The 68,610-nt window shown below is 48.9% G+C and overlaps 5 protein-coding genes and 1 long non-coding RNA gene across 14 annotated transcripts in view; 3 read left to right on the top strand and 3 right to left on the bottom strand.

The window, feature by feature from the left end:
* The window catches only part of LOC121139263 (interferon alpha-inducible protein 27, mitochondrial-like), a 9,262-nt gene extending 6,583 nt beyond the window's left edge, over positions 1 to 2,679 (bottom strand). The window contains exon 1 of one of the 2 annotated variants that reach the window (XM_040742574.1): positions 2,640 to 2,679. In XM_040742574.1, the coding sequence (XP_040598508.1) occupies positions 2,640 to 2,664 (25 nt within the window). In that variant the 5' untranslated portion in view covers positions 2,665 to 2,679. Of the gene's footprint in view, positions 1 to 1,537; positions 1,564 to 2,639 lie in introns of those variants that run through there. The other variant, XM_040742577.1, reaches the window with a different exon arrangement.
* Positions 2,608 to 14,789, top strand: LOC121139264 (interferon alpha-inducible protein 27-like protein 2). 5 transcript variants are annotated; one of them, XM_040742579.1, is made up of 6 exons: positions 2,608 to 2,739; positions 3,258 to 3,408; positions 4,151 to 4,282; positions 12,946 to 12,975; positions 13,837 to 13,998; positions 14,398 to 14,789. In XM_040742579.1, the coding sequence occupies exons 2-6, from the start codon at positions 3,291 to 3,293 to the stop codon at positions 14,631 to 14,633; spliced, it is 678 nt and encodes a 225-aa protein (XP_040598513.1). In that variant the 5' UTR covers positions 2,608 to 2,739; positions 3,258 to 3,290; the 3' UTR covers positions 14,634 to 14,789. The 5 variants fall into 5 exon arrangements, with proteins under 5 accessions (XP_040598513.1, XP_040598515.1, XP_040598512.1 ...); XM_040742578.1 differs by lacking the exon at positions 2,608 to 2,739 and adding an exon at positions 2,793 to 3,111; XM_040742580.1 differs by lacking the exon at positions 2,608 to 2,739 and adding an exon at positions 2,869 to 2,887.
* Positions 6,742 to 11,187, top strand: LOC101823293. The gene is made up of 2 exons (XR_005876168.1): positions 6,742 to 8,906; positions 10,059 to 11,187. It is a non-coding gene; the product is annotated as an uncharacterized LOC101823293 (long non-coding RNA).
* A 3,473-nt stretch (positions 14,790 to 18,262) lies between the features above and the next one.
* LOC106020766 (interferon alpha-inducible protein 27-like protein 2A) lies at positions 18,263 to 19,546 on the bottom strand. The gene is made up of 4 exons (XM_021226178.2): positions 19,422 to 19,546; positions 19,276 to 19,305; positions 18,925 to 19,083; positions 18,263 to 18,471 (listed from the first exon to the last, which is right to left on the bottom strand). Exons 1-4 carry the CDS (start codon positions 19,426 to 19,428, stop codon positions 18,398 to 18,400), a joined length of 270 nt encoding a protein of 89 aa, XP_021081837.1. The 5' UTR covers positions 19,429 to 19,546; the 3' UTR covers positions 18,263 to 18,397.
* Positions 19,547 to 21,908: 2,362 nt separating this feature from the next.
* Positions 21,909 to 39,650, top strand: Ddx24 (DEAD-box helicase 24). Of its 2 annotated transcripts, none has more exons than XM_005068368.4 (9): positions 21,909 to 22,012; positions 23,559 to 24,296; positions 28,816 to 29,331; positions 30,016 to 30,169; positions 30,491 to 31,006; positions 31,993 to 32,068; positions 36,229 to 36,417; positions 37,705 to 37,834; positions 39,129 to 39,650. In XM_005068368.4, exons 2-9 carry the CDS (start codon positions 23,564 to 23,566, stop codon positions 39,395 to 39,397), a joined length of 2,583 nt encoding a protein of 860 aa, XP_005068425.1. In that variant the 5' UTR covers positions 21,909 to 22,012; positions 23,559 to 23,563; the 3' UTR covers positions 39,398 to 39,650. The 2 variants fall into 2 exon arrangements, with proteins under 2 accessions (XP_005068425.1, XP_012967622.1); XM_013112168.3 differs by having other exon boundaries at positions 21,929 to 22,012; positions 23,470 to 24,296.
* A 1,685-nt stretch (positions 39,651 to 41,335) lies between these two features.
* Positions 41,336 to 59,460, bottom strand: Otub2 (OTU deubiquitinase, ubiquitin aldehyde binding 2). 3 transcript variants are annotated; one of them, XM_021226179.2, is made up of 7 exons: positions 59,223 to 59,460; positions 53,926 to 54,228; positions 47,923 to 48,018; positions 46,567 to 46,685; positions 44,973 to 45,057; positions 44,414 to 44,608; positions 41,336 to 43,668 (listed from the first exon to the last, which is right to left on the bottom strand). In XM_021226179.2, exons 1-7 carry the CDS (start codon positions 59,223 to 59,225, stop codon positions 43,462 to 43,464), a joined length of 1,008 nt encoding a protein of 335 aa, XP_021081838.1. In that variant the 5' UTR covers positions 59,226 to 59,460; the 3' UTR covers positions 41,336 to 43,461. The 3 variants fall into 3 exon arrangements, with proteins under 3 accessions (XP_021081838.1, XP_005068426.1, XP_021081839.1); XM_005068369.4 differs by lacking the exon at positions 53,926 to 54,228 and having other exon boundaries at positions 59,223 to 59,433; XM_021226180.1 differs by lacking the exons at positions 53,926 to 54,228; positions 59,223 to 59,460 and adding an exon at positions 59,003 to 59,146.
* Between the last annotated feature and the right edge of the window lie 9,150 nt (positions 59,461 to 68,610).

Consider the following 68,610-nt stretch of genomic DNA (forward strand, 5'->3'; position numbering starts at 1 on the left):
AAACATTCCCAATATACTGCTCATTTTTATCTATGGATTGTCATGGAGGTGGCTTCTCCTTAGCTGTACTGTCCAATTGATATTAATAATGTTAGGCTCTACAGAGCTTTTATGAATAAAATAAATACAAAGAGATACTGCCAAACTCAGGGTTGTAAGTTTCCATTAAGAACTGTCTTGGAGTACAGCTTAAGAAAACAGCTGTATTTTGCCAGATGCCAAGATAGCCACATAGTGTGTACTTATTTAAACTTCAAGGTAGCTTTAGATTAGACCGGGTGCCTTGCTAATGGTTTTTAAAATAAACTATTGCCAGAAAAATACAATCTTATTTACAAGTAGCCAGTGGTCTGATTTGTTGAGTCAGGGTAAATACTTTGAAGCAACTGAATTGCAGTGCCAGGTCTAGATGATAAGGGAGGTCAGTTGAATAACTCTTTGCACAAATTATTAACCTCAATTTTATGGCTGTTCTTCACATTCACCACTGGGAATGAAGATTCTCTAACTGTCCAGGACTACAAAAAATAAACTAATTTCACAGCCCCTACAAAGAGTTACCAGTTACACTTTCTAGGATCAGGGTAACATTCAGGAAGGAAAAACACATTTTAGTTTATTAAAATACTTTTAATGTCACCGTGCCTTGGAGAGTGCCATATGAACTCTTCTGTGCTCCTGCCCCCCAATCCCTGCCCTACAATTCTTGTGCCAGGGGCCTCTCAGCTGAGTTGGTTCAGCTTCTCTCTCTCTCTCTCTCTCTCTCTCTCTCTCTCTCTCTCTCTCTCTCTCTCTCTCTCTCTCTCTCTCTCTCTGTCTCTCTCTCTCTTTCTCCATCCTTCCCTCCCTCTCTCCCCCTGGACAATCACTCTTTGTAAAGAAATAGAAATAGTGTCCAGTCCAAGAATGTCTGGCTTTTAAGTCTATTTCTTCCTAGCTATTATTTATCTGGGTTTATTACAACTCTTTTGCTATCTTTTACTTAAAAATGGTATGTGACCTTCAGGTGTAATGCCTGAAAGATTTTGTTGGTCGTTATAAGCCGTGAAGAGCAAACAGAGACAACAGAATTCAACATGAGGGAATAAAGAGTGAAATCATCAGGAAAGTTGGTGCTTTTTCTTTTTTTCCTAATCTCAATAGAAAAATAAAGTGTTAGTTTTACAACAATGTGTACTCTTCCTCCAAAGCCTGCCCACAGCCCAGAAGCTGGTTCTCCATGGGCTGTGTCTATCTGGTCCACTTGCAGAATTAAACCTTTGCTGATAAGAGGTCAGGGGACTTGTTGGCAGACCAGGACTCAATGACAGTTGGGACCTTGCAATGCTTCCTTGAGCTGCCCTTAAGAGGATGTTCTTTAGTGTGGGAATGGGAGTCAGGGTTGTCTCCTGTTGTTGTGGGAATGTGGCCTAATTGGGGAAGGGGTGTCAATCTTGGTGAACAATATTGGAAACTTTCTCAGGGACTCTAAACATCACTTATGGTATAGCCTTTCTTTTTGTACAGTCTATAACAGACCTGGTTATATATCACATACCTTCTAGTCATATTGAAAGCAGCATTCCTTTAGATAAATTCTACTTAGTGTAACTTAATATTTCCTAAGTAAGATTATTAGTTAATCTTCATAGCATCTGGTGAAACATAAGAAGAAGAATAAAATTTCTCTACTAAGTGAGGGGGGTTACATGATCAGAAACTCAGACCCACGAACAGCAGCAACAGCATCCCATGGGCAGCTACTCCCTTACACACAATCTTAGGGTGTGCTCTGGCCATGGAATCCCAGACCACACATGTGTCAATTAATTCTACCTAACCAAATGCAGTCATTGTCTTCTCAAGGTCCTTTGTCTTGAGATAACTTTATATAAAAACTTAGTGTGCAAAGCAATCTCTGTAGCTGTGGAAACCCTACTGAGACTTATAGCCTCAGGATTCCTCCTCCTATCTTCTCAATGCCTTCAAGTCTCCTGATAACCTCTGGTATACTAAGTAATGTGTATAGCCATGGGAACCCTGCAGGCTGGGACTTGTAACCTTGGGACTCCCCCTCCCCCATCCTGTTTTTCTTTAAAAGTGCCTTGCTTTTGTGGCTCAGGGATCAACTCTCCAGTCGGAGTTGAGCCCTAAATAGCTAGCTGGTTTTCCGGAAATAATTGGATCTTCTTGTACTTGCATTCGGTGTCATTAAGCTCCTTAAAGCCTTGGGGTCTTCTCTGAGTGGGCACAACACATCTATTTTATTACTTCAAGTTTCTACCACATCACTGTAGTGGCTGGGAGGAAAAGAAAAGAAATGAAACTAAAACAAAGAAACAAACAAAAAGCCTGGCAAAGAAGTAATATGTAATAATACAATGCAAACACGGTAACACTCAGAAGTCCTCTGCTACAGAATAGTAGGACATTCATTGCAACTCAAAGATCAGATAGAGCAGGAAAAAGGACACTTATCTGATTGGCTGCCTTCCACTGCTTTGTTCTTCAGCCACAGTCGGTTTCCAGGACACCAGAGAGCAGGGAAAACAAAACCTATCTCATTGGCTACCTTGGATCACATGGTGTGTCTTCCTCCAGAGTGGAATGTTTTAGGACTGGAGAGACCTGGGGAAAACGAAACCTATCTCATTGGCTACCTTGGAACCCAGGGTGTATCTTCATCCAAAATTGATTTTTCAGGCCTGGAGAGAGCTGGGGAAAACGAAACTTATTTCATTGGCTGCCTTGCATCTCCCGGTATGTCATCAAACAGGATTGGATTTTTGCACTTAAAAGGAACTGAATTTCCCAGAAACACATCCGGGATCTGGTAGGGGTGGATGGGAGGGTAGAGCTGTGGTTGGTGGTGGGTGTGATTTCAGTATACTCAGGAAATCTATACTGGGTAAGGCCAAGTGAGAAACAGCTGTTTCCTGAAACCCCTAGTCTTAGGGTTTTGATGAGGAGAATTTTGATGGGGTGATTCAGCAAACGCCCTTGAAGGCTGAGAGGAGACCAGTGTACAGTCCCTCTCTGACCCCCCATTTGTTCTCATGAAGACGCCATCAGCCATGGAACAAATCACTTGTAGTGTCTGAAATGGTTCCTGATTCCCCATGAATTTAACAGGTACAGCATCTTGCACCCCAAGACAGGGGACAGATCCACAATTATGACCAGGTGCTCTATCCTCGCTGGAGCTCAGGGTTTTCATGCTGGTTGGTGGAAATCCAGCTCTGGGTCCCCAATCTCCTAATCTAAACTCCACTTCACAGGTTTGGGTCCTTTTGGAATCTCTACTGGGCTCCATGGCATTGTCGGGAGCAGGCACACTGGTGGTTTCTCTTGTCTCTAAGATCACAGCTTCAGCAGCCATGGCCAAAGCTGGAGGGGCAGTCTCTGGAGCAATACTAGCTGGCTCACAGGGTGAGTGACCAATAAGTAAGAGTCAAGAATGGGGAGTGAGGAGATAGTTATGGAGAGTGCGGCATCCTGACTTTAAAACTGTCACACTTCCATGGTACCCTTGTCTCTGAGAAAGCTTAAGGGAGGTAAGATGCTGGCATGGTCCTGGGCTTTGATTCCCTAAAAACTCAGACCTACATGCTTCCTAAGGTCTTTCTCTGAGACCTGGAGTCTGCGGCTGTATCCTGTATTCTGTTCTCATGTCCTTGAATTTACCACAAGAATTCACCATTTTTCTTTTCTTCCTGTTTGTCCTTCTGGATCTACAAGTCAGGGTGTTGATTTCAACAAAGTTCACTTCTGTCTTTCTTCCTCTCCATTTTAATTCATTGATTCTCCTCACAGATATCTTCTCTTTCAATCCCAAATTCAGCCATTGCTGTCACTGTGTATGTGTCTGTGTGTGTTTCTGCAGACAATTTTTACCATTTGCATGGCTCTTAGTTTTCAAGGGATAGCATTGGTTCATTCCATTGTTTTTCTCACACTAAGAATGAGGCTCTTACTATCCCCAGTGCCCTTAGAAAAACCCAGGAGACTCTGACTGCTAAATCCATACACCACCTTCTGTGCAGCTAGTGTTCTTTTCCTTTCTGTCCCCAGGGCAGACGCTCGGTGGGATGGGTTCTCTAGACTCCACAGCAGGCATTTCTTGGGGGTTGGGCTTCTGACCCCTTCCTGAACTGTGACCTTCTCCCACCAGGGCTCAACCTGTTAGCCCAGACTGCCCTGGGCTCTGGAGCATCTGCACTTGGATCATCCTTGGGAGCACTGAAGGTTGGCACCATCCTATCGGCATGCCCTGCCTCTGTCTTGGCTGTTTGTCCCACTGCAGGTGAGTGGCCCTGCATGTCAGACACTCCTCCTTGGGCCATGATTCTTAGTGGAGAAAGATGACAAGGCACAGCTTGCTTTCCATTTAGATTGTCAGAAATACAGATAGTTAATGAATCCACAGGAGTAGATGATATAAGATCAGTACAATTTTATTGAGTAGAATTTCATTGCATGCATTCATACCTCAATTGGGAACCATTTGCAATGGTAAGTTCCTGAAAGTGTTCTAATGGGCTCAGAAGAAGGTAACATTGTCTCCCTCCCCTTTTGAAGATGGGCACACTCTATACTTCAGTCTAGCTCAGGCGATACTATGTATTGTTGCCCAGGATGATTGTCCATAAGTTTGTGACAATTTTCTTGCCAGATTCCTGAGTGCTGGAATTATTGGCCAAAACTGCCTTGCCTGTCAGTATTATTCCTCATTGACCTGAAAGGATCATTGTTCCAAGGCCCTGGGTGGGAGGAATTGTAGGGCTTTTCCTTCTGCTAGGGACAGGAAATAGAAAGAAGATTCAGAGCTCTGCAAACAATAGGGAAGTAGCTGTGATGATGGGAAGAGGCCCAGGCTGAAGTTTATCACCCGCAAAAGGCTTGCCTAGCCCTGTGTCTGTCAGTGGAGCTGGCATGCCAGCAACCAGGCAGATAGCAGCCGTTTATTGGGGGGAGAGCCTTCCTATCTCATGGCCCAAGCTGCCTGGTAACCACCTCCCATGCTTGCCAGTACAAGAGGAAAATAAATGCCATCCAACCTTGTTCTTGAGGCCCTGGGTGCACATCCCCACCAGGTAGAACCCCCACCTCTGCCACTCAGTTTCTGCCTGTACAAGCCTAGCTTTCATTCTCCTGTCTTTATCCACAAGAAGCTAGAGAGCTGGCTAAGCTTTCCAGGCTACCTGTGACATTCTGGCCTTACCAGTGAGAGATCCCAACTCAACATTTTTAGACCCCTAGTGACTAGCCCATCACAGAGTGACTTGCCCTTCTGCCCTCTCCTGAGAAACCGGAGACCTCAAGATAAACTTAAAAGATAACCCTTCCAGATCCAGGAACTAGCTCACCACATTCCTGCTCAATGTTTAAGTACAATGCCCAAAGAATGGTTGCTTGAGATGACCTTCCTGTTAAGACATAAGCTATCATTTAACTTCTCATCCTTTATGATGTTTGCCTAACTCCCCCATTCGGTTTCTCCCTTTAAAAAACCCCCGACTGCAGTTACTGGGGGTCCAACTCATCTGCCCCTGAGAGGGTCATGAGCTCGGCCCCAGTGCACTGGTTCCCTGAATCAACCTCGTGTGCTTGCAGCAAGAACGGCCTCTCTTGAATTTTGGGGGCATCGGCTTATCCTGAGATTTGAGTGAGGGTCTCCCAGCTCTGGGGGTCTTTCAGTTGGGGGTTTGCGACCATCCAAATTCTTGGGGACCCTTCTTGGAGGTAAGATTCTGTCTTTGTCTGTGTCTTTGTCTGCCGGCTGTCTGAATCTGGTACTTTTTGTCCGCGCTCATGAGAGCAACAAACTCCCTTATCCGGGATGGAGGGGAGAATTATCGACAGATGTGTCAGGAGTGTCAGGAGATAACCGACTGTTGCCCTGGGAGACATCCCAGGAGGTCTGAGGGAAGTCCGAGGATGCCCGGAGATTTCCCATCTGGGTGCCAAGGAGAGATTTTGCATCCCCGTCTGATTCTGTTTCCTGGTGTTGAAAGTCCAGCAAGAGGCGGGCTCTGGTTTCGGCTTTCTCTGTCTTTTGAGTGTTCTGTTTGTCTTCTTTTGTGTGACTTGGACAATGGGACAGACTGTCAGTACTCCTCTTGGTCAAACTCTCAACCACTGGACAGAAATTAGAACGAGGGCATGCAACCTGTCTGTAGAAGTTAAGAAGGGACCTTGGAGAACTTTTTGTTCTTCAGAATGGCCAACATACAATGTTGGCTGGCCTCCAGAGGGTACACTTGACCTTACTGTGATTTCTGCCATTAAAAATATGGTTTTTCAGAAGGAACCAGGGCCTTACCCTGACCAAGGACCTTATATTTGTGTCTGGGAAGATCTGGCGCAAGATCCTCTGTCCTGGTTAAAAACTTGAACCCAGATAAGTAAGCCAGGCTCCTGAGTCCTGGCACTCCACAACATGGAAAAAAAAAAAAAACGAAAGCAGAAAATAGCGGAGTCTAAACCGCCAAATAAGACTCAATCTCATCTCCTCCTAAGATATATCCCAAAATTGAGGAGCCTCCAGAATGGCCTAGTATCCCACCCCCTTATCCCCTCCTAATACCCCCTCAGAATCCTCAACAGGATGCCATTGGAGGACCAGCAGAGGGACGGGCCGCTGGGACCAGGAGCAGATGCGCCCAGAGTCCTGAGGGTCCAGATTCAACTACAGCGTTGCCTCTGAGTGTATATGGCCCCCCACCAGAGAACCCTAACCAGCTGCAATTACTCCAGTATTGGCCCTTCTCTTCGGCCGACCTCTACAATTGGAAATCTAACCATGCCCCTTTTTCAGAAAATCCCTCAAGCCTTACAGGTCTGATGGAGTCCCTCATGTTCTCTCACCAGCCTACTTGGGATGATTGTCAACAGCTTTTGCAGGTTCTTTTCACCACTGAGGAAAGAGAGAGAATACTTTTGGAGGCGTGGAAGAATGTGCCTGGAATCAATGGTCAACCAACTCAACTTCAGAATGCTTCCAAGAGTCAGCAAGCGGCAGTTGCTATGGCTTTTACTGGACAGTCTGCCTCTGATATTAGGAGAAGGTTACAGTGCCTGGAAGGTCTGCAAACATTATCTTTGCAAGACCTAGTTAAGGAAGCAGAGAAAGTGTGACATAAGAGAGAGACTGAGGAAGAAAGAAAAGAAAGAGAAAAGAAGGAAGCTGAGGAGACACAGGATAGACGAGATAGAAGGCAAGAAAGAAACTTAACTAGGATTTTGGCCACAATAGTAGGCAACAGGGAAGCTCATAGGAAGGAAGAAGGAACTAGGCAGACAGGGTACCTGGGTAATGAAGGGCCAAGGAGACCTCGGAACCCTGAAGGAACCCCTCGGCAGCCTTTAGATAAGGATCAATGTGCTTATTGTAAGGAAAAGGGAAATTGGGCAAGGGACTGCCCCAAGAAGAAACACAAGACACCCAAGGTCCTCACCTTAGAGGAAGATGATTAGGGGAGACGGGGCTCGGGCCCCCTCCCCAAGCCTAGGGTAATCCTAACTGTGGAGGGGACCCCTATGGACTTCCTTGTTGATACCAGAGCAGAATTTTCAGTTTTAAAGAAACCATTGGGAAAATTAAAAGATAAAAAACCATAGTAATTGGGGCCACTGGCCAGATACCATATTCTTGGACCACCAACAGGAAGGTTGATCTGGGAAAAGGTCAAGTAACTCACTCCTTTCTCATCATCCCTGAGAGCCCCATGCCACTATTGGGGAGAGATTTGCTGTCTAAGCTAAAAGCCCAAAGAAACTTTTCCTCAGAAGGAACCATAGTCAGTTGGCAGACTCCCACTTCTATGATCTTGGCCTTAAAACTGGAGGAAGAATATAGATTAATGAGCCCCTGGCCCCACCAGACAAGACACTGGGGAGAACATGGCTAGAGAGGTTCCCCAGAGCATGGGCAGAGACGGGGGGCATGGGAGAGGCCAAACGGGTGCCCCCCATCGTCGTAAGCCTAAAGACTGATGCAACCCCCATTGGGGTACGACAATACCCTATGAACAAGGAAGCCCGAGAGGGTATCAGACCTCACATCCAAAGACTCCTGCAACTAGGTATTCTGGTTCCTTAACAGTTTCCCTGGAACACTCCGTTGCTGCCAGTTAGGAAGCCAGGCACCAATGATTACTGGCCAGTCCAAGATCTAAGAGAAGTTAACAAAAGGGTGCAAGAATCCACCCTACTGTCCCTAACCCTTACAACCTGCTCAGTTCTCTCCCTCCTGACAGACAATGGTACACGGTTCTGGACTTGAAAGACATGTTCTTTTGCCTGAGACTACATCCTACAAGCCAGGCGATCTTTGCTTTTGAATGGAGAGACCCAGATCGGGGACAGGCTGGACAGCTGACTTGGACACGTCTGCCTCAGGGATTCAAAAACTCCCCCACTCTCTTCGACGAAGGCCTCCATCGAGATTTGGCTCCGTTCAGGTCAACAGACTGTAGTGGTAGCCCCACACGCCCTGGAAAGCATCATCAGACAACCGCCTGACCGCTGGATGAGCAACACCCACATGGCTCACTATCAGAGCCTCTTGTTAACTGAGAGAGTGCTGCTTGCACCCCCGGCTATCCTAAACCCCGCCTCCTTGCTGCCAGAGACAGACTACTCATTACCGGTACACCAATGTATGGACATCCTGGCAGAAGAAACCGGAACCAGGAAAGACCTCACTGATCAGCCATGGCCAGGGTGCCCTAATTGGTACACGGATGGTAGCAGCTTCATGGTTGAACGTAAGCGGAGAGCTGGGGCTGCGGTAGTAGACAGAAGCGGACCATCTGGGCCAGCAGCTTACCTGAGAGAACGTCAGTCCAAAAAGCTGAGCTGATCGCACTCACACAAGCCTCGCGGCTGGCAGAAGGAAAGGCTATCAACATCTACACGGACAGCAGGTACACTTTCGCCACCGCTCACATACATGGGGCAATTTATAAACAGAGGGGGGTTACTCACATCGGCTGGAAAGGACATTAAAAATAAAATAAAAAAAATCTTAAGCCTGTTAGAGGCCATACATTTGCCAAAGAAACTGGCCATTATACATTGTCCTGGCCACCAAAAGGGCCAAGACGTCATAGCCAAGGGAAATCAAATGGCTGACATGGCTGCCAAGCAGGCGGCTCAAGGAGCTATGATCCTCGCAGCTGAACAAAAAACTAAGGAACCTAAAGACTATTATGACATTAGAGAAACTAGCTTCAGGTATACCCCTGAAGATCATAAGCAGATGGAGAAACTAAAAATTGTGCATGGCTACTCCCCCTATGGAGTAGCTGAGACAGAAGATGGCAAATCCAAACTACCCCAAGAGGGGGGACGACATCATGTCACCAATTTACATCAACTAACTCATCTAGGGACAAAGAAGCTGAAGGACATCATACGTCACTCCGATTATCATGTCATGGGCTTCTCGGACATTGCCCAAAAAGTAGTTCAGAATTGCAAGGTCTGTGCCTTAACCAATGCTGGACATCACCTAGGTGCCCCCGGAAAACGCCTCCGGGGAGACAGGCCAGGAGCATACTGGGAGGTCAATTTCACAGAAGTTAAACCAGCAAAATATGGTAGCAAATATTTATTAGTTTTCATAGATACCTTTTCAGAATGGGTAGAGGCTTTCCCTACAAAGAGGGAAACAGCCAATGTGGTAGCAAAGAAGATACTGGAGGAGATTTTCCCACGATTCGGCATCCCTAAGGTAATTGGATCAGACAATGGTCCTGCCTTTGTTGCCCAGAATAGTCAGGCCCTGGCCACCCAACTGGGGATTAATTGAAAATTACATTGTGCTTATGGACCCCAGAGATCAGGACAGGTAGAAAGAATAAATAAAACATTAAAAGAGACCTTGACTAAATTAACCTTAGAGACTGGTGGAAAGGACTGGACAGCCCTCCTGCCCTTCACCTTGTTCCGAGTACGGAACACCCCAGGGAAATTTAAACTCACAACATTCAAGCTCCTCCATGGGGGACCGCCCCCCTTGCCAGAAGCAGGAGGGGTACTTGATCCTGATGCCTCTTTCTCCCAACCCCTGTTAGCTCATTTAAAGGCTCTTGAACTGGTCAGAAAGGGTGCCTGGGAACAGCTTAAAGGAGCATACGAACCGGGAACCACAGCTGTACCACATAAGTTCCAAGTGGGAGACTCTGTCCTGGTCCGGCGTCATCGATCCGGCAATCTCGAACCCAGATGGAAGGGACCCTACCTGGTGCTCCTGACAAGTCCTACCGCCATCAAGGTTGATGGCATCCCAGGTTGGATCCATGCATCCCACATCAAAGCGGCCCCTCCTGCAACCCAAGATGTCTCCTGGAAGCTGGAACGGACTGGTGATCCTCTTAAGCTGCATTTATGTCGCCTGCTCACCACAGAAGATTAGGTCTTGCTGCTCGTCCTCCTTATTACAAGGGAACTGCCATCTCTGGTACCATCACCTCCGTGACAGATCCAAATCAATGTTCCTGGGGCTCCCAAAAGTAAGCTCACCCTTACTGAAGCCTCAGGCTCAGGATTATGCCTAGGAACAGTACCTCTCTCCCACCAACACCTCTGCAACAGCTCAACCATTATGGTAACAGAGACCAACCCTTATCTGTTATCAAGTAACAATAGCTGGTGGGTGTGTAGTACTGGGCTTACCCCCTGTGTCTCTACTGTTGTGTTTAACCAGTCAAGAGACTTTTGTGTTATGGTTCAGCTGGTTCCTCCATCTACTACCACCCCGAGGAGACAGTCATAGATGCCTATGATTATAACCAAAAAAGGGACAAGAGGAAACCGGTATCCCTCACCTTAGCAGTAATGTTGGGTTTGAGCATAGCAGCAGGAATTGGTACCGGGACTACAGACCTCCAACATGGCCTGAATACTCTGCAGGCCGCTATGACACAGAACGGTCTCTCTTGAATTATTGGGGCATCGGCTTATCCCGAGACTTGAGTGAGGGTCTCCCCACTCTGGGGGTCTTTCACCAACTACAGAGTTGGTCCTTATAGTTGCAGGAGACCAGGATCTGGTGTGATGTCTGTGGGTCTAGAGTGTTGGGAGCTGAGTTCATATGTACCTAAATATGGTTCAGGATGGATGCTACATGTCTAGAGAAATGAATTCTGTTCAGGGGAATCTGGGAAGGCTTCTTGGAGGAGTAAACAATGAATCAGTGCCTTACTTCATCCAAACATGTCTCTTAAGTAGCTCTCAGTCAGTCATTGGTGGCCCATGACTACAAGACACAGGCAGATCTATGTGTTCGAGGCTACCCAGGTCTGTAGAGTACGTTCCTGGACATCCAAGGCTACACAGAGAAACCCTGTCTGGAAAAACCAAAATGAAAAGAAAGTAACATTCAGAAAACATGTTTGCATCACAGATGCTTGAACTTACTACACGTAGACCCTACAATGAAGTACAGCTCTGTAAATTGGAAATTTCCTGCCCCCCTGAGGGGCCAAGGAGTGAGGTGAATTGTTTATTCACCTAATAACCTAAATATCAGAGTGCAAAGCAGGTCACATTACTTAGCCATAGAGGCCAGGCAGTGGTGGTACACATCTTTAAAAACAGCACTCAAGAGACAAAGGCACACGGATTTCTATTGGTTCAAGGCCACCCTGGGCTACATAAAATTGATCGAGTCTAAAGGAGAAACAGAGCTCACTCAAGGGTGATCTCAGCAACTGGGATCCCAAGCCTTTAATCCCAACACTATAGAGGAATATAAGGCCTGAGCAGGGAGGCGCTCAGTGTGGTCTGAGGTTTGGTGCAATGCTGTGAAGTCTGAGGAGCAATGCAGTCTGGAGAAGTTTGAGGTTCAGTGGGTCACCCACTGGGTCTAAGCATTGGTACAGGTGAGAACTTACTAGTAGCTTGCTGCTTTGCTTATCTGATCTTCATCTTTAACCCAATATATGTCTTTGGCTTTTTATTAAGACTAACTAGAATTTGAGCTTCAAAATTCTGATAACACACACTGGCAAAGACTGACCCTGCTTCTAATCAATTAGTAGCCTGTTGTGAAGGGAAGAAACCACCAGGACAGCTGTTGTGGTTTGACTGAGAATGGAACTCAAAGACTGTTTGGTCACTAGTTGGTGGAAGTATTTGGGAAGATTTAGGAGGTGTGGCCTTGTTGGAGGAAGTGTGTCACTGGTTTAGGCTTTAAGGATTCAAAAGCATCATATTGTCTTGCTCCCTATCAGTGGAGGGTTAGCCCTGCATCAGTCAGGCAGGACTCCTAATTACAGCTCCAGTACTCTGTGCTCACTGAGAGGGGCTACCACATGGTGTCTAGCAAGACCCACAAGAATAGTACTGCACAGGGTAGGGATGTCATATGACATTTTATTAGGGAGAAGCCTCTTACATGAGAAGCCGGGAACTTAAGGTCAGCACTGTGCTTGTCTCTGAGACCCAGCCGGAACCCCAAGAGAGAACGCATCTCTTTCCCCCCAGCTCTTATCCCTCACACGTTATACTTAGCTGTGACCACACCCAAACAGGTGCTGTCAGTGCTACGGGTACCTAAGATCTCTCTCTACAGAATAGGGTTCTTTTTTTCACTTTTTTTTTTCAGGGAGGTCACGGCAGTCACTCAAACCAAAATGAAGTAGAAAGTGGCTGGGGATATAAGCTGGTTAGTTTTCACTGAACCTACCCTGCTTTGTGGGGTAGAGAAAAGAAATGATAACACCGGATACCTTTCCCCAGAGCAGGCACACAGCAAGCATGCAAATGCCCAAGAAAAGAGCAACATGCATGTGAGCTCTCAGAGGTCTCCAGAATCCAGCTCCAGTCCCTGCTCAGGGCAGACAGATGCACCTGTGTCCTCTCTCTCAGGGAAGGACAGACAGGGCTCATTCCTTCCTGTCAGCTGGATGGGCAAGGGACAGTGGCAATCCTCTCACAGGATTTTCTTTTTGTTTCTAGCCAAGGCTACTGTTGCTGTGCTTGGGGGAGGTAAGTATCTTCAGGGAAGGGTGCCAGTCTACGCCAAGACCTGCCTGTATGCAGGGAGCCAGGAGGATGCCCATCTTGTCCCAGCAGGCCTCCCTGGAGGTGGTGGGGCAAAGGTGAAGATGGGATGGAGGAAGTGTCTAGAAAGAAGGACCTGAAGCAAGGAGGGAGGGTAAGCAGTTACAGGGCACATCTTTTGCAGGTCCACACCGCCTTGTGTGAGATTAGTCACCTTAGGCCTGGTGAATGCATGCAAACTCCTCTGAGCTCCTAATTGCTTCCTTGAAAGAAAATGAGCTTTTCAGCTCTTTTACAGATGCCCTAGAGGGCTACAGAGCTGAGGTAAGCAGAGAGTAGGGATGGACTGGACAATGTATGCAGGGACCATTTCTGTGCTGCTCAGTGGAGACACAGAAGGGCTCTGGGATGCCTCCTCCAGCCCCAGCATCTGCTGTCTCCTGGAGAGATGTGATCCTCTGTAAACAGTAACTTTGGGCCACTCTCTGATCCCAGCATTAGACCAAGGCAGACACTGAGGTCCCAAACTCACCTAACCTGAAGTTCTTGCTGCCAATCAGAGCCAGCCCAGGACTCCATCTTCAGGGACAAACATCTATCTCTTCGTATGTTCCCTGGCTCCTGACTCCTGCCTGGTCGTCTGCTTCAAGCCTGCCTCTTGCCTCATATTCCACATTTGCTCTCTGGGCTTCACTGCCGAGACATTAGAGGGAAGAGGGAAAGCCCTGACCCAGGCTTCTCTGCTCATTCCCTCCTCCTCCAGACCCCAGCAGGTCCCCCATGTTTGACCCAGTATGTTGGGGTTCCCTTTCCACAAATCACCTGACACAGCTGCTCTTCCCACAGCCATGACTGTAGCTGCTGTGCCCCCCGCGTTGAGTGCTGTGGGCTTCACAGGGACAGGAATTGCTGCCTCCTCTCTAGCTGCTAAGATGATGTCCTTGTCAGCCATTGCGAATGGGGGTGGAGTTGCGGCTGGTGGCTTGGTGGCCACTCTGCAGTCAGTGGGTAAGTGTCATGGCAGGAGGACTAGAGGGAGGGCAGCACAGGACCCAGATTCTCAGTTCCAGCTTTACCTTCCTTCTGGGCTTTGTCAGGGGAGGTGGAGGAGGGAGGGGAGGATCCCTGACCAGTTTACCTGGGGTTCAAACCTCCACCTGGGGTCCAGCCTTCTTCCCTATAGAGGAGGTGTTATCCCACTGGATTGATTTCCCCTAGAATTCCTGCAGGGAACAGTTCCTTGTGAAAGTAACTGTGCTAGACACACATCCTGTAGCGTTTTGAAATAAGTCTGATATTGTGAGACCTGTACCTCAGGCCATCCTGAGTGACCCTGCCAACTATGACCCTCTCTGAACCCATAGTTTCATCCCATTTCATGTATTTCATCCTTTGTTTCTTCCACAGGAGCCGCTGGACTGTCCACGTCATCTCAAGTCCTCTTGGGTTCTGCAGGAACTGCCCTTGTGGCCAGTGTCATGGGCATGTGTGGGAGTTCCAACCCTTCTCTACCCGGAGAAGAGGCTGGGAAAGCAGAGGTGACACCTCCCAGCTTGTCCAACTCAGAGAGTGGCAAGTTAACCCCAGGGGACGATCTGTCCTCCTGTGCTCAGCATTGTAGCCAGTGTGATGGGCATCTGTGAGAATTCCAGCCCTGCTCCTCTCTGAGACTTGGAATCAGAAGAGACACCTCCCAGCTATTCCAACCCAGACAAGGATCAGTTATCTCCAGGAGACAAACAGCCAATGGTAAATGCCTCTTTGGAAATAAGAAATAAAACTAATTGTTGTGCCAGGCATTGGTGGCATATACCTTTACTCCCAGCACTCAGGAGGCAGAGGCAGGAGGATCTCTGTGAGTTCAAGGCCAGCCTGGTCTACAGAGCAAGTTCCGGGACAGCCTCCAAAACAATACAGAGAAACCCTGCCTCGAAAAATAAAAACAAAACAAAACAAAACAAAAAAACAAAAAGAAAAAAAAACTAATTGTTGCCAGCCTTATCCCCTAGAAATCGTGTGTGTGTGTGTGTGTGTGTGTGTGTGTGTGTGTGTGTGTGTGTGTGTGTGTGTGTGTGTGTTGCATGGCAAAGGTTGAACAGGGACTTGACGTCTATGGTACCTGTGATTTGGTGGGTTACGCTCACCTCTTTCTTCTGGCATCTTGTCTCAGAGACACCTGGTGTAGGTGAGTGCTCTTGTGAAATGAATCTATATGTGGAAACAGAAGCTGCATGCCCAGCTTTGGTGGTGCTCATCTTTACTCCCAGCACTCAGGAGGCAGAGGCAGATGTACCTCTGTGAGTTCCAGGCCACCCTGGTCTACAGAGTGAATTCCATAATGGGCTCCAAAGCTACTCAGGTGGGGTTGGCTCAGTCCCTGTGAGGAATTTTAGCATCGCGTCTGCTGTGTCCCGCTCATCTCAAAGCCACGGCTTGGTTTGCATTCCCACCACCCTCCCCGCTGTGTATCCAGGGATTATTTCTGGTGGCCTGAATTCGAACATTTTGTCTCAGCTAGGTCACCAGAGAAAACCCACACCTTGCGTATTCTCTCAGTCCTGCGGCCTCACTAGAGGAAACTGACTTTCCCCCTTTATGTGCCCAGCACAGCTCTCGGCCACACTTGGGGAGAGGGGAGAGTTCATTGCTCACACTTGGTCTCAGGAAGCGGCCATCTCTTCTAGCTTGGGTCCCCACCCCCTTACACACACACATGGAGTGGTTCTAGCTATTGGAGTTCCAGGAGGGATTTTCCTGGGGCAGAGGCAGTCCTCATCCTCTCTCTAAAGGAGTCAGCTCCCCTCCCCTGTGTTCAAGACCAAAGGTTGTCCCTGTCTCCATTTCAAGATTCATGTCAGTGATGGGTATAATTGGAAGATTCAAAACCACCATTCTCTGGAAAACTTCAGGCCCTGATTAGGCGCCTAGAGACAGTTTTTTTTTTTTTTATACCCACCAGTGACCTGGGATGACTGTCAACAGCTCCTGGACACCCTCTTCATGGCCAAAGGAAGGGGCAGACTGGAGCATGCAGTAGATAAACCACCCTTGGGCCTGACAGAGGATCACTGCCAGTCAGGGTAGTCCAGTTAGAGGGGGTTTTCTCTCAGTCTGACCTGACTGGGAGTCCAACACTGCCCAAGATAAGGAGCCTCTGAAGAGTTTTTGTCAGGCCATTGTTTCATGTATTGAAGGAAGCTGCTAGAAACATTTCCAAGCTGTCTAAGGTGATAGAGGTAATAAAAGAGTCCCAGGCATCACCTATTGGGTTCACAAAGGGATTGTGTGACCCTCATCTGATGTTCACTCCAATAACCCTAAAGGGACCAGAAAAGCAGCAAGCAACCAGTATTGGTTTTGTCATGCAGTCAAGCCCACATATTAGAAAGAAACCCCTGAAGTTAGAATGGTTTGAGGATAGGAATGGGTCCCAATTACTGGAGATTGATCAAAAAGTTAACAATAACCATGACAGTGCTGGGAAAAGGTGCAAAACAAAAGATTGACCTGAGCAGTAGCCGTAGTGTTCAGAGAGACATATAGAAGAGATCCCATAGGGGAAGTCAGAGACACCAGGAAAGGGGGCAAGGGTATCCTGTCCTATGTAAAAGATTTCAAAGGGGGCAGGTGTCCTAGCTCAGGTATTGGAACCTTGGAAGAGGTCAGTGGCCTATCTGTTCAACACACTTGACCCTGTTTCTGTAATAGGGCACCACAGCTATGCTAATAAAAAAAAAAGCTAATGAGGGGCTGGAGAGATGGTTCAGTGGTTAAAAGCACTGAATACTCTTCCAGAGGTCCCGAGTTCAATTAACCACATGGTGGCTCACAACCATCTGTAAATGAGATCTGGTGCCCTCTTCTGGCCAACAGGGATATTTGCAGGCAGACACTATACATAATAAATGAGTAAAAATATTGAAGAAAGATAAAAGAAGAAAGAAGAAAGAAGAAAGAAGAAAGAAGAAGAAGAAGAAGAAGAAGAAGAAGAAGAAGAAGAAGAAGAAGAAGAAGAAGAAGAAGAAGAAGAAGAAGAAGAAGAAGAAGAAGAAGAAGAAGAAGAAGCAGCTGACAAATTGACAATTGACTTTGGGTGAGGAACCATTCATACCACCGCATACCCTGCTGAGGCCCTTTCGAAGGGGGCCCCAGAGAGGTGGGTAGCCAATGCTTGAGTGATGCATTATCATGCACTTCTCCTGGACCAGCCCACACCTGCTTCTGTAAACTTTAGCATCAGTCCAGGCATCCTGCTGTCATACAAGAACCCAACAGAGCCTCTCCTTCCCTGCCTGGAAGTGACTGATGCAGTCCAAGCCATGAGACCTGAGCTAACAGAAGCCCACACACAACCTTATCTCTGTGTGTGTGTGCTCCCCTGATAGACTTCTGCATGCCTCCCCATGTCCCTTATTTCTATATCTTTTCATGAGATCAGATTCCAGCCTCTGATTTACATGAATGTGCCTGGTACCTGTCACTACAGTGCACAGTGCCCTGTGACAAAATTATTTCATAAATGCCAGAATCCTCATGCCTCAAAGTCCTTTGTGTCATTATGGACTCTGCAGCACTGCATTTTACCCCACGTGGGTGATGACTCCCACCTTGGGTGAGTGTGTGGTCAGGGTCCCAGGACATAAGGCAGGAATTTCAGCCTCCTTTTCAATTTTATAGACATTGTGTGGTGGTGACCATTTTTTTTTTGGTTTTTCGAGACAGGGTTTCTCTGTGGCTTTGGAGGCTGTCCTGGAACTCGCTTGGTAGACCAGGCTGGTCTCGAACTCACAGTGATCCGCCTGCCTCTGCCTCCCGAGTGCTGGGATTAAAGGCGTGTGCCACCAACGCCCGGCTTATTTTTTTATTCTATCTCCTTCCCGAGGTAGCAGTGCAGTAGCTTAGCCCAGGGCATCCCTGGTACAGTTGGGAAGCTATGTGCTGCTCATAGCCCTGCACATTGATGAAGAAGGACCAAGAACTCTGGGGTCAATAGTCTAGGCTATCTCTCACCTCTGCCCCTGGACAGCAACCTCTGTTAGCCCAATCTTTGATCAGGAACAAATGAGGCACATAAAGATCTGAAAAGTCACCCATGTGACAGAGACCATCCTCACTAAAGCAAGGACCACCTAAAGCCTCCTTCCTACTGACTGTGTTGGCCAACCTGTCACCTCCCTTTGATGTCCTGCCTGAGTCTGTCTTAGGAAACCTGAAGACTTGAAACTCCCAGTCCACAAGTCCCTAAAAGAGTCACCACAAGCAAAGATAGGCATACCAGCATATAACCTTTATTTTTCATCTTTCTCTGACTTCAATGAGGGATTTGGAGGATCATCTTAGGGTACACTGTCTCATGAATAGTACTAATAGGCTTTGGGTTCAACTGTAGAAGTGTCATCTCCTAAGTTCAAAGCAAGGCTCCGTTGGCAGCTCCAACAGAGTCCAGGATGGTGTTGGCTGTTATAGAGAATCCAACAACCCCTGGAAAAAAGACAGTGCATGACAGTGGCCTGAGGCTTATAGATGCCCAACTACCTTTTTGTCTGAACTCTAGAGTTCTGATTTAGACAAAGATATTCAAAGTGGACCAGAAATAGAAGACATTTGGGTAAACTGAGATAGGGGAGGGGGAGCTCTCCAGAGAGCAATGTCCCCTCTAAACAGCAGGACAGAGGGGGACACACTGGAGAAGGACATCATGTAGGGAAGATTCAGAGCTCAGGTAGCATACATCTTAGACCAGGGATCCTCCCTGCTTCTGCCATCCAGTGCCCCTTCTGTCTGCACCACACCCCAACCGCACTCCCAATGGACCAGATAGTAACAACAGAACTAGAAGACCCAGGTCCTATAAAAGGTGGGAGTGTAGGGAGAGGAGGGGGAGATGCCTTCCTTGGCTGGGTCTCCACTCATCTTGCCTGGACTGACACTTACCAGACTGCAGTGTGGCTACCAGGCTTCCTGCTGCAACTCCACCCCCATTGGCGATTGCTGCTGCTGACATCATGTTGGCTGCTATGGATCCTGCTGCAATTCCTGCCCCAGTGAAGCCCACAGCACCCAGGGCTATGGGAGCAGCAATCAGAGTCCCAGCTGTGGGGAGAGGAGTCAGGTGGTGTGTGCTCAGAGGGAAAGACCCACTCTAGAATGAATGAGCACAGCTCTGCCCCTGCCTCTTCACTCAGGCAGCCCCAGAATCCAGCAGAAGGCAAGAGCTGGGGTAGAGCCCACAGCCAAGCACAAAGCTCCCACAGCCTCCCAGCCCAGCAGGTGCAGGAAACATACCTCCTCCTATTGCAGCACCGATGATCACACCTAGGGAGAGATGGGGAGGGTAGAAGAGATTAGTGTTGGTTGATGTCAGTGAGTTCTTGTTAGGCTTGTGTCAGCGAGCCCAGTTCCCAGCCCACAGGAAGGTGAGGGTTACTAACTCAGCATGGTGAGATGTCTTGGTAGCTGGTAAGCTAGGAAAGTGACTTAAATCTGAGGCGGGAAGGAAAGACTCTTGCTGGTGAACCAACAGGGACATGTCCTGTCCCTTGCAATGAGTCAGCAGTCAGCCCCCTGGGGGAGGTTGGAAAGTAGTAGAGGAGAAACTACCCTGCTCCACTCACCTACCTAACCTGTGAATAGATGGTTTCCTTAGATTGGTTTCTGTCCTGACTGATGGCTTGGACTCTCTCCCTCTCCCTCCCTCTCTCCCTCCCTCCCTCCCTCCCTCCCTCCCTCCCTCCCTCTCTCCCTCCCTCCCTCCCTCTCTCTGTCTCTCTCTCTCACACACACACACACTCACTCCCACAAACACACACTCACACACACACTCACTCCCACCTCACTCTCCCCCCACACTCACACACACACACTCACACACACACACACTCTGCGTTACATCTCACGTTTTATATTCAGCCCACAGTGTAGCTCTACAGGGGTGGGGAGGTCAGAAGGAGTGTGTGACACAGGGGTGGTGACACAAAGCAGTTTTGGAGATCAATTTTGCTTCTTTGAGCATATGGCCAGCCACAGTCTGAGACTCGTGATGTCCAATGTTTGGACCTCTTTCCTTATTATCTCTTGTATTTCTTCCCCCATCCCATGGATGTTTGGGCTCAGACTTTGATATGCAGGTTCACTAGTGACTAGTAGTGTCACCTTTGTGCTCCTCAAGGGGCATGTGGGCTGGGAGAGGTGAAAATAAGACAAATAAGCCACTATCCGTGTACACATGTCAAGTTAATAGTAAAACATACATAGTTTGCCTTTTTAAGTTTTTATTTTATTCATTCATTTATTTAACATACTAATTGCAGTTCCCACTCCCTCTCCTCTTCCTGCTCCCCCCACCTTCCCCCATCTCACCCCTCTTCTGCTCTTCAGAGAGAGTAAGGTCTCCCTCCCATGGGGAGTCGATGAATTCTGTCCCATCACCACCTTGGGGCAGGACCAACACCCCCTCAGACCACCCACCCTGTGTCTAGGCTGAGTAAGGTATGTCTCCATAGAAAATGGGCTCCAAAAAGCCAGTTCATTTATTAGGGATAGCTTCTGGTCCCACTGCCAGTGGCCCCACAAACTGCCCACTGTCACCTGCATGCAGGGGCATAGGTTGCCATTTATATATGGAACGCAAATATGTTCTCTTGTTTTTCTTTTCTGTTTCTTTTTTCTATGAGGCTGGGTTTCCCTGTGTAGCACTGGGCTGGCTGGCTGGGAACTCACTCTCCATACCATGCTGGCCTCGAACTCAGAACTCTACCTGTCTTTGCCTCTCTAGTGCTGCATTAAAGACAGGGATGCATGGCGACAGATGTGCTTTTCTAACACAAAATAGTAAAGTGGTGGGTGAATAAAAATATAAGGCATAAAAAGGAAAGGAAAGGGCATTGCTGCTCCTAGGCATGTTAGAGGAGAAAGTTTGTCACAGATACGGGTGAGAGCACAGTCAGAGGTTTGGATATCTGGGAGAGTCCAGAGTAGACATGACCAGACTGAGCTGGTCCCCGTGGGAAGAGGCTAAGGTTGGGGGAAAGAGAGAGGGGGGAACCAGGTGAACCAGCCAGGAGGTCAAAGGTACCAAATGGTAGGTAACTAAAATGTCTGCATTATACAGGGAAGAGCCTGTGGGGGCAAGGGCAGCCCAGCCCCTGGGCTAGAGAACCCAGGGCAGAGGGCAGCGTGTGCCAGTCATACCCGTTAAGGGGTAGGGACTGAGAGGCTGGGAGAGCCTGGCTAAGAGGTCTCCTTTGATAAGACAGCCTTTTGTCCTGTGTATGAGATCTAATACCTGTAAAACCTGTGGGTAAAAGATGAATGGAGGGCAGGCTGTTAGGATGCTGTCCTTTCCAGTATCAATAGCTTTTGGAACATGTCACAATGTACACTGTGGGGACTGTTTCTCTGCTTTAGTGTTGAGGCTGAGGACTTCAACCTTCCCAGTGAGACACTCTCAGCACTCAGAGATAAAGGAAAAACTTAAGTACTGTTCAGCTGTAGCCTCCAGCTGATGCTTAAAAAGGTGCAGATTAGAACAGAATTAACTCATGGTTTATAGAGGGCTAGGCATTGTCATAACCTTAGTTAGGGAAGCCTTTTAATTATTTTTCATTAATGTTAAAGTCTATTGTATCGGGATCTAAAACTTGCGTTCGAGCCTGGCCGCTCTATCTTTACAAGGCTAATAGTAGGTACTCAAGAACTTGCAACTGCTCCAGCTCCCATACTAGATCGAGATTACGCGAACACTTGCGCCCCCTAGCGTCCAGGAAGGAGCTCCAAAATGCAGCCTAAGTGATAAACAGGAAGAGACCCAGGGCCAAGCTGAGTATCACAGCCCAGGCCTTTTCGCTCCCGCCCACATCCTGAGACAATCCCAATCAGACAGATACTTCCGTACAGAGGCGGTACTTCCTTCTGTGGCACGCACACGTGACTAAAGTCCCGCCCCGGAACTGCAGATGCAGACGCTGCTGCAGTTCCGGGTCAGGGTGGCGCAGATATCCTGGCGTGTGAGAGATCGCTGGCGGTGAGTATTCTCGGCGAGTGCGGTGCGGAGTGATTCCGTGGCCTTTTGCGACGCGCCCCCGGTGTTCCCGCAGCATAGCGGGTCACGCGTGACCCCACAGCCCTGGTTCCTGGGTTCCCCACGCCTGAGGACCAGTAACCAGGCATCAAGGCTCAATAACCTCCCTTGAAGGGCTCGTGCGATCGTTGTGTCCGAGGGACTCTTGCTAGCGGCGCAGGGCATTCTCCCACGTCCCATTTTTAGTGACATTCCCTTCGGCTCGTCAAGGTGGGGCCGAGGGGCCGTGGGGTCGTGGTGTAATCGGTGCCTGGGACGTCTGGGTGAGCCTTGCCTGCGAAGTCAACGTGCCTCTGTCTACACAGGCGCCATGCTAAGCGGGTTTTGACATGCGTCACCATGTCGTGTTTGAAGCGACTACCCAGTGGGATAATTATCTCATTGTCCTTAAATTGTAGTCGAGGAAACTGAGCTACAGAGTTGGTCACCAAAGACTCAGAGGTGGCAAACGTTGGATCTAGACGTTAATCGAGTTTTACCTTATTCTTTCCACGGTATCTGTTCCTTCTTTTATTTAAAGAGGTCGTTGTGGAACCGCTTCCATTCAGTCATGCATAATCCGACCCCCTTTTAAAGAACAGGGTCTCATGTACCCGAGGCTGGCTTTGAACTCCTAATCTTCCTATCTCCTTTTCCCGAATACTGGTTACCCACTAAGCATGGTTTTTACGCAGTGCTGGGGGGTGGAGACCAGGCCTTCATTCATGCTAGGCCAACAAACTGAGTTACACCTCCTGCTAGCCCTAGATCACTTAAAATACAATTAGGAAGCTGCATAGGGGTGGAAATGGCATCATTGCCATTTCTAATAGGGAAGAGAGCTCAGTGCAGTTGCAATAAAGCAAGCACACTCCATCCCCTAACACAGAACTGGAAAAGCATCTCGGGTTCTTACTCCACCTTAAAAATAGCTCATGGAGGACAGGCATCGTCTGTCCCTGTCTTGATACTTTCAGTTATTTGTGGACAGCGTAAAAGTAGGTATTTTCATGGCCCTCTCTTTTTGGAGGGTTTTTTTTTTTTTTTTTTTTTTGGTTTTTACGAGACAGGGTTTCTCTGTATTGTTTTGGAGGCTGTGGGTCCAGCCCGGCCTTGAACTCACAGAGATCCGCCTGCCTCTGCCTCCCCAGTGCTGGGATTAAAGGCGTGCGCCACCACCGCCTGGCTCTTTTTGGAGTTTTAAGACACTAAATTCTGAGAAGAGTGGGTAGTGTTGTTGAAGTTATATTGAGTGTTGGAGCTGGAATCCCGACACTCGTTAGCTCGTCTTCACGGCATTGCCTGTGTTTCCTCTGCTCCAAGGCGGCCCACCTATCCTGTGGGTGCGTTGTGTTTCATTTTCTGGCTGGGAGCATCTTCCCTGTGTGTCAAACCATCTTCAGGTCCTGTGTCGTTTGCAGGGTCCAAGGCGCTTTAGGTTCATTGGAGCGTGTGTTGCCGTAGAGCCTGTGCTCCACAGTCACTAATGAGAAAGAACGTCTCTTTTCAGCAACCATGAAGTTAAAGGACACAAAATCAAGGCCCGGGCCACCGAGCCGAGGCACCTTCCAGACGAAGGGCATCAGAGTTGTGGGGAAGTGGAAGCAGGTGAAGATCGATCCAAACCTGTTTGCAGACGGACAGATGGATGACTTGGTGTGCTTCGAGGAACTCACAGATTACCGTTTAGTCTCTCCTGCCAAGAATCCCTCTGGTTTCTTCTCAAATGAGGAGCCAAAGAAGAGAAAGGCCCAAGCTGTTTCAGAAGATGAAGAGGAGGGGGAGGCGGGAGAGGAGGGGGAGTCTAGCTCCCCAAAGAAAAAGATGAAATTGAAGAAACAGAAAGCTGCGGTAGAGGCTGCTGAAGGAAGTACAGCCCAGGATGAAGCCAAAGACTCTGGGCCGGAGACTCAGGCTCCTGTCACCGTCCGTTCTGATCGAAAGGTTGGAGAAGCAGCATCGGAAAGCCTGGCACAGGCTGTTCCAAGAAAGAAGAAAAACAAAGGGAAAAAAAAGTTAAACCCTTCCCACAGCACTGCCTCTAAAGTGCCCAAAAAAGCCAAGACATGGATGCCTGAAGCGCAGGACCAGAAGGCAGATGTATCAGCATGGAGGGACCTGTTTGTGCCCAAGGCCGTTCTCCGAGCACTCAGCTTCCTGGGCTTCTCTGCACCCACCCCAATCCAAGCTCTGACCTTGGCCCCAGCCATCCGTGACAAACTGGACATCCTGGGAGCTGCTGAGACAGGTAAGAGCTGCCCCATCTATCCCAGGCAGGAGAGCTTTTGCATTCAGAGGCTGGAAAACTGGACGGGGGGTGGGGGGTGGGGGTGGTGTTGAGAACAGGGCCACAAAAGCCATGTTGAGTGATGACGTTGAGAAGGCATCCAGCTCTGGGCTGCAGTCTGCCCCTGCCTGACATTGGTACCCTGGCTTTGTCTCTGTGGAGCATGTGAGATGGATGTGACAACACAGTATACTTAACCCCTTGCAGTCAGGTTGAGAGTTTTTAACAATCAAGAATGGACGTTAGGTTTTATTTTTAACAAATGATGTTCTTGCACATATTTAGGTATGTGGGTTTTTGTTGTCTGTTGATAGCGGTGAATTATGTTGATTATTTTTTTAAAAAAACGAAAACTAAACATTCCTGAGAAACAGTGAACTTGATCACAATGTGCTGGGTCTATCTTGGATTTGGTTAAGTGTGAATATGAAATTTGAATATTCATCTATAGATTTTTTGTAATGTTATTGTCTGGTGTTAGCATTGACAGTGACACTGGCCTCAATAACTTGTGAAGTGTTTTCAGTTATCTGAAATAGTTTTAAATAATTGATTTTTTTTTTGCCCATAAATATTTGTTAGAATTCATCTGGGCTTGCTCTTTTCTTTCTAGGCAGGTTTGTATAGATTTAAGTTTTAAAACAAAGTTTTTTTGTTTTGTTTTTTTTTAATTCATTTTTTTTCTCTTGAGTAATAGTTTTCCATTTAAAATTCTATCCGGTTTTTTGTTTCATGTAGCTGACAGTCTGTTTTCAGGCTCATAATTATCGTATATTAAAACATTGTTGTTGATTCTCATAAACGAGCGGACTCCTTTCCATCATGAAATAACCATCTGTATCCTACAGGAGTCTTTGTCCTAACGCCTGCTCTCATATTACTGCAGCTGTTCGTTTGGGCTTTATTCTGGTGTTAGTATGGTCTGTCCTTCTCCAGACTTCTCTGTGGATCCACTTTGGACATTTCTTGTGAATAAAACATAATTTTTGTTCTTTAACTGAGTTATTCAGACCATTTGTACTTAACGTGGTTATGGAAAACAATTGAGTTTAAATCTGTTGACTTGCCTTTTTTGCTAGTTGTCGCAGATGTTTTTTGTTATTACCTTACTTGAGATTGGATATTTTGGTGATATTACAGATTAAACATATATTTGAAACATTTGAGACAGTGTTTTAGATTTGGATTTTTAAAAAATTTAATATTTGCATCTACATAGCAGAGTATCTTAGGGATAATATTCACGTCTATGTATGAAATTCACTTATATTTCATACATTCCTTAAACATGTAACCTATAGGTCATGTTGGTAACTCAGAATATTTAAAATTTTCTAGTATTTGGGAATTCAGATTTGTGGGTTGGGGTACTCAATTTGTATTAGGATGTTTTTTAAAACAAGTGAAATCTGTGATGGTGCATGCCTTTAAGAGGCAGGAGGGTCTGTGAGTTTGAGTTCAGCCTGGTCTACAGAGCAAGTTGCAAGTCAGCCAGGCCTGCGTAGACAACTCGTCTCAAAACCGAACAACAGAAAGCAAAATGCTTGTGCTGCAGAGCAGCTGTGACCCCACAGGTGCTGTGGGTTTTACCAAACCAGCTGCTCGCTTCTCTACTCTCTACTCCAGCCAGCTGTCCTAGTCCACAGTTCAGTTCTGACTGCCTGCAGTTAGAGTCCTACCCAACAAGCTCAGGTCCAATTGCACAAGACTGTTTATTGGGCCCCTACTCCTCATTTATTTGTTCAAATTAAAGAGCACACAGTAGTCTCCTTGGCTTAATACTTTTCTAAAAAGCCCCAGCACTCTGGGACATATGTTTACTGGTGTAACTCGGTAACAGTGCCATTGGAGAGAGTGACAGGACAAAATATTGAGGGCAGGAAGAGGACACAGGGCTTCTGTGTGCCTGTCTGGGCACACCAGCTTTTATGAGTTCCCCATCCTGGAGAGCTCTTCAAATACCATCATTTGTAGTATTCTTATGGAACTGCATTCCATTATGTAGGCATGATCGATTAAAGCCTTGGTCATTGGAGATTGAAGTCAGTCTTCAGTCCTCCTGGTGGTCAGGAGGGATGTGTGTGGAAAGTTCCTGCCTGTGGCCACCAGCTCCATCCTGCAGTTTTCTTACATGCAATAAGTGTCTAGCTCACAGTCACCTCATTAATTTACAAAACATTCCATTACTTCTGAGGCTTTTGAGACCAGGGATGGAAGGTGGAGATTAAATATTACAACAAAAGATGCTCCTATCGAGACGTTACAACGGTTTCCACAATTTCTGTGCCAGGAACTGGGAATGAGACCAAATATATATTCATTGCTCTGTCTGTCTCCTCTCTGGTTTTCTAGCCACGGGCCTTTGTTGTGTCTTTCAGTGTTGGCTTTAAGGTTCACAGACTATTATGGGCTGTACACATATGTTTATCGTAGGTTACCTTCAAGTAATACAGTGCCTCGTGTGTGATACAGGAGCCTGAGGGGCTTATTTCCATCTCTCCCTCCTTTGTACTTTTGGTTGTGTATTTTTATTTCTGTCTGTGTTGGAAACTCTGAATGAAATACACTTTTACCGTGTTGCTGTAAGCAATTGTTTGTAAAGAGGTTTATAAAGAACCAGTTTCTCTCTGTCTCTCATCTCTTGTTCACTTGATTCCCTGTGTGATGGAGCTTTTCATCGGCCACCATCCTTTCTTCTGCATGGAGGGCTTCCGTTAGCATTCTTCAGAGCAGTGAGTCAGTTCAGCCTTTTCAGACTAAAGCAGCCTTTGTTTTGCATTTGAAGGAGTTTTTTCCCTTGGTAGTTCTGAATTGTCAGTTGTATTTCTCTCAGACTGTCAAATACAGATGCTGTTAGGATTTTTTCGGCTTTCGTTGTCTTCGATGAAAGTCTGGTTTTCTTCAATTTTTAGTTTTTTGTGTGTCTGTTTTGTTTTTAAGCTTTGCTTCTAATATTTCGCTTCTTTTGGTGTGGTTCTCTTTTACTTAGAACTATTCATAAAAGTTCAAGTTTTAAAAAAATGTATGTATGTGTGTGCCTTTATGTATAGGTTTGTACAAGCCAAAGCCTGTGTGTGGAGTAGGCCTGTGTGAGTAGGCCCACTCCACACACCATGTGCATTTTGGGATCAACCTCAGCTCCTCAGGCTTAGTGGCAAGTGCCTTTATCCATTGAACCATCACCAGCCCGCAAGCGTTCTTTGTGGTTTAGATTAGGACTTTTTTCTTCCAGAGACCATGATTGATTTTTCCTGGGACATTCTTGCTTGTCAACTTCCGTATCCAGGAAGGATATCGTTCAGGTGTCCTAGTAGATCCCCAAACACAGATGAGATGATGCTGAAGTCTGTTCTTGTTTTCCTGCACATTTATATAGATTGAATGCCTTTTATATCTTGAGCATTTATGGTCATACTTGCTGCAGATTGAAATGTAACAGCAAAACTAACATTGATTTCTTCTTCACCATTTCATGGAAAGAATATTCATTCTTACTGTAGTTTTATGGACCAATTCATGACATTTTTCCCCATAAGCTGAGACTTTGCAGCTTTTCCAAGAACACCTCACAGCTTCTCTTTCGCGTGTCTGGGCTGCTCTGGGAGTACTCTCAGGTGCTAGGACCAGTGAGTGAAGCAGGATGATGTAGTCTGAGAGCTCTGAGTGACTAACAGGTAGTTGATATACACAGTGTGAATACACGGGACAGGAGGAAGACTCCTGTCGTGCGGAGGAACCACCCGAAGATAAGCAGGGTGATGTAGTCTGAGAGCTCTGAGTGACTAACAGGTAGGTGATATACACAGTGTGAATACACGGGACAGGAGGAAGACTCCTGTCGTGCGGTGGAGCCGCACAGTATGAGCGTTTCCCTTCCCACTTGGAATGATAAACAGCGTGACACTTATGAAGTGCTTATTTATGGGACTGTCAGTTTAATAATCTTTGGATCGTATTTGAGCATGAGTAACTGAAATGCAGAAAGTACACTAGCAGACGGTTAAGGAGAAAAGCTGCACTCCAGATTTTCAGATTGTAGTGTTCTGTTTGTTTTGACCTCTCGGATGATGTCAGCTCTCTGCCGTCAGAGGTCACTTTTAGCTGCATGTAGACCTAGAGACAAGCTTGTTACGATTTCTGAAAAGAACTCTTTGTTTTATGCCTTGCCTGAGGAAGTGATACACAGAGTTCTCCACAATAAGACAGATTCCCCCTTCTTTCTTTATGGCATCATCACTGGGGTGTTCGTTCTTTGTCACTGGCGACGTTAGTTCCAGTGCCAGCATACTGTACCTGTCCTTGTTTTATCCCAAATATCCAGCTGCCATGCTCTGCGGGAACCTGTGTAGAATGGTGATGCTTTGGGTAGGTCAGGCTGGTGCTCGGCTCTTTGAGGCTTCCTTATTTCTAGGCAGAGGCAGGAACTCCAGACAGTGACATGCTGCATCATGGACTCCTGTTGTTTTGCTTTACCTCTAAGGAAGTGGAAAAACTCTTGCTTTTGCCATCCCGATGATTCATTCGGTACTGCAGTGGCATAAGATGAAGGCTCCGCCCATCCTGCATAGCACTGGAGTACCACCGAGGGAACTCGGGCCAGGAGCTGCTGCTGATCTTGGATCACCACCCAAGGAAGGAACTGAGTCTGGAGTGTTGCCGGAAGAGGCCAGAATTGAGAACGAAGCACAGCCCAGTGAGGCCAAACCCAAGACCAGTGCCTCTGCCTCTGCCCAGGCACTGCTCGCCTGTGATGGTGATGATGCTGGTGAAGGACCTTCTTCCTTGGTTGAGGACAAGCTTATCCCCAAGCAGAATGTCGACAGGGAAGAAAAGCTTGATGAAGAACAGGCTAGGAAGTTAAAGCAGGGACTGTGTGACCGCATTGCCGTCTACAAAACCCACCCAAGGCGCCCCCTGCTGGGACTAGTCCTGACTCCCACTCGAGAACTGGCTGTCCAGGTCAGACAGCACATTGATGCTGTGGCCAAGTTTACAGGTGAGATTTAGTTCCACTCAATGAGTGTTTCTAAATGCCAGGTGACAGCAGTGAGAGCTTACTCATTTGCTGGAGAATTAAGTCCTTTAGAAATCAATTGACAATTGTTCAATTCCCTGAGGGACCAGATATCTAAAATGTTTGTGAGTAAGCTAACCTTTAAAGAACAAATGTGCTGATTGCCCCGAGGTAAAAGATTAGTTTTATACCTTGTGGGAAGGGTTTCTACAGTATGGTGTTTACCCTAAAACCTCAGTGTATTATTTATTGTGTGTGCTAACTCATATCCCTTGGCCCAAAAGCAGTCCTTCCTAGAACGAAGGTGACTCCAGGCCCCAGAAGAGCTCAGGTTCACTCTAATGGGAGGGATCGAGAAGGGCTTTTAGCATGTCACATGCTCATCCCAGCACTGTAGTGCACCACTGCTCATTTAGAGCTGTGCAGCTAAGGGTGACTGGGGTTCAAATCCAGCCTTTCTCTTGTGGTTAGAAAGGAGAGAATAGAAAAGGAAATGACAGGGTCCAGACCACACACTACAGACTACTTGGGAAACCCTCTAGGAGTTAGGACAAGCCAGCTTTTTCGCCATTCCTGTGGCATAGAAAGCTGTGCTGGCACCCATGTGCTAATCCAGAGGGTGAGCAGCCAGATGGAATAACAGTGTCTATGTCTTCTGTCCCATAGGGATTAAAACAGCAATTTTAGTTGGTGGAATGTCCACACAGAAACAGCAGAGGATGCTGAATCGCCACCCAGAGATTGTGATCGCAACCCCTGGTAGACTCTGGGAGCTAGTTAAAGAAAAACATCCACACTTAAGCAATCTTCGGCAGCTCAGGTGAGAGGTGACCCTCTCTTTCTTAGCCTCTCTGAAGTCAGCCTGGCGTGTGAGGATGGTGTGTGCGGTGCTTTTTCACTGCCACATAATATGGTGGCCATCCAAGCCCCATCCTTGCAAACCAAGTGCATGAGAAATCTGGCTGCTGCCCTAGTGGCGATGGTAGGGTGCTTGTGTGTGTGCTCATGGGAGCACGTGATTGGATGGCAGCGGGGTAGGGTGCGTGCGTGCGTGCGTGCGAGTGGCAGCGGGATTGGATAGTCTGTAGGGGGTCTTCCTGAAGTCGTACTAACCAATCATGTGGGCCTGTCTGATCCGCAGGTGCCTGGTGATAGATGAGGCTGATCGCATGGTTGAGAAAGGCCATTTTGCTGAACTCTCCCAGCTTTTAGAGATGCTAAATGACTCCCAGTACAACCCCAATCGACAAACGCTTGTTTTTTCTGCCACACTGACCCTGGTACACCAAGCTCCTGCTCGAATTCTTCATAAGAAGCACGTGAAGAAAATGGATAAAACCACCAAACTTGACCTGCTCATGCAGAAGATTGGTATGCGGGGCAAGCCAAAAGTCATCGACCTCACAAGGAATGAGGGCACAGTGGAGACGCTGACGGAGACCAAGATCCACTGTGAGACAGATGAAAAAGACTTGTACCTCTACTATTTCCTCATGCAGTACCCAGGCCGCAGTCTGGTGTTTGCCAACAGCATCTCATGCATCAAGCGCCTCTCTGGGCTTCTCAAGGTCCTGGATATCATGCCACTGACCCTGCATGCCTGCATGCACCAGAAACAGAGGCTCAGAAACCTGGAACAGTTTGCCAGTCTGGAAGAGTAAGTGAAGCCTGTCTCCAGAGACCTGACTTTTAGCCATGAGCCATGGTACCCAGGGGGCCACAGAGGGAAAGGAACTAGAGACACCCCCCCTCTGTCACAGGTTCCTTAGCAGCAGAAGACAGGCTGGCTCTTTTTTTCTTCTTCTTCCCTCCTTAATTTTATTTCTATATTTGGCCAGGTCATGCATTCATTGTGTTTGTTTGCTTTTAATGTGCTCAGAGACTTCCAGTAACTAGTTAGACAACAGATGAAGTCCTGGGCGTCTGATTACTTCTAACATCCTTGAGAAACGACAGAATAGTGATTGAGAGCACAGACTCTGTAACCAGAATGTCTGAGAGCAGATCCTGAACCCTTCACTGCCTCGCCGATCGAGTTAGTGTCTCTGTGCGTCATTCTCTCGTACCTTGGGTAATAGATGTTAATGGGCTTGCTAGAAGGTAAAGTGACTGGCAAGGACGAAAGGAAAGTGTTGGAAACGCTACCCAGCATGACCTTTGATAATCACCAGTGCTGCTGCTGCTGTTCACTACCCAGCTTTTCTCACCTTGTAGATGATAGCGTGATATGCAGAGAATGCCACCAGGCTTCACAGTGTGGAAGTGACAGGGCTGGGCCTCGGGTGGATCTGTCAGGCCCCAGAGTCAGCACCACACCTCATGTTTGTCCAGCCCCGTGGACCGACTCCGATGCAGGCAGTGGGTAGAGGTTGTCTGTGTAGGGAAGAGTGAAACAATCTATCAGAATGGAAGAGAGTAAGTGAGGAGGTATTAAGACATACGGACACTGACGCAGAATGAATGTGGTTCGTTTTTAATTCACTGACAGAATACAGCACGCGCTTTCCTCAGCCTCAGCTTAGCTGCAAAAGGGAGGTAATGGTATAGCCCTGTAGGGCTGTAGCGTGGAGCGCTTAGCGGGTGCTGAGCTGACTAGTAACTGCTGTTATTTGTAATTATGGTTGTGCTTTGTTTCCATCACAGCTGTGTTCTCTTGGCAACAGATGTGGCAGCTCGGGGCCTGGATATTCCTAAAGTTCAGCATGTCATCCATTACCAGGTACGGCTCTTAGCATTTGCCCCCCCCCCCTGCAGTGAATGGGGAAGGGTTAAAGCAAAGGTTGCAGCAGAGGGCAGGAGTATTAGTCCTCGGGCTCCTGCGGCATGTTCCCATTAGCACCTAGTGCCCACTGTGTCTGCTTTTGAAAACACAAGCATCTCTCAATAGCCTTTCTCTTCAAGCTACTTCTATCTACAGATTAAAGTGTTAGCTCTTCCCACCCCTTACTCTTCAATGGAATGGTTGACCATATATCTTTGTGTGCTTTCTCTTACTATAACAGAATGCCTAAGCCTGGGTAATTTATAAAGAGGTGTGTGTGCCTATTGATTCTGGGGGCTGGAGAGTTCAAGGGCGTGCCACCAATATCTGCTGTGCTCTGCTCTACTCTGCTTCTGGTGGGAGCCTTGAGGTGGGAGGGCAAGCAGGTGGCAAGTGCAGTGGTAAACATGAGGGAGACAGCCTTGGGTAACATCCCATGGTAACCAGTCCAGACCCTGGAGAGCAAGAACTCATCCATTCCTCTTCCCAGCCCATAAACAAACAGCTTCCACTAGGCCCCGCCCAACACTGCTGCACTTGTTGCATTGAAGAATTAAGCTTCAGCATGAGTTTGGTGGGGACAGACCACAGCAGCATGTTTTTTGTTTTTGCTTCTGTAATTTTAATTTTTAATTGAAAACATTTTTTCATACAGTATATTCTTTTTTTTTCATATATTCTAATCATGGTTCCCCTAAATTATCCCAGATCCTCCCCATCTTCCCACCCACACATATCTATACTTTTTCTTTCTCATATTTCAAAATAGGCAACAAAAAAAAACCAGATTAAGACAATAACAAACAGAAAAAAGGAGCCAAAGATGAAGCACAAGAAACACATACAGATGCAGAAACACATATACTCCCACACAAATCCTGTAAAACACAAAATCAGAAACCATGATATATAAACAAAAGACCTGTAAAGGAAAAGAGTGCCCAGACAGAGCATTATAAGATAAAAACCCTCCAAAAATACCATTAAGTTCATTTTGTGTTGGCCATCTACTTCTGGGCATTGGGCTTGTGCCCTTAATTGTGGTTTGTATATCCAGTGAGACTCTGTTGGAGAAAACTAATTTTTCCCTTTGCCTGTGGTTGTCAGTTGAAGATAGCTTCTGGGTTAGGGATGGGGGCTGTGTCTATTCTTCCTCTCAGTACTGGAACCCCACCTGGCTTAGACCTGTGCAGACCCTATAAAAGCTGTCTCATTCTCTGAGTTCATGTATATGTCAGTCCTGTTGTGTCTAGAAGGCCTCATTTCCACGGTGTCTTCCATCCCTAGTGGCCCATACAACCTTTCCATTTTTTCTCTTGCACAGTATTCTCTGATACCTGAGGGGAGGGAGTTAAGACTGAGTGTTCCAAGGTCTCTTACTCTGCACATTGTACAGTGTGGGTCTCTGTATTTGTTCCCATCTGTTTAGGAGAAAGCTTCTCTGGTGATAGCTGAGCAAGATACTGATCTATAAGGATAGCAGAATTTTTATTTGCATGTTCCCTTAGCAGACCAGTGATATTTGGTCTTCCAATCATTGGTCTGACCTATCCAGTGTTAGATTCTTGGCCACCTAAACAGTGTCAGGCGTGAGTTTCATCTCATGGGTTAATGAACCCTAATGCCAAGTAGATATGGTCGGTAACTCCCACAGCTTTTGTGCACTATTGCACTAGCACATTACAAGGCAGGTCACCATTGCAGATTGAAGAGTTTGTATCTGGGCTGCTATTTACCTTTCTCTCCTGAGTACCTCCCAGAACTATGGACACTAGTCCATGGGGTGAAGATTCTAGGTAGGCACCAGCTCAGCTTCTCCATGTTATGTATTGTCAATAGAGTCATTGGTTTGTGGAGAGCAGCAATTAGCTCTGGCAGTAGCCTGGGTTGTTTGGGGGTTTTATATAGGGCCTTCACAGCAGTATGTTAAATGGCTAGTCTAGTGTGCATTGCAGGAGTGGTGTATTTAAGACCCCTGACTAAATCCCAGTTGTGTGACCTTCAACAAATTAGTCTCCGCCGGGCGTTGGTGGGTGGCACACACCTTTAATCCCAGCACTCGGGAGGCAGAGGCAGGTGGATCTCTGTGAGTTCGAGGCCAGCCTGGTCTACAGAGCCAATTCCAGGACAGCCTCCAAAACAATACAGAGAAACCCTGTCTTGAAAAACCAAAAAAAAAAAAAAAAACAAAAAACAAAAAAAAAAACACAAATTAGTCTCTATCCCTCCGTTTTCTCATTTTGTGTATGTTAGCTGGGTTAGTAAGGCACCAAATTGGAAACACGGACTACATGTTCTGGATCAATAGTAGCAGTAGTGATGATGAAGAGCAATTAGCTGATGTAGTTGTAGCTGGGAGCATGGGCTCTAGAGCCTACTACCAGGAATCGAACCACGCTGATGCTTCAGGGTTGACAACTTTGGGCAAGTACTTTGACCTCATTCATTTCAGTGCCATTATCTGTAAGCTGGAAGCAACAACCACACCTGCCCCTTAGGGTCGTTAGAACTGAGTGGATAGTGAAGTGCCTACCACAGTGTAAGTGTGGAAAACCTGGCATCTATGCATCTATTAGAACACCTTTTTGTAGGTTGGAGTTTTTCATTGGAACCACCAGCTCCTGAATAAATGCATAGAGACTTAATATTAATTATAAATGCTCAGCAGATAGCTTAGGCTTGTTACTAGCTAACCTTACAACTTAAATTAACCCATATTTCTTATCTATGCTCTACCACGTGGCAGTACCTTTTTTCAGCATTGCACGTTCATCTTGTTCTCTCCCTGGCTCCTGACAACGCCGCCCTCCTTCCCAGCCCTCTCTTTGTCTGCAAGTCCCACCTAATCTCTACCTGTCCAGCTATTGGTCAGGCAGCTCTTTATTCACCACCGAGAGTAATACATATTTACAGTGTACAAAAAGATTGTTCCACGACTGTTTGTTTTTCTTTTTTTTCTAGTCTTTAACTCTTGCTTTGAAAAATATTTTGGAGGTACCAATTTCAGATTAGCCCAACTCTGGGACAGAGAGACTGGCTCGGTTGTGGACGATACCAGAACCACAAATATAGTCCCAGCCCCTAAGAAGTACTGTAGAGGATAAGTGGGATATGACCACCACTAAAATGTAAGGCAGACAATTATCACATGAAATGTACTTAGAGAGGGTACTGGCTGCTTTCTAGAAGATGCTGGCATTCCAGATGGAGAGTTGGGGCTGTGCAGAAGGACTGTGTAGGTAGGTGTGTTTTGGGTATGTCTTCGTTAGGGTTCTGCTTCTGTGACAAACACTGACCAAAAGCCACATGGGGAGGAGAGGGTTTGTTTCGCTTCACAGCTCACAGTCCACCATTAAGAAGCACCGCGCACTGGCTTGTTCCTCCTAGCTTGCTCAGATTGCTTGCTTTTACAACCCAAGACCACCTGTCAGGCGCCCCTCCAGCGTCAGTTGTCAATCATATGAGGGAGGAGAGGTGACAGGTGGGAGGGGCTCGACCAGTAGCTGAGAGCCCAACTGCAAGTATGAAGCAGATAGAGTACACTGGAAATGGTTCGTGGCTTTTGAAGCCTCAAAGCCTGCCCCCAATGACACACTTCCCCAGCAAGGTAATACCTCCTAAACCTCAAAAAAAAAAAAAACCAAAAAAAAAAAAAAAACGGGCTACTAATTGAGGACCAAGTATTCAGAGACTTGGGAAACAGCTCATTCAAACCACACATACAAAGTGGTGTTTGGTTGGTTGGCCTAGAGCAGTCACTTAGTAGCTTATAAATGTTTTGTCTTGTCAGTCACCCATGCTGATCTGGGACATTTCAAAGCTGAGAGTAAAGTAAACTAGACGGTATTGGCCCAAGGAGAGTGAGAGCAGAAAGGACAAGAGACCCGGAGTGATTGAGAAGAACTGAACCAGTGTGGAGGCCATGGGAAGACAGAGCCTGCAGTGGGTGAACTGTCCCCTTAGGGACAGTCTGTGCCTTTAAGTGGGCTACGTTGATCGCAGTGCTAGAGAGGGTTCTGTCCCGCAGAGAGCAGAGCCAGTTTGGAGCTCTGGCCCAGAGGGAAAGAGCTGTTGGGCAGTGTCTGGGTGCTGATCCATCCTCATTGCTACTTTGGCAGGTGCCCCGCACCTCAGAGATTTATATCCACCGGAGTGGTCGGACTGCCCGTGCTACCAGGGAGGGCCTCAGCTTGATGCTGATTGGGCCTGAAGATGTGATCAACTTCAAGAAGATTTACAAAACTCTCAAGAAAGATGAGGACATCCCACTGTTCCCAGTGCAGGCCAAGTACATGGATGTGGTCAAGGTAAAAAAGCTCACCCCTCACAGAGCACACCAGTACACTGCCCCCTCAAAGAGACCCTTACTGTGAGACCAGAAGCCTTTCCCTAGAGAACTGACAAGTGGTTCTGCTGATGGCTGGATGGTAGCTTTTCTTAAAAGCCTGGAAGTGCCAGACCTGAGAGAAAAGCAGAAAGGGTAATGACCGAAGAAATGATCTCCCTCATCCACTCTGATATCTGGTCCTGAAGTCTCCAGCTGCTTCCACCACAGCTGGACGGTAGTGCAGTGAGCATAGCCATACAGACAGACGTCTGTCAGAGAGCTGTGAAAGAGGTAGATGCTGAAGGCTTGGTAGATCCCTGAAGCAGTGACAGTAAGGCTTGCTTTCTGTATTTATATTAACTCAGGAGCATTCACTGTGAATGTGTATCCTGGGCCACAGTGTATCAGAGACTGATGGGGTAGTTTTCCCCAGAGGCTCACCAGTGTGTGCGTAGGCGCTGGCACAGGATGGTTTACGTGGAGCACTGAGGCTAATAGGCCTGTGGTTATGATGTGGGGAGAAGAGCTCTCCTCTCACTGCAGAGGTGAGGAAGAGTGAGGAGGGGACAGAGTTGGAGGCCTGGAGGGAGTGGAGACAAGGGGCAGTTCAAGGGCCTGTGGCCACTCTGACACGAAAGGAGTGTTAGCCACGTGAGGGTTTATGATGGGGCTGGTGGAAGGTGGCAACATAGAGAACTCCTATTAAGGAGACTGGGAGCCACCTCATTATCGTAGTTTCTTTTGTTTGTTTGGTTTTCGAGACAGGGTTTCTCTGTATTGCTTTGGAGCCTGTCCTGGAACTCGCTCTGTAGACCAGGCTGGCCTCGAACTCACAGAGATCCTCCTGCCTCTGCCTCCTGAGTGCTGGGATTAAAGGTATGCGCCACCACCGCCCAGCTATTTTCATGGTTTCTTATTCCCACTGCACATGATCTTTCCCATGTAAGGGCAAAGGGATCATTATATCACTGCAGTCTGACCTCAGAACCCACAAGAAGAATTGAGGAAACCAGATGTGACTCCTGGGGAGTCACTCTGGCCACCTATAAGTTGGCAGCCTGGGACAGTCCTCTAAGGAGGTACAAGCAGGCTTTTGTGGTTGTGTGTATAATCACCTAGGCTGATAGCAGGAGCCTGGGCAAGGGTTTCAGTGGCATCTGAGTTGTGGCTCACTGATCACTGATCACAGAGCATTTAAGAACAGCTTTAGTGAAGCTATGTTATGATTGCTCTATCAGATAAGTATTTTGTGCTCCTCTCCCCTCAGGAGCGGATCCGTCTAGCACGGCAGGTTGAAAAGGCTGAGTACCGGAACTTCCAGGCTTGTCTGCACAACTCATGGATTGAGCAGGCGGCGGCGGCCCTGGAGATTGAGCTGGAAGAAGACATGTACAAAGGTGTGTCCTGGGTGGGAACAGGAGGCTGCATCCAGCACGCGTTTTTTTTTTCCCCTTTAGCTTTTACTTGAAACCATCCTCACTTCTGTGGCCCATTAGAGGCAGCAAGGTGCCCTTTTCCTGTCATCTTGAGCATGCCTGCTTATCCATGTGGGCCAGACTCCCTGGGCCTTTCCTGTGTGTGAGTCTCTTCTATGGACAGTCCATGGAATCCACGACCAGGAGCAGACACAAGCAGGATGTTCTTGTTAGTGCAGCCTGTTCTCTTACTGTGATAGCCTGTCTGCTTTCCTCTTTCTTCATCTATAAGACAGGCAATAACTTCCTACCTCCTAGTTTAAGATTGAGTAAAGGAGACTAATCTGGGTACAGTTGTGCCTGAAAAACAGGAGGTCTATGATACACCATTGTTATTTGTTGTTGTAGCTAGTGCCACTCCTGCCTTCCAAGGCAGCAAAGACCTCCATGTCTCCCTTAACTTGCCCAGTTTCTTGGCATGAGTCATGTGGGAACTATTGTTCTTTTACATGCAGGGATAAAGGCTCACAGAAAGAAGGAATTTGTATATTAGGACAGCTCTACCACCAGGTGTTGCCTAAGCCTTCTTCTGTCTGTGGATCAGAGGCCAAGGAATGGATCAGGCTGCATGGCCTTGCATAGGAAAGCTGAGAACTGCATCTGGGTTATGACAGCAGTTACGGCTGGTGCTCCCCCCAGCAGCTCAGCTCAGCTGAGGTTTTGACTTCTCAGTACCCAGCCGTCAAGTTTAGACAGACTGTTGTCTGCTGGGAGCCAGTAGTTTGCCAACAGAGCACTCCTCATAGCTCTGGTCTAGGGCTCGGATGGTGAGTCCCTGGCTTTCCTCCTGAGGTCAGGCTTGGGTGGGGACCTGGGCTGTGTCCACCTCTGTGTTACAGCATTGCTTGGGGGAGGTCCTGGAGAATCGGGCTGTAGAGAAGTGTTCACTGTCTCCTGAGGAATTTGTGGCCACCACATTCCAGGTAGCAGTGTGCAGCCACAGTGGTGAAACAGCCGACCTCAGTCAGATGTGAGTGCCGATCTCTGACAGTCACCGTTATGTGACTCCTCTAAGCCCGCGTCGCCTTATCTGTAAATTGAGGATTCTCTTGTCTTTACTGCTCCCTGAATGGTGAAGGACAGTGGTCCACCCTATCCCTCCTAAACAGAAGTTAGCCATTTATGGTTCTGAGCTGACAAGTACCAGAGCTTATACTAGTCTAAGGAAAGTGGTTTTTTTCTGGGTAATTGGGATCTTCTGTTTGTGTGTCTCAAGGAGGAAAAGCTGACCAGCAGGAAGAGCGTCGACGACAGAAGCAGATGAAGATCCTGAAGCAGGAGCTACGCCATCTGCTCTCCCAGCCACTCTTCCAGGAGAGCCTGAAGACCAGGTACCCCACACAGTCTGGCAGGCTGCCTCAGCCCATGGTGGCCCCCAGGAATGGTGAGTCTGCACTGAGCTGCCTCTCCAGACAGAAGAGGAGGAGGAGGAAGAAGCCAAAAGAACACCAGGCGCCACCACAGTCAAGTCCAAGCACGAGTTAACTGCCCTGTCAGTGTGGTGACTGCCCAGTGAGGTCTGTTCTCCCGGTGTCTGTGAAAGCCTGCCTGTCCTTGTGTTTCGCTCCACTGTCCACTTGGGAAAATGCCCCGCTCTTGCATCCTTTAGCAGGAAAGAGCTCATGCACACGTGTGTTGTGGAATAAGTGTAGTAGCCAGCAGCTGTGTGTCTGTATCCAGTGTCCGCAGGCTTCTTATGTACACCGTGGTTTCCACATTAAAAACAAATGGGAACAGAGTCGTCATGAGGGTGTTGCAGTGTTTCACCATTAGCTTTGAGATTCCCGTGGGCCAACACAGTACTGTTTCCTTCATATGGGAAATGGTACCATAGCGTTCTGGCCATGAGGCACTATGTCACAATACTGTAGGGTCTTTAGTATATGTCCCTTTCCTTCCTTAGTATATGTCCCTTTTCTTCTTTAGTATATGTCCACAGCAGTATAATACCAACTCCTTTCTGTGTCACAATATTGTCTGCTTTCTTATCTAAGCCACCCTGGAAAGTGTATAGGGAAGGGCTTGCTGTCCTTGGACCACCCTCAGGTCCCAAGGGTGTATCAGTCACAAGTCTGTAGGATAGAAATAGAGACCACGGGATCTGTCCCAGGCTCCTGGTCATGAGTCCATGCATTGTCTTTTATCCTAGCCTTTTTATAAAACAGACTTGTCAGCCTGAACTGTCCTGTGTCATTCCTGGAGGGCTGTGCGTGCTATGAGCAGCTCAGTGCTCTTGCTACCTGCCTCGTGGTGCTGGCCGAGCTCCACGGGTGCTGGCCTCCAGTCCTAGTGTAAGTACACTGTAGGAGCTGTGACCCTGCTGCCCAGCTCATGGTCTTCCTGGCTGAGTAACCACCACTGTCAGACCTTGGGGAAGCATAGCTCAGCCTGGACTTTGAGACAGTTCATGGGCATGGTTCGGATGTTTGGGGTCCTGTGGATTTTAGTACATAGATATGCCTAAATATCCTGCTATCTAAGAAACACAGTCTCTCTCAACTCTTAGCAAGGTTGAAAGGTGACCATGGGACTCCCTTTTTACTTTGAGCCTAAACTGGATTCTGGTGTCGCTGTTGACTGAATACCTGACATTAAGATACTTTTTAACCCCTGAAGTACTAGAGATTGAGGCCGTGTGCTAGGCAAGCACTCTAACACTGAGTTATCTGTATCCCTAAACATACATACATAGTATGTGATTGGGGGGGTGCTACTCACTCATGGAGACAATTGGTTCTCTCCTTCCACCTTTATGTGGGTTCTGGGGATCTAGCTCAGGTTGTTAGGTGATAGTAAGTGCTTACGCCCATTGAGCCTTCTGCTGACTACTTAGTTTGAATAGTTTCACTGTTTAGGCAGGCTTAGAACTGGGACTCCCTCTTGCCTCAGCATCCTCATCAGCAAGGATTATAGATCTGTACTGGTCATGACTATTAGGAACTTTTATTGCTTTGAATTCTCATTTGACTATCTTTGAAGTCATGGTGTATCTTAACATCCCACCCTTTTTTTGTAGTTGAGAAAGTAGACATTTAGTGGTAAATAGCCAGATGAGAGTTGGTAACTTGGGGCACTTTCCATCTGAGTGAGTTCTACTATTCTGACCCAGCACCTCCAGGTCGGTCCCTTCCCGTGACCGCACTGTCTACTTCTGACCTGGCTAAAAGGACAAAGCAAACAAAGATCGCCCAGTGGCCTCCACTCTCCAATGATGCTGTGAGATGTCAGTGGAGTTGGTAAGCAGACTCCGAGCTCTGCACACCCTTGATAGGATGGGGCCAGTGTGCAAAGCCCATCTGTCCACTGGTGTGCCGAGGCTTTAGTCAACACAGCTTCCTGCCTCCTTCCCAGCACAGTCCACTCATGAGTGGCCTGTGAGAAGGTGTCATTACGTAACCACTAACCAACATTAACAGGCCAGGCTGAAAGTTGTTATAGAAACTTTTAATGCTACGAAGATGTTTTCATCTAAAGGAAGATGTAGGGCTTGGCTTGGGCACTCACTGAACCCCAAGCCCCGTTGTCCCAGGCTGGCTGTATACTTGGCTCTTAGACCTGTCGCATTGTTCCCTGTGGTTCATACTTAGACCATTCACTTCTGAGGCAGGCTTCTCTGATTCCAAAGTCTGAAGTGAAGTGGCTTGGCCAAGCTCATTCAGTTGAGAACTGAAATTGGGCAGCTGGCCCCAGCAGAGTTGCGTCTGTTTCAGGAGGACATCAGAGCAGGTACACTGCTCTGTTTCTATCCCTACTAGTTGTCCCCTCTGGGCAAGTGAGGCATGCACAAGCATTCACAAGGGTGACCTCTTAAGCCCCTGTACTTGCAGTGCTTTGTCTAGAAAGAGGGGTTGTAGGGTGCAGGAGTCATTCAGAAAGTGGGCGTGGTAGCATGACTTGTTGCTGTAGCCTAACCAGGGAACCCAAGTCCCCATTGTCCTGTCCCCAGACCCTTCTAACCTCCTCGGAGCAGCCCATTCAGCCTACAAGTGAAGAATAGTCTGGCTGAAGATAGTCACGGAAATCAGTGCCTGCTCTTCCGGGGTACTTGTCATAGACCACAACACTCTTAGCCAGATCAGGGTGGGACACTTAACAAATCCAAAGATGAAGGCTACATTTATACTCCTGTGTCAGTGACAGACTCACTTAGCTGGGGCCCTTGGATCTAAATGTTGGCCTTGGTTCCCACACTGCCCAGACATCTGGGTGCTTTTGGCTTATACCAAGCAAAAGAAAAGATACAGATCTGAGATTTGTTTAAGACTCAGATCCTTCTGGTTCTGTGTGCAGACTGTCAGCAGACCCTCACAGTAGCACCACAAGTCTTAAGCCCTGCAGAATGAAACATGAGGGGAGCCTTGCCCCCAAGGAAGGGTACCAATGGTAGTTCTATGGCTATCCTACAGAGCAAGGCAAGGCTAGCTAGTGCCTCAGCCCAGCTGGAGGCTGATTTTCCCAGTGTCCTCGGGTGGACTCCTGAAGCTCTTGAGGCAGCAAGGTGAGTGAGGAGGCTGTTAAGGGGCACGTGCCGACGAATAGGCTACTGCCAGCATTGGGAACTTTCGTTCCTGCTGCCAACTTGTATGGCTTGTCTGTTCTTTTATGCCTAGCTGCCTACCAAGCTGGGCTGGGGAAAACTGAAGAACCTTGCAGACTCTGTGCTCTGCCCTCCCTGTTTCCATGCTGCACACACCCCTACCCAGCTGACTACCTAGACCCCACTTCTAGAATTCACTGGGGATGAGGAGCTGATGCAGCTCCCCGGTCCCAGACAAGAACACACTGACTCAGGTACAGGCCCTCGGCTTTGTCAAGCCTTATCCAGGTGGGGCTGACAGCGGAACTCCGAAGGGCCTGTCCTCCAAAGTCAGGAGTCGTGGCCCTGAGGCAGAAGGACCTCACAACCTGAGCTTCATGCCGAAGGCTAAAACCCTTTTCTGGACTTTGGTATAAAAGTCTCTCTCACGTTCTCTCTCTCATGGTCTCTCTCTCCACCCCTCTCCCTCCCCCCCTAAATGGATGGGAAAGCACAGCCATCATGAATGAAACTCCACACAAGCCCCTCACATTCATCAGACATTGTCTACCATTATACACCCAACATACATAGCAGGGCTGGACTCTTCATGGGTCTGGTGAGTCACCTGAGTGTGACAGCTGACCTGAGCTTTTTTTCCCGTATGAAGGCCACTGTCCCTGGTGAGGACACACCAGATTTCCTCATTTTCACACAGCGGCATGTCAACACTGCCAGGAACCTCTTCCGGATAAATAAATAGGTCCAACGAGGTTCTTACAGTAGATGGATACATAGATAGAGTTCCTGGCTTTCTGGTCCAGAGTTAGCAGGCATTACATCATCTATCAAAATAAATACTAAAATTCCTATTAAGTCATGACAGTCCATAGTGGGCACAGGTCTCAGTTCAGTGGCTTTACCCAAAAGGCTGTATGTTTCTAGTTGTCTAAATCAATTAAAAAATCGCCAAGGCCGAATGTCCCATTCAGAATGCAGTCCATTAGATTACAGGCTCCAGAATGGCCTAAAATTAGTGTTTTTCAGCTGCGTAAAGGATGTTGTAGTGGGATGTTTTATAGAGCAGATAAACAGAAGGGGTGGCAGCCTCAGGGAACACGTGGTGGTTCAGAGCGGTGTCCATCTCGTCCACATACTCCACCTGCAGAGCAATGTTCAGTGCCTGCGACAGGGCTGTGATCTGGACGTGGTCACACTCCATGGCCATGGGCTCCACTTCCTACAATGCCAGAGTGAAACACTTAGGAGGGAGGGAAGGGTGAGTGAAGCCCTTGGCCCTCAGGATCATGGTCACCTGTGCTGGGGGGGGGGGAGGTTCTTCCCAAGCACACGTGAGCCCAAGTGCTGATACCCACCTGTCATGGAAGCAACACAGCCAGAGACTACAGGGCTTGCAGAAAATGAACCTGAACCATTTTTAGTCCAGACCCTTTAAGGAATGTGCAAAAGGGGAGGAACCTTTCAGGCTAGCAGCAGAACTCAGAACGAAAAGGACCTTGCCCTCAAAGGCTTCCAAGTATTAGTGGGTGAGTCCTAATGCTGCAGACACAACAGGGAGGCAGAGATGGTGGCAGGTACCTCAGAGAGGCCAGCTGCTCTTGTGCCTATTGGTAGTGCCGTCCAACTTAGGGCCCAGTACCTCCTAATTAAAAAAACCCAAATAGCTATAACTGTCCACTTGTTTACATGTGGGCCTCTCCTTCTAAACAAAAGCCCATCTTAGGGTTAATGTGACAGGAGCTGCCACTCTGCTGCTGCTTACCAGCAGAGCAGTCCCAAGTCCTGAGATTCCAGATAGGAGATTCCCATGGGAATGCAATTGCTTGCTCAAGCCTTGGCGCTCAGGCCACTCATGGAGGATGCCTCCAGGTGCAAACCTTGCTAGTTGACATTGCAGGGTCCTGGCATGTGTAAGAGACAGGCAAAGCCAAGCCCAGGCTGGGGCTACGACCCTAGGGACATACGTGAGTGCAGAAGTCTTTGATGTCCATCTCCTCGTCAATGAAATGCCGGAAGAAGTCAGCTCGGTTCCTAATGAAGGCTGATGTGAGCAGGCGCAAGAACTGCACGATCCGGTCCGAGCAGCTCTGGTCATTGAACACTTTCAGCAGGCTGGACACCGAGCCGTCCTTCTCCACCAGCTCTACCACACTGTAAAACTTCACGCTGCCACCATCAGAACAGACCCCAGCAAGCACCTGTCCCCCGCCCCACGGCCCCCTCAGAGCTCATTCTGAGATTGCAAGCCGTAGTGTTGGAGCGCAGAGGCACATCTAGGGGCCCAGCATCAAGTCTCCTCCACCATACATGCGCTCGGAATGGCAGGACGACGCTGACAGTCCTCCAGACCGAGGTCCCCTCCACCCACATGTCCCCAACAAGCAGGACATGGCCGTGCTCCAGCCCCAGGTAGGAGGACTAAGAACAAAACTGCACAGCTCTGGGTGGACTGAAGACCTCCATCCTGCCTGCTCCTGTCTGCTCTGCCCTTGTGGAAGGCCAGTGTGGCTCAGGTGAACTCACAGCATTAAAGAAGTTTCTGAACTTGTGTTCCTCAAAGCCGGCAGCCAGAAGGTCATTTGGGGTCTGTAGCACACGCTCTTTGAACCTAGAGGGGAGGAGACCTGATGTTTACCTGACGGTCGCAGGGGGAACACTTACTTGGTGTTGCTGTGACCGGCAACTGTCCAGTCCATACCAGCCTCGTGACATTTCAAAGCACTCCACATGTAGCCATGATGACCTGCTGCCCTCCTTGCTGTAGATGACTCCATTTCTCAGATGAAGAAACTGAGGCAGTCACGGCCTACTCCCTGGACATGGTAATTCCCTTTCAAAGGCTCCTGTCCCTGTGGCTGCACTTCTCATTATCTGCTCTGGTTATGTCCAGCTCTTTGCATTTTCCCCCCCTCCCTTAAGCTAATGGCCTGGTACTTAAAGAATTAGCATCCCTTACTAAAATCCAAATGGTGTAAGGGTACACAGAAATAAAGCGTACTGAAAACCAAGAATGGGGCTGGGGAGCGGACTCCGTATTAAGAACATATTTTTGCAGAGGATCCTGGTTTGATTCCCAGCACAAATTCACAACCGTCCATAACGCCAGATCCAGGAGAGCAAATGCCCCCTTCTGGCACTGAGGACACGTGGGACACAATACATGCCTGCAGGCAAAACACCCAATAAAATAAATAAATCTAATTTTAAAACTAAAAAATAAAACCACTCAAAGCTCAGTGTCCTGTTTAGTACTCGCTGCTTCTAAGTGGCTGGGGAGTATTACGTGAGGTGAGGTGAGAACGCCATGGATCCCAGAGTGCATTTCTTTCTGTCCCTCAGATCTCAGTTCTGGTTGTTATGTGGAGTAGCTAGAAACCAGTCCTCACAACAGCTTGCACCAGTCAGGTCAGGCCTCCCTGACCCAAGCCCAGCCCCAAGGCTTCTGCTCCCACTCTGATGCATAGAGCATAGCCCCCTCCTGCCACAGGGCCCTAGTGGGCGTGGTGAGGAGTCTGCCCAGACCACCGTGTAAAGCAGCTCTTCATTAACTTCAGGACCAGCCTGGCACTGGGCTGCACTCACTATCAGGATAAAGGGCCGGCCAAATGGCTTGGTAAAAGCAGCTGCCCATCAATGCAGTGGAAGGAAAGGCTGTGTGCCCTGCTCACATGCTCGCTCTCCTCTCTCTCCTCTCTCTCTCACACACACACTCGCACACACAACCGAGGCCAGCAGGAACATGCTTCTTCCTTTTGTCTTTTTTTCCTTCTTTCTTTTTCCTTTCTCTTTCCTCCCTCCTCCTCCTGTTACACCATCTTACTGTATGTGTACCTCCACACCTCCTCTTATCTTTTTTTTACAGTAAATACCAAGTGGCTACCCAGTGTTGGTGAGCCATGCCTTCAGGCAGTGCTGAGGGAAATACCAGACAAGCTATTGACCCCTTCCCTCAGCCTTTGGGCTGCCATCAACACTATGACAGTGGCCAGCTAGGTTTCCTGGCATGCTCTGCCTCTACCAGGCAGCTCTCGGTGCCACCCCCCTCCCCCCACACACCCTGGTCCAGGGCAGATGCAGCCCAGAGAAACAGAAGTGTGTCTACACAGGCCCCACTCACTTGAGGATCTCTCGGCTCTTGCCCAGCAAAGACTCCAGGTAGGAATAGCCCAAGGCCCTGTAGAAACAGTTCCCATCCCCTTTGGTCTTTCGGATTGAGGTAAATCTTTTGCTGAGTTCCTAAGGGGAGAAGAGGACGCGTGAACCTCAGCGGTGGCGGCAGTGGTGTGTGCCAGCCACTGGCCTGGCCGTAGCTCCCTCCCTTCAGCGCCCCCACCCTCATCCAATACACAGACACAGACTGGAATGTGAGACACACAGCGTCAGTCAGCCCCCTGGCACTGGGCAGCCCTCAGTCAGGGAAGGTGGCAAAATGAGACCATGAGCTGGGTTAGAGACATGGACTCCAGACTCCCGACAATCGGGAAGGCTTCCTGGAGGAAGCTGGCAGCTGAATGTGGTATGTGTGTGGCAGGGAGACTGCAGAGCACTCAACAGCACCAGAAGTGCTGTAAATGTTTCTCAACCTTGTCAGGAGTGGCATGCCACCCACCCTTTCAGTCCTGCTCCCAGCATCCCTCTGAAGTGGCCTAGAGCGCCTCTGTCTTGTAGAACAGTAGTCAGGGTTTTGCAGGTAGTCTGGTTTTCAAAGGACTGCAAAGCCCCAGCAACAAGAAGGCATAGGGCTTCTCTGGGTCACCTGAAGAGGCTGGTCGGGGACAGTGTCCCCCTTAGCTTCTGGGAGGCTAAGTGAACACAGAGTTGACTTGTCCTCAACCCAGAGTCCTGCTGGATGTGCTTCCTGTGGTCACATGCAGACCTCAGGAGACCAGGGTCACCCTGAGCTGCCCACTTCCTCCTGCCTCAGGAGGCTCTCATAGGAAGAAATGGCCCTGGCACTGTGCTGTGTCTGCGGGGTCTGCAGGAGGGGTCCACAAGACTGCAGAGCAGCGTCATCCAAGACCTAGCCATCTGCCATGTGCACCACAGACTGGGGATCTCGCTTCTTCATCCTCTGTGTCCCTGGGAGTGACCCTGCAGCTTCTCAGCGATGGCCCTGTCCTGAGAGGTCCCTAGTATAACAGTGATGAGATCAGACCCAGCTCGGCAGTTCAGAAGCTATGTGGCCTCCATTGTCAAGTGGGGATAACAAATATTTGCCACACAGAATCATAAAAAAAGACTCAAGCAAGTCAGTCCAGCACTTAGTACAGTGCTTAGCTTTAAAATGTGTGGTTTCCCATAGGGAAAGGATCTCTTTCTGAGGTAAATACCCAATGCCCCAGTGGTCTACAGGTGTTTCAGTTTGCCCAGGAACCTGGACTGAGCTCCATGCCTTCCATAAGCTGCCCCCTCCTTTACTCCCAACCTCCACCCCTTCTGTTTAGGCTCATGGTCTGTCTGCCCTCCGCCCCACCTGAATTTTCCTCTGGTAAATCCTGTTTTCCGGATGGTCCCGAAGAATGGATAGGATGTCACATTTTTCTGATATTAGGTTGAAAGATGTTTCACTCTGAAAGAGAAAGAAGAAACAATAAGCCGGCCTCAAAAACACCATGGGGCTCTTGGAACTGATAGTCTCCAAACAACCAGTTACACGGCCCAGAACATGTTCCCCTCCACTAGGAAGGGATGTGTGAGCATGTGACCAGCATCCTAGGGGCCTGCCTGGATTGTCCTGGTCCCAGGGTAGGGACAAGCAGGACTGGCACTGTCATCAAGTATCCTGGTTATAAAGAACTGACCTTATAATTTTAATACCTCAGACTTAATATGCTGGAGTATGTTTCCACCTCATTCATTCATTCATTCACTTATTCATTCTTCCCTTTATTCCCCCCTCCCCAATTCCTGAACATGCATCCTGTGTCAAGTCTGGCATCACATGCTCCCAATAAAGGGGTATTCCCATCGCTACAAGAAATCCAGTAAACCTACAGGGTAAAGGTTAGCTGTGAGGTGACCCCATCGCTACACAAAATCCAGTAAACCTACAGGGTAAGGGTTAGCTGTGAGGTGACCCCATGTGGCACTGGAAGGTGTATGACCTGAGTTTACACGAGGGCTGGGGCAAGGGGAACATCTTTGCACACCGCCTACTGGTTTTGCCCAGCTCTGGCCAAGGCCAGAACCAAGCCTGAGCATGTGCCTGTGGGGAACCAGGGTCTCCAAGCCCTGGAAGGATTCAGCAAGCAGGGTAGAGACACTGCCGAGGATGCCACCGATCTAGGAGGGCAGTTAGTTCCCCGCCCGTGCCTTTTCACCAGGCCTGGGGTGAGAGTGCTCAGGGGGCGGGGCTCAGCCAAGGGCCAAGCGCTGTTGCCACCAGCCGACCCCCGGGAACACTGCTGTCTGCAGAGTGAAATAGAAAGGCTGGGCTGGGCAGATGGCTCAGATTGCTGACCACCTGAGACTGACCCCAGGATCTCACATGGTTGAGGAGACAAGTTGTCCTCTGACTTGTGCCAGTGGTATGTGCATGTGTGTGCATACACACTGGAGTGCCCATGGGCGCGCGCACACATATACACACACACACACACACACACACACACAGATTGTTCTTTAAAGTGTTGTTTGACCCACATAAAGAGTTTCCATCTAATAATAAGGTTCTGTAGCTGGTGATATGGCTCAGTAGATAAACTACTTTCCTTGGTAGTACGAGGTCCAGAGTTCAGGTCCCCAGTATACACATTCGGGCTAAATGGGCAACCCGTAATCCCAGCTATCAGGAGGTTGGTACAGGGCATCCTTGGGACAATCTGATTAGCTAGAGGGCCCAAACTTGCATGTCCTCAGCCCATAAAAGTTTACTGGAGCTTCTGGGAAAGGTTTGGTGTGGGATAAAAAGAGCAGAGATGCTGACGCAATGGCTGCTTTACAGCAGCCATCCTGTGACCAGAGGTTGAAAGCTAACATGAGGATGGTTTGAGGATCCACTGCTACCCTCAGCCCTACGATGTGTGAAACGGTGACAGGTGCCATTACTGGGCACCTGCTATGTGCCGAGCACTGAACAGAGGCTGGTATATCCTCATTATCTTAGTTATTACAACACACTTGTGAGGTGACCATTAAGGTCAGGTGGTTGGAGCTAGGATGTGATTAATGCAGCGCAGTGTGAAGTTCAAACACACCAGAGTGCCAGACCACAGCCCAGACTCCAGAGCCCAAAGGACTCCTCTGCCAGACCACAAACGAATGTCCTGTCCAGGGCAGCATTGGGCCATCTTACCCAGAGGCTATGCAGCCCCCCAGAGATCCTGTAGGAGTTCAGTGTCTCCAAGAGCCTTGCCAGTCTGGGATACATACTGCAGGGTATCAAGGAACAGTTCCTAAGTGACACTATGCGCAGCCATTAAAAGGAGTCAGCAGGCTGGGGGTGTGGCTCAACAGTGGAGAATTTGCCTGGCACACGTGCAAGGCCCTGGGTTCGTCCCAGCTCTGCACACAAGAAAGCAAAGCCCACCACTGCAGGGGTGAGTCAGCCTCCACGCCACCTCCTTCGAGTCTTCTGCCTGTGCCAAAAAGATACCAGCTTCTTCCTCGTGCCCTTTCCAGTTCCTAGTCTCTCTCAAAGATCCACACACCTCTGGCTTGCAGCTTGAGATGGCTCCGTTTCATTCACAAGTTTTAAAAACCTTAGGCCAAGCCAACTTTGTTGACACTATGTGTGTAACTATAACACTGAGTATGGTGGCAAAAATGTACATAATGTGAAACATACCATTTTAGCCATTTTTATGTACACAGTTCTGTAGCCTTAAGTATTCCCCACTCCCCCCCCACCCCCATCTTTGGAAACCATGTCTCTACTTTCTGTCTTAGTGAATCAGACTAGAGATGAGATATTTTTCTATTTTAATAGATTTAGAAAAACATTTATATACATATTATACTACAGATACTATGAGATAATTTTTAACTTTACTCAATACTATTTAAAAACCAGCCATAGCTGGATATGGTGGCACATGCCTGTAATCCTAGCGTCCAAGAGGCTGAGGCAGGGGATGGTGAAATTGAAGCTAGCATAGACTGTGAGACTGTCTAGGGGAAGGAGGGAGGGAAGGAGGGAGGGAGGGAGGGAGGGAGGGAGAGAGGGAGGAAGGAAGGCAGGTTGGTTGACTTCTAGGCTCCCAAGTGTATACATGGGCACCCTAGTGACAAGCAGGTTTCTACCCTGGCATTTCAAGTCCCTAAAACACCTCCAGAATGACCCAAGTCTCCACCCAAACCCACCAACATTCTGGGTGAGACAAGCCTCAACTCCAGGAAGATCCTAAGGGCAGTATCGGTTTACTAGTCCAGGAATCTGGAACAATGCTCAGTTTTTGACCTTGGCTGACTTTAACCGGTGTTTGCTTTTAAACCCTGGCTGAAGAATTCCAGGTTGTTATGGTGAAAAGGGAAACAGACAGGGCACGCTGGACTGTCCTGTCAGACCTAACCAGGCAAGACACTGGCTCTTTAATTGCTGGTTTGCAAATAGATGCTAATTAATTAGCTAGGCAGGCATCGCCCACACTTGCCAACAGTTCCAGCGGTGAGGTGAGGCTACTGAGCAGCTCCACAGCCAGGCCTCAGCGCACTCCTCTGCCTACAAGCCCCAGCTACCCACCAGCCATCCTATCAGTACATCTGAGCATGCACACATCCAGGCCCAGCAGGCTGTCATCTTCCCCTAGGCAGGCAGTTTGGGCAGGGCTGACTCACCAACCAGGCCCCCAAGCCATCACTCACCACACAGCCTGACCTCAAGACACCCAGAAGAGCAGGAAAATCCAGCCTCACCTGACAACAGCAGGTTCAGAGCCCAACCTCTCCTCCGGAAGGCTCAAGTCTTTGCCAGAGGCCACCAGGGCTTGATCCCTGGTCCTACCTGCTGACCTGGAGTCCCAATGACACTATAAGTGTACCTGGGGGCTGGGACGGTGGCTGAGTGGGCAGTGAACTTACTGCTTAAGCATAAGGGCCTGAGTGCTGTGACCCAGCTCCCATGTAAAAAGCCACGCCCCTGTGACCTCAGCAAGGGAAGGGGCATTTAGAGACACTCAGATCTCCAGAGTTTGGTGACTCGCCACTATATCTAATCAGTGAGCTCCAGGTTCAATGAGGAGACCCGGTCTCGAAAACTCAGGAGGCAGAGGCAGGCGGATCTCTGTGGGTTCAGACCAGCCTGGTCTACAAGAGCTAGTTCCAGAACAGTCTCCAAAGTCACAGAGAAACCCTGTCTCGAAAAACCAAAAAAAAAAAAAAAAAAAAAAAAACCCAACAACAACCAAACAAAAAACTAGAGGGGCCGGGGAGAGGGCTCAGTAACTAAGTGCTTGCTACACAAGAGTGAGGAGTGGAGTCCCATCCCCAGAACCCACTTAAGATTTGGGCAGTGTGGCAACTACCTGTAATCTCAGCACTCAGGAACAAACTGACTAGCTAGACTACCTGGAATTGACAAACTCCAGGCTCAGGAAGAGATCTTCCCTAAATACATGGTGACTGAGGAAACCACCCAGCGTCAACGTCCAGCATCTGTATGTACTACATATGTGCATACCAATCCATGTGCACATGTGCTCACACGTATGAAGCAGGTTCACATGCACACTACACACATGTGCACATGTTAAAAAATTAATAAAGGAAGGTGTCTGATGTCAATCTCTGGCCTCCATATACATGTACACAGGCGCAATATGCCAACACATGCACAGGCATACATCACATACATATACCTAAAAAAAAGTCTCTCATTTTATCTCTATAGATGAGTATATATTATATGCATATGTATCTATACATATACAAACACACACACACATATGTATGGATGGACACACCTGTGGAATGTCCACAAGCCCATTTTTGATGAGGTGAGTTAAGCCAAAGATCACTGAAACGGGGGGGGGCGGGACACGGGACAGGACATGACGGGGACACACCTGTCTCCCTGGAGGACGCGTTCCTGCTCTAACACCCGAGGACAATCACGGTGTAACAGAACATGACCACTTTCCTGTTTTGCAGTTGGCACTGAGAAGTTCAGCCTCCTCCATCTAAAGCTGAGCTGGGGACAGGCGGTGATTTTGGGTTGCAGGGGTTTTGTGGACTCTGCTGCTTGCTCTGCAGGCTGTTTCCCTGAGTTCAGGAAGGCTGCCTGGGGTTGGGGACATGGGTCAGCGGGTAGGGGCACTATCTGAGTTTGATCCTTGGAACCCGTGTGGTGACTCTGCAGGTTGCCCTCTGACCCCCAACACACTCCGTGGCATGTATACACACACACACACACACACACACACACACACACACACACACACGTTAAAGGTGTCTGACTTCCACAGTGAATGGCTCTCTTTCCTCTCATCTTCCTTCCCATGGTCCCCTTACTGGGGCCTGCACTTCCTCACTCTTGTAAGGACCCTGGTGGTGACCTCACTGCACCTTACTAACTAAGGGTGATGTCTCACTTCAGCCCCTTAACTGAGACACACTTCAGAACCTCTCTGGCCAGGGTAATACGTCCATAGGTGCCAGGGAACAGGATATGACAATTCCTCAGCTAACTACATGACCCATCTCTGTGGGGCCCCAGCCCCTTATCTTAGTTGCTGGCTGTTTTCAGAGCTCCTGAAGCTGCTCCCTGCCTCCCTCAGATAGCATGAACTTACGTAACATATTTTAGCAGCCACCCACCCGATCTCAGTTCCAGCCTCACCTTTCCCTAGGACTCCAGCGTCAAACCACTGGCAACCTCTCAGACATCTATGGGGCTCTTTGAATTCATTTACCCCTTAATTACTCTGTTGCCTCATTTGTCCCCCCAGGCTTCTCGAGCCCCTAGGTTACACCTCACCCCAAGAATATACCCCCAAATCCAGGAGCCCTCCTCCACTGTCCCCACCCTGCTCTACCTGTTCCTGGGTCTGGCCCAAGAGCCCTCTCCATCTCCCACAAGGATATGATGCAATGCACTCTACCCGGGGACCTCCAGGCCTCCACCCCTAATTGGCCCCACGTTGTCCACAAGCAGACAGTGCAGGTTGCTTAACAGGCAGGGCCTTCCCTCAGTATTCTCTGCTAGGCTTGATGCTTGTTCCCCCAACACTGCTCAGTGTAACTGCCAATGTCACAGTATCAAAAGGCAGTGTCTACCTTCAGGGACTGGACTAACGCCAGCCATGGATCGTATCCAGTGTTGACTCAGTTTCTCTAGCCCCTTTCGGCCAAACCATGGTGGAAATAAAGCAAGAAGCTCCTGGCCAGAGACTGGGACCTCATCTTAGGACATCCCAGCCTCTCAAGCTGTGAGCCTGATAAGGCTGTTTGCTATAAACGGCCCAGTGATAACCCACTACAGCAACACAACCAGGCTAAGGCATCGCCAGGAACCAGGAGCACGAGCTGCCATGACAAATACCTGAAGGCATGAAGGGGAGTGGGCACTGCTGGGACTCTTCCCAGGTGAATGCTGGAGAAGCCGGTTGAAGCTGGGAACAGACCACGGAGGGCGATTCGGTTTGTGCAAGACAAAGCAGAGGGAAGGGAAAGCAAGAGTCTTCGAGGACTTTGTGTGAGAACGCCGGCAGGAACCGGCACAGAAAAGACCGTGAGGATGTAGCCTCGGATGGCAGTGAGGGATGAAGTACTGGAGACTGCTGGAAGGAAGGGCCGCGTCCTCCAGTGGCAAAGAACTTGGCTGCAGGGTGTCCTTGCTCCAGGGCTAAATGGGAAAACAGAACTTAAGAAAATGAACTACAACACCAGGAAGGACCCGGTGTTGTAATTTAAGAAGAGCGGCACACAGGAGAAAGACGACATGCAACAGGGTGCAAGCAGAGGGTTTTTTTTTTTTTTTTTTGCTTGTTTTGCTAGGGAAAGGGATCATAAAAAGTGGAAAGAGAAGGGGGGGGAGACTGGCCTCTGAGACAGGAGCAGTAAGAGAGAGGAACGAGGAGCAACAATAGAGGGGAGAGAGAGAGAGAAGGATGGGAGAGGGCAGGGCAATTTTAAAAGGAAACAAATATGCACAGGTGGTGTTCTTAGTGGCTGCAGCTGAGGGTGTATCCTGTCAGAACCCCAAGGACGGGCCAGCACAGACAGATGCCCGAGTTCTGACACCTGGGATGGCGGGACCTCAAGCGGCGTCATTGGGGCTGTGGTGTGGCTTCTTGTAACGCCATCTACTAAAATGCGAGAGGAGAGGAATGCTGTAAAGATGGGAGTATAAGGAAGAGGATGGACGTCTTGGAAAACTCACAGCTGACCATGCAAAAGGGAGAAATGTCATCCGCATACCAAAGGTGTGGCCCAGCAGCTGGCCACTCGCTGAAGAAATTAGGAAAGAAGGGAGCTAAGTGCCACTCGGGGAGACAGCAGGTAGAAGGCCCCCCAAACACAGCAGAGATCTTGGAGGCGGGCTATTCCTAGAGGGCACGTTTCCATCAGGACGGCACATCTCCTGTATGGCCAGCTGTGGCAGGGCACAGGGAGGGCTGCAACTCTAGTGGCCAAAGCCGTGGCCTTGGCAGAGTCCTCACGGCTGGCCCTGAGGCCTGCAGAATGTCAGAGCTTGGGGTGCAGTGCACAGTGCGGGGGCCCAGAGCGACCAGGCAGAGTCCCTACTAGGGTGATGCCCACAGCAGAGAAGGCCATGCGGATGTAGTATGGCTGTCATGAGCTGTTGCCTACATTGAGCGCAGTGAATCCCTGGGGTGGGCAGTTCCAAGAGCCACCCAAGTGGCACGGAGGCAGCACAGAGCCAAAGACTGTTCTGGAAGCAGAGGACCTAACTCGGTTTGCTGACTTGGGTGCTGGACTCACATAGGAGGACTTCTGCCTTACTTCAGGCCGACTCCCCACTCTGGGAATGAGAATGTCTGTCTCAGGCCTGCCCCCCATGACACTTGGGTGACAGGCCCTCAGCCGGCAGGATGTGTCAGGACCCTGGCCTGGGTCTCACCTCTGCCTGGCTCGCCTGTAATGGCCCTGGCCTCTGGACACTTGATTGCGCTGTAATAAGGGAAGACTCTGGGGACTGCCAGGATAGAATGAATGCATTTTGTATGTGAAGAGAACAGGAGATGAGGGAGGGGGGAGAAAGCTACTGTTTGAATGTCCCCTCTAAACCAAGCTGCAATTAAACTGCCAATGTGACAGTTTTCCAGAGGTCACTAAGTCTGGGGACTCCCCTGTCATAAAAGGATTAGTACCACAGGGAGGGGCATTCTCCCTACCATGTTGTGACACAGCAAGAAGATGTGTGGGCCCTCACCAGAGGCCAGTGCCTTGATGATGGCCTAACCCCGCCACCTGCAGAAGCAGAAGCCAATAAATGTCCGGCCATGATAAATCACCCAGTCTATGACATTGTTGTGGCAGTGTGAAACCTCTTCAAGCCCTCCACTGGCTTGTCTGCTCAATCTTTGTCAACCTCCCATCTGGCCCTTGTACACCAAGGGTCTCCAGCCACAGTGGCTGCCCCGCCCTCCAACAGGACACATGCTTCTTCCTGGGTGACTCTCTGCCTCTTTAGAGGACTTGGGAGATGCCACCTCTGCAGAGACGCCTCCCCCCATCCAATGCCAGCCCCACAAAGGTAGGGACTCATCATCTGTCACGGCTGGATCTCCACTTCCTGGAATGCTGGAATGTGTTCTAAAGACATATCCCGGGGTGCTGCAAGAGGGATTGTTGAAGCCCTGGCTCCAGGCCTCAGAATGCAATTTTACTTTGGAATCTGGTCACGGCTGATATAATTAGTTAGGATGAGGTCACAATGGAGCAGGGTGGGTCACCAGTCCCATGACAGATTTCCTTATTAAAAGAGGAGTGCAAACGCATGTATAGGGGAGAGCCATCTGCAGATGGGTTCCAGTGTCACCAGTCAGAGCCACTCCTGGAAGTTTGAGGAAGCCAGGGATAGAACATTCCCAGACACCTTCAGAGGGTGTGTGCCCTTGCCTGCACCGTCAGCGGGGACTTCAGCCTCCAGACTCACCAGCAAACAAGTCCCGTGCCTATGGCTCTATCCTGCTGGAGAGCTGTGCCGCAGTAACCTGGTGGGCACACGGAATGAACAAGCCTGCCTCTCACTCCAGCTGGCCACCCACGACCCAGCATCAGAGAGAGAGAGCCAGAAACCGTTTCATATTCATCAAAAATGTTACAGTTCCCTCATGTGAACACAACCAAAACTCTGCTGCCCAGCATGCAAAGCTCTGTACAGAACACTCAGATCCCGTCCAATTTTCCAGACTTACTACTCTGGGCTCCTCTAGTCTCCCTGCATCTAAATCAGCTGCTTACTCTTCCCATAAAGCCCACTTTTGACCATGTCCCAAGGCCTGTAAGTCTATCATCCTGATACCTGCAAGGTACTCTTTCCCCAATCCTTCGGAATACTTCCCTACAGCCTCCAGGGCCTGGCTTCCCCACCAGTGGAACGTGCCATGCTCCCAAGGTCTCTGTTAGACGCTCAGGTCATGTCAGTAACTCATCGGCTAAGACCTAGCCCACAGACATAAACTCCAGGACAAGGCAGGTATCATGTGTTTCTTACCACTGCCCCATTCTGTTGAATGCCCGACAGAAGAAAGCGATAGGACCCTGTGGTTATGCTTATATCCAACACTCACTCTCAACCCCCAAGAGCAAAAGCACTTGTAGTGAGAGTGACGTATCGCTTGTTATTTGCAGCCCTGACTACCGAGGACTTTGTGCCTTCTGTCTGGGACCCACCTTCAAGCTCAGCCCCTTGACTTTTACATGGAAATAGAGGAAATGCTGTCATTCCAAAGACAGAGTCTCTTCTTCTAGCCCCACACCTGGCAGCCTCAACTAACATTTAACAACATTAATATAAATCAACCATGGGTCCCAGGATGTAGCAAGGTGCCCGACACAAATAGGTGTATAATAAAAATGCCATGTAAACAGTCACTAGCTCTGCCCCTGTGACTCCCAGACAAATGTCCTGTTTGAAGGTTCTTGACTATTATCTCTCCAAGGCACCTAAACTCCCGGGGGGGGGGGGGGAGTTGCTGGGTCCCAGCTGCTGGTCTCCTGGGTTCAGGGCAGATCCAGTTACACAGTAAGGGAGAGAAGTTGAAGTCCCAGCCCCTACTGCCCTGGTGTACTGTCGGCTACCAGCCTCCAGCTTCTGCATGGCTAAAACTATCATTTCAATAGCTCTATTCCCTGGCAGGTGATGCAGAAATGCCCGGACCACTTTTCAGGAGCAGCAGAGCAGGCTATCACCTGGGTACCAAGAGCAAACAGGAAACTGGAACTTGTAGTTTCCCTCCCCCGTTTCTGGGCACACCCCAGTAGGAAGAGGGTTTGGAAGATGCCTGGCTGTCCATCGACCCTCGGCACAGGTTTGACTCAGACCCTAGCCCTGCAGCAACCCAAAATAGTGACCCAAATGTGGGGTGAAGGGCAAGCCCAAAGAACCAGGGACCACACTACCCATCTTCTGGATTCCAAAGGTCCTAATTGAGTACCAGCTCCCTCCCCAAACACACACACAAAACAAAACAGGGTCCTCAGAGCAGCCATTGGGACACTTCAGACTGGAAGTGAGAGACTGGGGGTGTAGTTCCTAAGTCCAGCCTTTTTTTTTTTTTTTTTTTTTTTTTTTTTTTGGTTTTTACGAGACAGGGTTTCTCTGTATTGTTTTGGAGGCTGTCGGTCCAGCCCAGCCTCGAACTCACAGAGACCCGCCTGCCTCTGCCTCCCGAGTGCTGGGATTAAAGGCGTGGGCCACCACCGCCCGTCTTCTAGCCTTATTTTAACATGCATGAAGCCCTGGATTCAAAACCCAGCATCACTAAACAAAACAAAAACAAGCAGGTGTGAGAGCTTGAGCCCAGAGCTATGCGAGCCCAAGCTGACCTGCAGCACTAATAATAGAGTCAGATTCCTTAGAGTCCTTTGCTGGAGGTTGAAAAGTATAGGGCAGCTAACATACTCAATCCCCTGTTGGAGACCTGACCCCATGGCAACCTGGGTGTGGGCTGATGCAACACAGAACACCGGACCAGAGGCTTGGGGTCAAGTCCCAGCTGTCTCGCCATCACAATCCCTACCAGCTTTCTCCCTGCCTGACCTCATTTTCCCCATACCTGCTCAAGCCCGGGGTTTGACCAAGTTTGACCAGCCCAGAGTCTCCTGGGCCTACTCTGCTCAGATGGGAGGTTCTTCTAGATCGTTTTTGCCTGGACTCCTAACTCATTCTTCATACTTTGGGGCCGGCCTCTTCCTGTCCTGACTCCACAGACCTGTTGCCATTAGGAAACGGAGCTTAAGTCCAAGTGGCCCTAAGACTTGCCCGGGTGGTCAGATATGTTGTCCCTGGGGTTGACTTGTTGGGGCAGAGTCGGTCTGTAGTAGCTAAGTTCGCGATGGGTGGACTGCAAGCTGTCCGCAGGAGTACTAAACAAAGAGTGGAGACCATAACCCGGAGGCGCCCCATCCCGCCCCGGCCAGGCACATGCCTCGGGACTTCGAAGAGGCGCCTGGGGGTCACCTGGAGTGGACACGAGGCAGCAGGGCTCGGTCTGGGTTGGATCTCCCGGTTGCAGGTTCCCAAAGGGACAGCGAGGCACACCCCGGGAGCTCAGCATCCCGAGGATGGAAAGGGCAGAGCCTCGCGCCCGACCGCGCGCACGCACACGAGCCCTGGCGGCGCCCCCTCCCCGTCCCGCGACCACTGACCATAGTGACCGGAGCCGTCGGGCCACGTCCCGCTCCAGCGAGAAGGGAGCGGGTGCCACAGGAGGCGCTGGGCGGCTCCGCCGTTGGGTCGGGCGGCGCGGGCCTCGCGGGTGTGGGGCGAGCGCAGAATACACCCGACCGCCCCTCAGACCGGAGCGCAGACCTCCACTGTGTTCCAGCAAGACGCACTCCCCGCGATTGACGTTGGAAGCCTGCAATCAGAAGCCGGGACGCGGGACGTCACAGAAAGTGGGTGGGACTCCACTCGCCTTCAGCCCATGTTTTGGGGCCCCTTTGACAGGAGGCCGCCCCCATTTTAAAGACACAGAGTGCTTTTAACAGGCAAAGGAGTTAGCCTAATCAGGGAAGCCGGTCCTGGTTTGTAAAGACTGAAAGACTTTGCTTTTTGTTTTTTTTTCTTTTTAATTAATTTATTTTTACATTCCAATCCCACTTCCCCCTCCCTCCTCTCCTCCCGCTCCCCCCTCCCATCTGCTCCACGGAGAGGGTAAGGCCTCCCCTAGAAGTCTACTAAGTCTGTCCCATCTAGGTGCGGCAGGACTAAGGCACCTCTCTACTCCCACACCCCTGCAAGACAGAAAGACTTTTAACAAAACTGCAAATTGAAATCTGGAAGATTAGATGTCCCTCATTAATTAATCAAGGAGCTCACACAAGTGTAGTTCTCTCAACATCAGAGGACAGGTGCTTAGGACGCAGGCGTCCAGCCTCATTAAGTTACATTGTCTGCGCCTGTCTAGTTCCTAAATAATATTTTACCTCTTTCCAAGGCATGAATCAGTGGGTTGACAGTCACCCAGGTAATGCTTGCTGAATGAGTGAATGCTCAGGATGGTTGAGCGTGACTGTGGAGTTGTGGGTCTGTGTAGAAGACACAACTGAGCCAGGTGTAGGTGACACACTCTGTGTACAAGCTCATTATTACTGAACATCAAACACATCAAACAAGGAATATTTATCATTCGAAGATTTGTTTGCCAGCCCTTGACCCCCAGCAGAGCTACTACAGGTGTTGTGGGAAGAAGGGTGGTACATGGAATATAACCATTTTAGTAGGCTCTGATACTCAGGTGTTTCTCCTTCACTGTGGTTAAACGTGATCATGTTGGCTGGAAACTGTTTGCTCTTTTCCTGGTCTGGTGAGAGGTGGTCTCACACCCTCATGATACTGGACAGCCAAATCGAGTGGCAGCCCCACTGGAGGAAACAATAAACACATCCTAGTGTGCCATAGCACAAAGCTAGGATGGCTGGTACATTTGGTGTGGTGTATGTATAATGTGTTTTTCATTGTATGGTGTGCATGTGTTGAGATGTATGTGCTCCTGTGTTGCTTATGTCAAGGTCAGAGGGCAACTTAGGCGTTTTCTTCTATTTCTTTTCACTTGTTATTTTTATTTTTTAAGATTTATTTTTATTTGCCAGGTGTGGTAGCATAAGCCTTTAATACTAGCACTTGGGAGGTAGAGGCAGGCTGATCTCTGAATTTGAGGCCAGCCTGGTCTATAGAGTGAGTTCCAAGACAGACAGGACCATACAGAGAAACCCTGTCTTAAAAAAAAAGCAAAAAGATTTTGATTATTGTGTTATTATAATTAAATGTGCTCTAAGTCAAGCAACTGTCATCTGGAGGAATTCAGCTGTGCCCCCTTTGTAAATGATCATCCCAGGTGTGTCTGATGATTGTTTGCACTCCCCAAAAGAGGGGTAGAGAAGGGCAGAAGACCCTCAACTCAGTATCCGCTGCTCCTTCCACTTCTAAATGTAAGGCAAGGCCTGGGATTAGAGTATATATCCGCTGGGGACTCCTGGAGTGTGTGTGGAGTCCTCCTTCCATCTGTATGACTACAGGGAAGCTTATATTATTTCTGGGCGATGCTGGCCAGGCACCAGTTGGAGGAAGAGCACCCATAGCCCTGTAATTGTCCCCACCCATGTTCTATAAGGAAGCCCAATAAACTCACTGGTTCCCCAGAGTGAATTTTCACGGAACTGTGCCTTGATTTGTCATTGAGACTTTGGGAGAAGGGGTAGACATTGCTCCCATCTAACCCCTGGGAAGGAATTTAGTAACATACATGCAGGTGTGTGTACCTGCGTGGGGGTATGTGTGTGTGAGTGCAGGGACCTATGGAGGCCAGTTGTGTTGGATGGCCCGGAGCTTGGGTTATAGACGCTTAAGAAGCCACCTGACATGGGTGCTGGGAGTGGAACCCGAGTTCTCAGGAAGTGCTCAACTCACAGCCATCACTCCAGCCCTTCCATCTTATTTTAGGGGAGACAGTGTTGTTTTTCATTCAGTTCAGTGGCTGTACCTTAAGCAACTGCTGTGCCAACCGGCAATTGCAACTCCTTAGCTACCAGCAGTGGTTCAGCTGCACAGGCTGCAGCCAGGCAGGATTCTGTTCCCTCAGGCACTGGCTCTATCACAGCAGCTAAAGGAAGCTTTGTCTAAATCTCGATCCTTCTATAGGACTTGGGATTCAAAGGCTCAGGTGAAATCTTCCTAGCTGAGAGAGGCTGAATAGCAAATAGCTAACCTTCTCTCTTGCATCAACCCGAAAAAAGGGTTGGACTTCTGCTCAACCTCCACTCAAGGACCCTCGATACACTTAGTTCCTTCCTACCACTCCCTGTCAGCTAATTGCTGACTCAGCCTCCTGACCCCAGGTTAATTTTATTTAACCAAACAAATGTAACGTGTCTTTGCATCATTAACAAAAAGCAGAAACACATCTTTACGCACTTAAAATAATATTCCTGGGCTGGAGAGATGGCTCAGAGGTTACGAGCACTGACTGCTCTTCCAGTAGGCCCTGAGTTCAATTCCCGGCAACCACATGATAGCTCACAACCATCTATAATGAGATCTGGTGCCCTCTTCTGGCCCACAGGGATACATGAAGACAGAATGCTGCATACATAATAAATAAACAAATAAATCTTTAAAAAAAATAATATTCCACAACACAGAGTCTCTCATTGGACAGGGAGTGTGCAGATTCTACTAGACCGGCTGGCCATAGAGCCTCAGGGAGCCTACTTGCCTCTGCCTCCTCAGTGCTGGGATTACAAAAACATACCACCATGTATGGAATCTTTTACTTTCTTAATATAGGCTCTAGGGGAATTGAACTCAGGTCCTTATGCATGTGGGGCAAGTCCCTTTCCAACTGATATCTTCCCAGCCCTTTATCTTATGGTGTTTTAAATTTGTGGTTTCTTTATCAAACACAACTCTGTTATAGTCTAGGCATATCTATATTAATCCTTCCAGGTGTCTATATACAGTTCTCTGCTTTCACCCTCCTGTCTTCCACCCTCTCCCCAACCCAGTTAGGCTCTTGTTCAAACCAACATCTGTGTCTTTGATGCCTGCACCCTACATTGGGTAAGAGTGTGGGGTCACTGAGTGTGCCGGGAGAAGCAACAGCAGCGGTCTCTTCACGGGTCCTTTGTGCAGGGCACTCACAACCAGGCACACTGGGACCCTCCACATGCATTTCTTTACTTAACCTTCTCATTCCCAGGGTGTGCTCCTATCATAAAATCAACTTACTTGCTCAGTCCAGCTTGGTATAGCACACTTTTGATTCCAGTACTCAGGAGGCAAAGGCTGATGGGTGTGGACCTCTTTAAATTCAAGGTCAGCCTTGTCTACATATTGACATATTGAGTCTGGAGCCAAGGCTACACAATGAAGATAGTGAGACCTTGTCTTATAAGGGAAGAAGGAAGGAAGGAAGGAGGGAAAGAAGGAAGGGAAGAAGGAATGTTGGGGCATAATCTTTTTTGTACACTGTAAAGATGTGACTCTGTCTAAGGCATCTGATTGGTCTAATAAAAAGCTGAATGGCCAATAGCTGGGCAGGAGAGAATAGGCGGGACTTCCAGGCAGAAAGAGGAGGGAGAAAGGCAGAGATGCCCATCGGACTTAGCAAATCGGACATGCAGAATGAAAGAGAGGTTAAACACTAAATGCACACACACACACACACACACACACACACACACACACACACACACACACACACGGTAGAAAGTAGATTAATAGAAGCAGGTTAATTTAAGTTATAAGAGCTAGTTGGGAATGAGCCTAAGCTAAGGCCAAGCTTTCAAATTAATAAGTCTTCTGTGTTGTTATTTGTTAGCTGGTGGCCCAAAAGAAAATTCAACTACAGTGGAAGAAAGGAAGGAAGGAAGGAAGGAGGGAGGGAGGGAGGGAGGGAAGGAAGGAGAGAGAAGAAAAAAGGAAGAAAAATTTTTAACCAAATCTACACGATACAGCCTCATTGAGTCCTAGATAGCCTAAGCGCCATGCTGAATGCGCTGCAGAGAGCCATGCCATGGTGGGAGAGCCATAGACTACTCCCTGCCCTGCCACGCCATGCTCTTCCTTACTTTTGCAGCGTTTCTGCTACTTGTTTGTTTTGCTTTGATAACAGGTCCCAAGGTTGCCCAAGGTGGCTTTGAACCTCTGGGCTCAGGTGATCCTTCTGCTTTAGCCTTTTTGGTAGCTGGAACTCAAGGCTGTCTTTTTATTTTATTTTACTTTTCTGTCAGTGAACTCAACCCAGAGAGAAATGACAGGAATAGCCTGGGCTAAGAGGGGCCCTGCTGGGACTACCTACTTCTGCTCTATGCCTCTACCTAGCCCCTTCGTATGAGACAAGTTCTTGCCACGTAGCCCTGGCTGTCTGCGAACTCAGAATCCTCCAGGCTCTTCTGCCCGATTGCTGAGATTACAAGTGTACCTCACTGTGCCCAGTCAAGATCCTGAGTTTCCTGACCCCTCGTGTAGTGCTTGGTCCAGGCTGAGCTTTGCATCCTTGGTGGAAGAATGACAGCCAGGAGTGGCCCCATAGGTGGGGCATGGTGAGGACCCTTTGCCAGCTGAGGCTGCACTCCATCCCCAGACCTCAGCGGCTGCAAACAAAGCCAACTCTGGTCTAAGGAAAGAACAGGGGACTGAACACTGTGTCTTCAGGCAACTCCTAGGTCCTCTTTGCTCCTTTAATTTCTCACCCAATTAGAGGGATGGGTAACCTGGGTGGTTAAGAGAACCATTTAAGGAGCTGAGGATATAGATCAGTCAATGGGCTACTTGCCTAGCTCATGAAGCCCTGGGTTTGATCCTCAGCACCACATATGGTGGGTGTAAACCCAGCAGGAGGCTTGGAAGGTGAAGGCCATCCTGGGTTTAACTAGTTTAAGACCAACCTGGGAAACATGAGACCTCATCTCAAAAGAAAAAACATTTTTTAATTTGTTTTTATTTTTAGAAACACTCTTATTTACATATCCATCTCCGATTCCCTTGCCCTCCCACACTTCCCACAGACCCCCCCCAACTCACCCATCGCCCAGTTCCCCCAGAAAATGATTTTTTAATCATTTTTTACTTTAATTTTAAATAGCTTGTTTTACATGTCAATCCCAGTTCCCTCTCCCTCCCCTTCTCCCGCACTCCCCTTCCCCCCCACCCTCCCACCCTATTGCCAAATCCTTCCACATAGGGGATATCCAGAGTCTGTCATTTCACTCAGGGCAGGGTCCAGGCACTCCCCTAAGAGTCCAGGCTGAGAGAGCATCCCTCTTTGTGCTATAGGCACACGAAGACTGTTTGTATTCCAGGGATAGACACTGATCCACAGCTCAGGGCCCCATAGGTTGCCCAGGCCTTCTCGCTGACACTCACATTTGGGGGGTCCAGATCAGTCCTATGCTGGCCTCCCCACTGTCGGTCTGGGGTCCAAGAGCTCTCCCCTGTTCAGATCAGCTGTCTCTGCTGGTTTTGCCAGCCCATTCTTTGCCAATTTGCTCATCACTCCTCTCTCTCTGTCACTGGGTTCCTTGGGTTCAGTTCAGTGATTAATTGTGTGTTTGCCTCTGCTTCCATCAGTCACAGGATGAAGGCTCCCGGATGGTTATAGACATCAAGTTCATTATCAGGAATGGGCATTCGAGGTGGTCTCTCCACTATTGCTTAGCTTGCCAATTGGTGTTATCCCTTTAGATCACTCGAGGTCACTCTGGTGCCTGATCTGTATTCGATCCTATGATTCCCTCTTCCCCCTATTCCACCCCCACCCCCTCAACTTCCTGTTCCCCCATGCATGACCAACTCTCTTCCTCTTCACCCCCTCTCTTCTTCCCAGGTCCCACTCCCCCCCACCCCTCGCCGTGTTCCCCATCCTTAGTAGTGGAGTCTGTAACAATCCGTCCCAGTGAAATGGCTTTTTGGGGGGCGGGAGGCTTGTCTCCCACCGGGGACAGGGGACATGGAGGCCTTCCCTCTGTATTCATCAGGCTGCTCCCTGAACTCTGGGAAGATGACCAGGGGAGGAAAAGCTTCAGAAGTCCCCCCTCAGCTCAAAAGTCATTTAGACCATCCTTCTGGGAGGTCCTTGTGCAAGGACAGATGGCTCTCTCTTCCTGCACCTTCTACATGGAGTTCAGCTTTCTGCTCGGAGAAGCCAGAGGTGGCAGCTGTGGGCAGCTGTGGCCTCAGAGGGTGAGAGAAGAGTGAGGCCCGCCTGTGAGGACCTGGGCCTCTGTCTGGGTACAGCCTGTGCGGCTGGGCGGTGCTGCCGAGATGACCAGGTCTCTTCTCTCTGGGTGCAGCCCATGAGGCTGGGTGGTGCTGCCGAGATGACTAGGTCCTTTTGCTCTTTCTCCGGCTGCTCAAGGCAGACATCTCTTCCTCCAGGGTCCCCTCCTGATCTTCTGTCTACCTCGCCCCCTTCCTTCCCTCGTGAGTCCTAGCTTCCCTGCAGAAGTTTAGGGGTTCAGAACCTTTCCCTCACTTACTCACCCTAAGCACAGCGCCCTCCTACAGGCTCTGCTATCCAAAGCTACCATCCCACACAGGCCAGTGCTCTCTGAAGCCTTCCCAGACTGCACTGGGGGTGGGTCATGAGGTTCTCTGAACTTCCAGGCCGCATACCTGACCTTCCCCTATGGTGACATGCCCTGCTGCTGTGACCGGAGGAACAGGAGGACATAGTAATTATGCAAATAGGCAGTGGGATCAGGCACACTCATGATACCCTTCCCTAGGCATTGCTGCCTGAACAGCTCAGCTCTCTCTGGGCCTGATTTCTCCACCAGCCGTAAGTGGCTGTGTTGTGAAAGCATTTGGGAAGTGTGGGCTTGGTGTGATGGCCCCTAGGTGTGAAGGCCACACTCTTCCTCATTCTAGTGTGCATACACATAACACAATGGACAATGAGGCCTGACACTCTCTGGCCCCCACCAGCAGTGGGGATAAAGCCATGGTAGTGACACCCCAAAGAAGTCTGCATGGTGTGCCTGTATAAGGCAGTTGATGTCTCTCAGAATCAACACAAAGAGGCTGTGCCGGAAGTAACAAGATCAATAGGACCCCTCCCAGGGTGCACCTTCCTTTCTGGTGAGCAGCAGCAGGATCCCCGGCACTTAGTGCAAGCCCCGTGTGAGCTTTAATCTTCTCTGGACCAATGTCAACTCTGGAAACAGCTATGAGGTCTAGATTCTGGGACTGTTCCTCAGCTGGGAAAGATCTAGAACCCCTTTGCCTTCAACCCTACCCCAGTCTTCTCTCACCCCTGCCAGGGCACATTTGGGGAAGAGACTTAAGAACAATGGGATTGGGGGTTGGGGAATGTAGATGTCAAGCTGGCAAAAAGGGAGAACTTTCTGGAATCAAGAAAAGGCAGAAGCAGGTGTCATGAGAGAGGAAGTTCCTCACTGGCTCTGACGAAAGGCCTGTGCTGTCTGAGGGAGGTTGGGTCTCTTTGTCTCTGCCCTCAGGACACTGCAGTTGTCTACCCCCTCAGAAAGCCATGTGTGTTTGGACAGGGATTACAGCAATATCCCTGGGTTTCTGCCCTGAGGAAATTGCCTGGGTCCACACAATCCCAACAGGTTGAACGTAAGGAACCTCACAAATGGAGGCATTTAATTTTCCAGCAGGTCAAGAGAGAGGGACACACAGTGTTCTCTTGAGCAAGAGAAACCAAAGGAAAGAGGTCACCCTGTGCAATCTAGAGGCCCCAGACAGCCAGCTGTACAAGCTCTGCCCTGGCTGGTGGCACACACCTTTCATCCCAGCATTTGGAGACAGAGACAGGCTGATCTCTGTGAGTTTATGGCCAACCGTGTCTACAAAGTGAATTCCAGGACAGCCAGGCCGAGGTAGTTAGACCCTGACTTTAAAATAATAATAATAATAATAATAATAATAATAATAAGTAAATAAAGGGGGGTTGGAGATGTAGCTCAATGTAGAGCTCTTGCCTTGCATAGCAAGGCCCTAGATTCAATCCCCAAGTACCACAAACAAAGATGTTTGGAAAATAATTGTTCGAGTTGGCTTCACACCTGGTCAAATCTCCCTTTGTGGTTTAAAGTGAACGCAGAGGCTTGGAAACATAACTCATGGGTCACAGCATACAGAAGGCCATCCCTCATCAAGGCTCTCACCCAGGATAAGGTCCAGCTTCCTTCAGAAGCCAGGCTCTCTGTCTCCACACAGAAAATGGATGTCATTGGAGCAGGCACCGAGGTGCCTCAGCTTTCTAGAAACCATTTCAGATGTTCCTCTTGCATAGAAGCCAGAGCTGTCCCTGCCCATCCCAAGAGGGTATGACATTATCGGAACTCGAGAAATGCATCCTTTCAGACTTGGCCCTGGTGAGCCATAGATGGGTGGTTGGATGGAAAACTGACCCATGAGTTATGAACATGGAAAGAGGACTGGGGGGGGGCAAAGGCTGAATGACCTTCTCCAGGCTCTGTAGACGGAACTTTCTGTCTCGCCAGGTCCTGCAGCCATTTAATCCCAAATAAACACACCAGAAGCTTATATTAACTATCAACTGTTTGGCCAATGGTGCAGGCTTCTTATTGGCTAGCTCTCTCTTATTAACACGTTTCTATTAATCTATATATCTCTGCATGGTCTTGGCTTACTGGAGAATGCCCAGGCATCCTACCTTCCTGGTGGCTACATGGCATCTCTCTCTGGCTACTGCTTCCCTGCCTTTCCTTTTACCCAATTCTCCTAGTCTGGTAGCCCCGCCTATACTTTCTGCTTGGCTACTGGCCCATCAGCATTTATTCAATCTATCCTGTGAGGCAGGTTCGATTGTAACCAAGCACAAGGGGCTTGTGTCTTGGTGAAGGCAAAGGGAAAGCATGCCAAGAACTGACGGCATACAGAAAGATGCATTGCCTGTAGCAGGTACACAGCACGGGGTTCTCTCTGAAGCAATGCCGGGGAGCTGGTCCACGTCCACACAGAAAAGCATTGGAGGATGGGCCGCCGAGGAGCACATTCCTGTGCACACTCAGTCGGAGGTCACAATGTAAGGAGGAAAGATGGCAG

This window comes from Mesocricetus auratus, unplaced genomic scaffold (assembly GCF_017639785.1).
Source record: "Mesocricetus auratus isolate SY011 unplaced genomic scaffold, BCM_Maur_2.0 Super-Scaffold_15014, whole genome shotgun sequence".
Taxonomy (NCBI): Eukaryota; Metazoa; Chordata; class Mammalia; order Rodentia; family Cricetidae; genus Mesocricetus; species Mesocricetus auratus.

Bases quoted from the DNA above. Each gene is read 5' to 3' on its own strand.
- LOC121139264 (XM_040742579.1), top strand. From the start codon at position 3,291: ATGGCATTGTCGGGAGCAGGCACACTGGTGGTTTCTCTTGTCTCTAAG. The intron at 4,283-12,945 runs GTGAGTGGCCCT...TTTTGTTTCTAG, and splicing joins GGCTGTTTGTCCCACTGCAG to CCAAGGCTACTGTTGCTGTG. The intron at 13,999-14,397 runs GTAAGTGTCATG...TTTCTTCCACAG, and splicing joins GGCCACTCTGCAGTCAGTGG to GAGCCGCTGGACTGTCCACG.
- LOC106020766 (XM_021226178.2), bottom strand. The intron at 19,084-19,275 runs GTATGTTTCCTG...CTCTCCCCACAG, and splicing joins CGGTGCTGCAATAGGAGGAG to CTGGGACTCTGATTGCTGCT. The intron at 18,472-18,924 runs GTAAGTGTCAGT...TCTTTTTTCCAG, and splicing joins GGTAGCCACACTGCAGTCTG to GGGTTGTTGGATTCTCTATA.
- Ddx24 (XM_005068368.4), top strand. From the start codon at position 23,564: ATGAAGTTAAAGGACACAAAATCAAGGCCCGGGCCACCGAGCCGAGGC. The intron at 30,170-30,490 runs GTGAGAGGTGAC...TCTGATCCGCAG, and splicing joins AGCAATCTTCGGCAGCTCAG to GTGCCTGGTGATAGATGAGG. The intron at 37,835-39,128 runs GTGTGTCCTGGG...GTGTGTCTCAAG, and splicing joins GGAAGAAGACATGTACAAAG to GAGGAAAAGCTGACCAGCAG.
- Otub2 (XM_021226179.2), bottom strand. The intron at 48,019-53,925 runs GTATTTGTCATG...TTTCTCTTTCAG, and splicing joins ACTCCCCTTCATGCCTTCAG to AGTGAAACATCTTTCAACCT. The intron at 46,686-47,922 runs GTGGGGCGGAGG...TTCTCCCCTTAG, and splicing joins TTTACCAGAGGAAAATTCAG to GAACTCAGCAAAAGATTTAC.